The following is a 72,089-nucleotide window of genomic DNA, read 5'->3' on the forward strand; positions in this document are numbered from 1 at the left end:
TGAAATATTTTAATTGTCAAAAAGTGTTATTGTTGTATTTGTAGTGACAAAATTGAACATTTAGTGATGAATTACTATTGTTTTGGGATTAAAATTAGTCTAAAAAATAAAACCTTTTGGCATCAAATTGTTTTGACATTCTAAAAATTTTGTCACGAAAAGTCCTTTTTTGGAACTAATTTTTTTTTTGGTCTAAAACCAAATTGTTTTTTTTTTTTTTTTAACTTTTCAGAACGACCTTTACCGACTAGTGGAATTGATCCCGAAATGTTTTTTGTAATAAGAATTTTACTTTTGAAGACAAAACAGTTTGGTTCCTATATATCGTTGAAATGGGTAAATTGCACTTAATACCCTTATACTTTTACCAAAATCACACTTTTAGTTGTAACAATCAACCTTTTTATACTTTAAGTCAAGTTGCAATCTCACATTTCCATTCATCAACTATTTACAAAATTGATGAAATTTGTCATTTGAAGCATATGTTATTTTTTTGTTGTCCGATTAACACTCATAGACTTTTTATTAAAATCTCACTTTAATCCTCATACTTTCACCAAAATTTTACTTTAGTTCATCTATTTTCAATTTCTGTGAACTTTATTAATCGTAGATAGATGAAAGAGTAAGATTGAAATCCGATTTAAAGTGTAGGGGATTAACTAATTAAATTGAAAGTGAAAAGATTAAAGTGAAATTTTAATGAAAATACAAGTGTAATAAATGTAATTTATCCTCGTTTAAATTATTGTAAGAGTAGTGTTAGGAATACCAAACTTTCTATCAAACAAATAACCAAATGTCTCACGTGGGTGTAGGGTCCGCAAAATGTGAGATTGCTAACTTATATATTACGCAATGTTGATAACAAAATCTCATAACTAACACTTTCTATATATTACACAATTTTGTAACTACACAAATTTTGTAACTCACATTATTACAAAGTCTAATAATTTTTGACAAAATCTTTCAAAATTAAATTCACGATCTTAGCCTTCTTTATTGATGCAGCCTGCCTTGTATTAGGCATTGTGTTGGGGCAATCTCGTATCTCCTAGGGGATGGACTGATTTCACCTTATAAGCGTACGCTCAACCTGCTATAACGCGTTTAAAATAGTGAGGGGTAGATAGCCATCTCCGTCCCTTAACCTGTAACACCACAAAAATTATACCATAAATATAACCCATAAGCGGAAAGATAATAGAAATAATATGCTTTCATTTATCAAATTTGCATACAAAAGATAACACATGTGATATGCACTCACAAATGTTCATCCTAAATCTACAGCATGTGTTACAATGATAAGAGAACTGAAAACTAAACAAGTATCCATATGCCCTATAGGCTTACATCTTTCCAAATCATTGCTTGGTTACAACAAAATGAGCCTCGCTCAGTACAGTTAAAGCTCTTGGCTTTACAAAATAAATACACAAAAGAAAGAAACTCTTGCTCCCAAATGTCCGTCCAATCTATTGCCTTGGCGGAGGCATATCATCAATACTTGAAAATGTTTTTCCCAAATAGGGTGAGCCAAAGCCCAGTAGGAGCAATCTAACACAATATATGAGATTCAGCAAAGATATAAGTGCAATGTGCATATTCAATGCCTATGACGAAACATTCACATTTTATATCAAATCATAAAGTACCAAGTTCATATCTCATTCCAATACATTTCAATTCATGAGTTAATTTCATTATCTTTCAACAAGCCAACTGAGACTACAACTTAGTGGTTATCTAATTAACACAATTATCACACAAACACTTCAATCTATCATTTTATGGAAATTTCGTCCGCGGGATTGGCACCCATGTATACATAAGATTTCGGGACTTTCACCCTGGACACTTCGGCTAACTTAATTTTCAATGAAGTCCATCTCCTATCTCCTCCCAAACAATGGAACACATCTCCTTTCTCCTCCCAAACATCATACATATACAATGTATTTAAAACATAGTCACATTCAATGATAACTAACAATAGATTAGTTTTAATTCACCTAATCTACATGCAATCTCTACAACAATCATAGCTATCCTCCACCGATAGCCTAATACAGTTATTTATAAACAGATATTCAATCTCAAGACAGATAATTTATTCAAAACTTCTAAAGGTGTGAGGTATTAGATACTCAACTCCACCATCCATTTCAATATTCGTCCACTTTCACATTTATAACACCAATTTAATTTATTTGTACAAAATAAATAATTAAATTATTTTAGGACAAACTCCATTTTTTTCCAAATATCAACCCAAGTTCAAAAATCAACAATTTTGATACAATACAACTTCATTTATAACTCCATAACCATTTATTTTCCCCTCATCAAAAACCCCTCTTTTTATTTCACACCCAAACCCTAGGTTTGTGCAAACTACTCCTAAATCCCACCATTGTTACACAACGACAAATAATTAAGCTAAAGACCATATAAAAGGGTATAGAATCCCAACCTCAAGAAGAGAAGACGAGCAAAGCAACGTTGAAACTCCAAAGACACCGAAACCCACTTTTGTTCGGGTGAAAATAGAGCCCACGACGTGCTCTATCTTTTTCTCAAAGGAACTAGGGTGAAGAACCCAATGGCTCTAGGTGAAATAGTAGAGAGAATATGAGTTTTAGAGAGAGAGAGAGGAATGAAAAAGTGACGAAAAAGGTCATCTTCAAGGACTGTTATACACGCAGTCCGCTCAAGCATGGAAAGTGACGTTCGAGTGTCAAACACAATGTTCCGTTCAAGTGTTGAATACACTCTTCCAACATTCGCAGGACTGTAAAAAAAAATTGAGAGTTTACAAATCCTGCTCGAGCGGAGAAGAAAAATTGCAAAGTCCGCTTGAGCGCAAGAATGTGGCCGCTCGAGCGGAGGAGAAAAAATCTGGGCAATAAAAGTTTGGAAAAACAAACAACCAACCTATTCTAAACACACAAGTATAACCCAAAAACCAAACTCAAGCAAGAATAAGGGGGAAAAGACACGAACAACATCCAGAAATCATAAAGCCTGAGTTCGGAATGCAAAAAGTCAGGTCAAAACCGAAATCGCTATAACTTCTCCCCCTTAAGGAATTCCGTCCCCGAAATTTCAAATCAAGTTCAAAACCATTATTAAACCATTCACAACAATGTTAATCCCACAAGTTCAACACCATGACCCACTCTCCGCTCCTCCATTTTCATTAACTTGATACATAAGTCCCATATTGAAAGTGCAATTTACAATTTCCCAAAACATTTGCAATGTTCAAAATTTACACAACATATACAATGTTTTCAAAAGTGATACAACACACATAATATTCCATATTCTCAAAACATATGCAATGCCTATATCGAATCCATGTTTCCAAAACATTCACAACATATACAATGTTCCCGTGCTTCAAAACATATATAATGCTTTTACATTTCATTAGTATAATCAAAATCTCCATATATAATCCAACACCAACAAATAAATCCGGATATTTCTCTCGTACTTCCAATTCACGCTCCCAAGTTGCCTCCTCAACCCCATGGTGTTTTCATAATACCTTAACCAAGGGAATTGCCTCGCCTCACAAAACTTGGTCCCGTGCATCCAAGACTCTCACTGGTCTCTCCTTATATGAGGCATCCTTATCTACCTCTAAGTCGGTCCAATCCAACACATGCGACAGATCCAGCTCATATTTCCGAAGCATACTAATATGAAACACGTCATGAACCCCGGAAAACTGTGGCAGTAACGCCAAACAATAAACAACCTCTCCAATTTTCTCAAGGATCTCAAAAGGCCCTATAAATCGAGGGGACAACTTCCCACTCTTTCCAAATTTCATCAAAACCCGCCTAGGTGATATCTTCAAAAAGACATGATCTCCCATCTCAAAAGACAAAGATCTCCTCCTACGGTTGGCATAACTTTTCTAGCGACTTTGAGCCATGACCAACCTCTTACGAATAAGTGTCACTTTCTCTGTCATTTCCCGAACCAACTCTGGACCCAACAAAGGTGCATCACCCACCTCGGCCCAACACACCAGAGACCTACACGATCGGCCATACAAGGCCTCAAATGGTGCCATACCAATGCTCGACTGGAAACTATTATTATAGGCAAACTCTACTAAGGAAAAATGCCTCTCTCACGACCCCTTGAAGTCAAGAACACAACTTTGAAGTATATCCTCAAGGATCTGAATAGTACGCTCGGATTGCTCATCAGTCTGAGGGTGATACATTATGCTAAAAGTCAGCCTAGTGCCTAAGGCACTCTGTAAGCTCTGTCATAACCGAGCTGTACAATGCAGATCTCTATTCGAAACAATAGTCACAAGGATCCCATGCAACCTCACTATGTCTCTAATGTAAAGGTTGGCAAGATAGTCTACCGAATCGCTTACACGTATAAGTATAAAGTACACCGACTTGGTCCACAGGTCAACTACCACCCAAATGGCGTCACTACCCCATTGAGTCCTCGGAAGGCCTACAACAAAATCCATCGTGACATATTCCCACTTCCACTCAGCTATAGGCAAGGGTTGTAACAAACCCGCTAGCCTCTGATGCTCAGCCTTCACTTGCTGACAAGTAAGGCATTTCGACACAAACACAGCTACATTCTTCTTTATACCCCTCGACCAAAACTAGTGACTAAGATCGTGATACATCGTTGTGCCTCTCGGATACACTGCAAGGCATAAATGATGAAACTCTTAGAGTACTTCCTTTCGGCAAGACTATGGTCGGGATACACAATCAAGCCTCTTTCTACCTTTCCATTGGAAACCTTCTCTCGAAGGGATTCTACCTCAAGGTCACCTCTTTGCACTTCTAACACTCGGTCCACAAGTGTAGGTTATGCAACCACTGAAAACAAGGCTGCAGACTCAATAGACTCGCCTAAGTGCAAGTCAAACTCACCAAGAGTACCTAACATCTCCCATTTCCAATTGGAATACAAGCTACACTGCTAATTGATTTCCTACTCAAAGCATCGGCCACAACGTTGGCCTTCCCCGTATGATAATGTAACTCAAAATCATAATCCTCTATGAACTCCATCCACCTTCTCTACCTCAAATTCAAGTCCTTCTGTGTAAACAGAAACTTTAGACTCTTGTGATCAGAAAACACCTCAAATTTCTCCTCATATAGATAGTGCCTCCAAATTTTCAAGGCAAATATCACTGTTGCTAACTCTAGGTCATGAGTAGGATAATTTCTCTCATGTGTCTTTAACTACTGTGAGCCATAGGCTACCACATTCCCCTCTTACATCAATACACAACACAAACCTTCCCGTAAGGCATCACAATATACCGAATAGCCCAAACCCCTCTTCTGAATAATTAATACTGGAGCAGTGGTAAGTCTAACCATAAGCTCTTGGAACGACTTCTCACAAGACTCACTCCACACAAATTTAACCCCTTTTCTCGTCAGTCTAGTTAATGGTGAAGCTAATCTAGAGAAATCTTTTACAAACCGATGGTAATACCTGGCTAACCCTAAGAAACTACGGATCTCGAAAGCATTCTTAGGTTGTGCCCAATCTTACACTGCCTCTATCTTGGATGATTCTATAGTCAGCCCCTTCTTAGATATTACATGGCCTAAGAACTTAACTTCTCTTGGCCAGAATTCACACTTCCCAAACTTAGCATACATTTTATGGGCTCTAGGCAACTCAAGCACCACTTGCAAGTGTTCCTCGTGCTCCTTCTCAGAGGGTGAGTAAATCAAGATGTCATCCATAAAGACGACCACAAAACGGTCTAGGAACTCACAGAAGATCCTGTTCATCAATTCCATAAACGCAGCTAGAGCATTGGTCAATCCAAAAGGCATCACTACAAACTCATAATGGACATACTGCGTACGAAATACCGTCTTCGGGATGTCCTCCTCCCTTACCCTCAACTGGTGATAACCCGATCTCAGGTCAATCTTAGAGAAACAACAAGAACCCTTCAACTAATCAAACAAATCATCTATACGAGGAATTGGGTACCTGTTCTTAACAATTACCTAGTTCAACTTCCAGTAGTCGATACAAAGTCGCAATGCTCCATCTTTCTTTTTAGCAAAGAGGGCCAGTGCTCCCCAAGGTGACGTACTAGGGCGGATAAAACCCTTATCTAGCAATTCCTGGAGTTAAATCTTTAACTCACTCAATTTAGCAGGTGCAAATCTATACGGTGCCATAGAAATTGGTGTCGTGCCAGGCATTAAATCAATAGAGAACTTGATCTCTCGATGGGGTGGTAAACTAGTAAGATCCTCGGGAAAGACATCGGGTATTCACAAACCACTCTTGGCAACTCAACCTGGACTTCATTACACTCACTACTCAAGAAGCTAGCCAAAAGGCAACTGAGTTCACTATACCCATGCGGATCATGCACCGGTGATAAGACTCTATCCACCTGGTCTCCCAAGAAATAAAAACAGTCATCGCTCAAGGTACATACAGTAACCCTCTGACGGTAGCAATCTATAATAGCCCAGTATGATGATAACCAGTCCATACCCAAAATAACATCAAAACTAGACATGTCAATCAATACAAATGCAAATGGAAGTCGATGACTAGCAACCTCGAGGTCACAACCCCGACATCCCTTTTTCAAAATAACCTCACCACCGGTAGGTGACTTTACACAGATAGAAAATGCTAACTGAGCCAACTCTAACCCCAAAACCGATGCAAATGCATACGAGTAAAAAGAATGGGATACACCCATATCAATCAATACATCAGTAACTGAATTACAAAACAAGAAGGTACCTCTCACTACAGAAGGAGCAGGTACAAGATCTGGCGCTATAACAACATACACACACCCCGTAGGTTTTTGCTCAACCTACTCACCCCTCAGAGCATAAGCCTGATGCACTGATTGAGCCGAAGAGGCTCCCTGATTGGCCCTCAAGGCCAGTGCTGACTGTGCAGGCTGGTGGCTTTGTGCCTTCCTTGAACCAGAGGCACCAGATGTGCCACCCAACTGTGGGCAAAATCTCTTCATGTGCCCCACCTATCCACACTAATAACAAGTGGGCGGCTGTCCCCTTTCCTAACTCTGGCCCTGAGAACGAGCCGAAAATGATGCTGCTCACTGCCCTCCTCTTTTCTGCGGGCAAGTTGGAGACTTGTGGTCCAACAAACCACACTTAAAATAAGTAAAATCTCCCTGGCCATCCCTTCCAGAATTCAAACTAGGCACTGGAAAGGTAGACCTCAACTGTGCTCCCTAGGACTGTTAGGGATTTGAACCCCTCTGTTTCTTACTATCCCCCTGACTATCATGACTCCTCTTGGAGCCCCTCATCGTTTCTTCCTCTGCCTGCATAATAGTCTCAAGATGGGCTGCCTCCTCCACAAGGCGGCCATAGTCTCTAATCATGCACTCGGCCACTCGAAACATGAGCTCGGTCCTCAATCGCTTCTCAAATTCCAAACAACAACACTCTTTGGTCGCCACAAGCTCAGGAGCAAACCTAGAGAGGCTAGTGAATGTGGCTTCAAACTCAGTCATTGGCGTGTTCAACTACACCAGCTTGGAAAATTGGTCTCTCAACTTCTCTCTAACTGTGGAAGGTAGAAACTTGTCCTCAAAGGCATCGACAAAAGCCTCCCAAGTCCCTCCAATGCGCCCGCGTGCATACTTCAACCATTAACCCGCATCTCCCTTCAACTGGAAGGGTGCCAGAGTCACTCTCAAACCCCCGTCTTTGATGCCGAGCATTTTAAACGTCTTCACCATCTGCTCTAGCCACTCATCCGCTTTCAGTGGCTCCTTGGGATCACCCAAAAATTCATCTGGATTCGACCAGAAGAACTCTCTCTTCAAGAAAGATGGCCATGCCTCAACTACTTAGGCCTGGACTTGATTCTCAACCTTGAGAATGTCCGTAGATTCTCGTAAGGCTCTAGCTATTTTGCGAGCTAAGGCGCCCATGGCCTGTTGACCAACTGGTTCAACGACATTGGCTTGGTCAACCCCTTCTTCCTGTGTTGGAATTTTATCCGGTATAGGCACCTTATGCCTCCTAGGCCTACCACGCCTACCACCACGACCACATCCTAACATCCTAACATCCTAATGAAGGTAATACAAGAAATTAGCACATTCACAAATGTGCCGAAGCTAACTCACTTCCGTCCTAATACATTGGACAACAATAATTCACTCCATCTAAGCACATAGTCACAAAAACACATACAAATTTCATTTCCGGATAGTGACCATCCTGCAGCGTTGGCAGAGTTCCAATTAGAAACTGTAGTGATCAGGTGGCTTTCCAATAGGACTCCTAAAAACTCGTAGACTTGATCAACATCTTAGAAATTAAATTCTATACCCATATAACCACATAAGCATGTTATCACATAAGCATACAATACATACTAACGTCTTAACTAAGCGAGACAAACCCATTGTGGTAATAATTATTTTCTATGTACCCAAAGTATTCAAATCTTGTATGCTTTAATACGAAGTTGTAACGCCCTACAAATTATACCATAAATATAACCCATAAGCAGAAAGATAATAGAAATAATATGTTTTCAATCATTAGATCATGCGATATACATTCACAAATGTTCATCCTGAATCTACAGCATGTGTTACAATGATAAGAGAACGGAAAACTAAACAGGTATCCATATGCCCTATAGGCTTACATCTTTCCAAGTCATTCCTTGGTTATAATAAAATGAGCCTTGCTCAGTACAGTTAAAGCCCTTGGCTATACAAAATAAATACACAAAGGAAAGAAACTCTTGCTCCCAAATGTCCCTCCAATCTATTACCTTGGCGAAGGCATATCATCAATACCTAAAAATGTTTTTCCCAAATAGGGTGAGCCAAAACCCAGTAGGAGTAATCTAACACAATATATGAGATTTAGCAAAGATATAAGTGAAGTGTGCATATACAATGCCTATGATGAAATATTCACATTTTATACAAAATCATAAAGTACCAAGTTCATATCTCATTCCATTTCTTTCAATACATTTCAATCCATAAGTTAATTTCATTATCTTTTAACAAGCCAACTGAGACTACAACTCAGTGGTTATCAACACAATTATCACACAAACACTTCAATCTGCCATTTTACGGAAATTTCGTCCGTGAGACCGGCACCTATGTATACATAAGATTTCGAGACTTTCACCCTGGACACTCCGACCAACTTAATTTTCAATGGAGTCCATCCCCTATCTCCTCCCAAACAATAGAGCACTTTCCTTTTCTCCTCACAAACATCATACATATACAATGTATTTAAAACATAGTCACATTCAATGATAACTAACAATAGATTAGTTTTAATTCACCTAATCTACATGCAATTTCTACAATAATCATAACTATCCTCCACCGATAGCCCAATACAGTTATTTCTAAACAAATATTCAATCTCAAGATAGATAATTTATTCAAAACTTCCAGGGGTGTAAGGTATTAGATACTCAACTCCACCATCCATTTCAACATTCGTCCAACTTCACATTTACAACACCAATTTCATTTATTTGTACAAAATAAATAATTAAATTATTTTAGAGCAAACTCCCATTTTCCCCAAATATCAACCCAAGTTCCAAAATCAACAATTTTGATAGAACACAACTTCATTTACAACTCCATAACCATTTATTTTCCCCTCATCAAAAACCCTTCTTTTTATTTCACACCCAAACCCTAGGTTTGTTCAAACTACTCCCAAATCCCACCATTGTTACACAATGACAAATAACTAAGTTAAAGACCATATAAAAGTGTAGAGAATTCCTACCTCAAGAAGAGAATACGAGCAAAGCAAGGTTCAAACTCCAAAGACACCGAAACCCACTTCCCACGACGTGCTCTATCTTTTTCTCAAAGGTACTATGGTGAAGAACCCAATGGATCTAGGTGAAATAGTAGAGAGAAGATGAGTTTTAGAGAGAGAAACTCAAGTTCACGGGTTTTGGAGAGTTTTAGAGAGAGAGGAATGAAAAAATGATGAAAAAGGTCATCTTCACGAACTGTTAAATGTTAGACACAATGTTCCGCTCGTGCGTAAGAAGCGATACTCGAGCATCGAATACACTCAGCATTTGCAGGTCTACAAAAAAAATTTGAGAGTTCGCAAATCTCGCTCGAGCGTCAGAATGGCCGCTCAAACGGAGGAGAAAAATTGCAAAGCCCGTTCATACGCAAGAATGGCCGTTTGAGCGGAGGAGCAAAAATTTGGGCAATAAAGGGGGAAAAGACATGAACAACATCCTAAAATCATAAAACTTGAGTCCGGAATGCAAAAGAGTCAGTCGAAACCGGAATCGCTATATAACCCCAAAGTGGACAGTATTGCGTTTTGCCGACTAAGCTGTTCCAGTAGTCATCCAGACACAACATGTTTAAAACCATGAGGAATGGGGACGACCAGTTTGGTCCCTCAACCCCAAAGAAGATAGTATTAGGCTCTGTCGGCTGAGCTATTCCAGCACTCACCCAGACACAACGTTTTTTCTCCCAAGGAGGAACAAAGCTGTGAGGCTGACAGGGCTTCGCGCCCACCTTGTGAAAGCGAACAATATTGTCGTAGGCACGCAGGCGCCATGCATTTGCACATGCCTGTTGCCTACGTGCCTGCCACAATACATTGTACTTTCTAAATGTGCGTGCCTGGCGTCTACGTGACTTCCTCAGTACATTGTACTTTCTTGTAAATACATCAATATATTTTTTAAAATTTTTATTGATTTAGAAAGTATATATACTTTGACTGCAACATGAGAAAATTTGTGGCTGAGTTCAATAACAGAAATTATGAGTGGAAATATAATTTTGATATGGAACTTAATCGGAAATTATGAGTCTATCTAGTCCAGTTTATGGAGTTGTTTATAATTTTTATTTTATTTTTTTGTCATAGTGATTCGTATAGTTTTACTTACAATTATTAAGTAGAAAGAGTTTTTGTTTTTTGATTATTAGTTTTTAGTTTGTTAGAAATTGCACCAACTAGGCCTTATATAGTCTGAAAGGAATTTTAAAATATAATATATGTATGATGCAAATTTAAATTTAGTGTTACATGAATCAACATTCATAATAAACTTGATCCACAATTTTTTTTTTAAAAATAATTCTCAAGATTTATTTTTTTGTTTTGTTTTGTTTTCTGTTGGACAAGGGAAGGCAATGCCGATGATGGGTGGCAGTAGGCGCAGTGAGTTATGAAGAGAGATGGATAAGCATGGAGAAATTAAATTTTTAGGTTTTAATTTGTTTTAGTTTGGTTTAAAATTTTGAAATTTGGTCGAAGTATGAATTTATAATAATTTTTTTTTGTAAAATGGCGAGTGTAAATACAATTTTTCGTCAATTCGACTTACAGAGTTTGCTTGATGGTTAAAATTGAGATCAAATAAAAAATATAGGATTTAAATTAAAATAATAAAAATTAAAATTTTAATTTGTTGTGAGTGAGTCAAATCTTGATTTTTGTGTGTGTGTGTGTGTAAATTTTCTAATTTTTTTTCGTGATTTTTTTCCTTTCTTGAAGGATCTATATCTATATTATTATAAATTGCAAAACATTGGTAGGTGTTTGAAGTTTAAACTCCTCATCAACTTTTCTTAGATTTTTGAACTTAATATATTATTAAAAAAAAATCGTAATGTTATTGGTCTTAAAATAATTGGACATTTTAAATAAAATTAAATTAAGTTATCTGATAAAGAAATAAATTAGGAGTTTCCATTAATTACCATTAAATATTTTTAAAATTTTTCCCTTTTAAGATCTATCTTTCAAATTTTAATCCAAAATTATGAAATTAAAAAAATTAAAATTAAAATTTCATCTCACAAACTTCTCTCCCATTTTAATTACTCTTTTTCATTTTTAATTATTCTACATTTGTTTTAATATAATTTCTTTTAAATAATTGTTTTCATCAATTTGTTAATTTTTATCTATTATGTATACTATACATTATTACAAAATATTTAGGGTCTTTGAAGTTCTAATTCGCAATACACTTTTTTGTTATTGGTTCTCCCAACTTTTTGTTTTTATCTTTTGAATTTCAATAGTTATTCATTTTTTAAAACTACACTTCTTCTAAATAATCCGTAACGATAATTTTCGAATATATATATATATATATATATACACGTCATAAAAAATAAACTACTCCCTTCTCAAAGAGCCTACTCAAAGAGTTATAATTTATTGTGATTATTATTTTGATTATACTTCAAATGATATTCAACTATGACCCATTATGTTTTCACTACAACAAAAGTTGCCTATAACCACGTTTTTTCGACAACGTTTTTTGACAAACGCTGTGGAAGGTGTAAAGTGAAATTAAAAACACGCGTTATCCTCTTTTAAGCACGCGTTTCACTCTGTCTCCATTTTTCTTTCTGTCTCTGCCATTCTCTCTCTATCATTTTCTCTAGATCTAGGGTTTTCTCTGTCTCTCCTCATGCTTCTTGAGAGATTCATCTGGTTTGATTTCGATTACTTGTTCAAATCGAATTCTAAATCCATCGATTCTTGAATCGATTTAGTTGAAATTTCTTGACGACTTTTTGTTTTTCTTGATTCTGATTCTGATAATTTTGCAAAGGAACATGGACCGGTTGAGTTGCACGAACGCGAGGTTACGAGACCGAGGAGTGAAAAAGGATCGAGATCACGGATCGGGATCATGACAGGGATTAGGACCGAAACTGGTCGAGTCGAAGCAAGAGGAGGAGACGAGATCATGAATACTCGGTTTTTGAAGGGATTCTATCTAGGGTTTCGAGTGCGATGGTGTTGGATACGCCCTACCTGTTGAAGCTCCTCCTAAGGTTAGTCGCTACCGTACCTCTGGTCTCGTCCTCTCTCTCTCTCTCTCTCTCTCTCTCTCTCTCTCTCTCTCTCTTGCTCCATCAGATCTGGTCTTAAACACATGATTTACTATCTTCCTCGCTCTTCGATCTAGCCTCTCTTCAGCCGAATTGTACTCTTTTTAATCTTTTCAGTTGCTATTTTTGGTCTGCTCTCTTTTCAATGGAATCTCATTCACTTTGATCTTTCTGTTTTTCAATCTCATTATTTTCAATTTTTTCAATCTATGTTTTTATATTGGTAGAACATAATTTTATGTATTTCTAAAGAACATAGGTAATTAGACAATGTTTTTACTTTTTTTCTTGAAGGAAGAACATTAGAATCCTTGATTTTTTTTTTTAAAATTCAGATTAAGGGTGAGAATGAGATTCAACCCAATTAATGTGGGAGCCATAAGAAGATGATAAATTGATTACTAGTATGAAGAGTTAGTCTTGTTAGTATAAATTGGGTATTGCATCATTTTTTTTTATTTATCTTAAATTTTCCATTCCTTGAACATGTTATGTATGAACCAAGAATGCATTGCATAAAAAAGCAGGAAAATGAATGACCACATTCAAAATCAACTTGATTCTGAATGAAAGAGGTTCACTGACTTTGTAAACATCTAAGGGAATTTCTGACTTCCTTTAGTGTGATTTTGACATATTCCATGATGTTTATAAGATATGGATGATTATTGTAAAATAGTTTGACATACCTGGAACGAATGGTACATTGTATTTTCCTAGAATGTAAGTGCTTATTTACTTTGTATTTTCCTTGAATGCAAGTGCTTGAAAAACAATCTCAATATTCGTAGAGGATGAGGAACTTGTCACAAATGCCCTCGAGACAGTTGTGAATTTGGCTCCACTCCTGGATCTTCGAATCTTTCGTTCATCAAAGCCTTCATTCATAAAAATTACATAAGAATTGACTTCTTATTTTTCTTTACATTATGCAACTATGATTTCCAATTTCAGAATTGCTTGTTCCAACACAATTGCAGAGATACGAGCCCTGTTTTGTGGATTGGATGATAGTTTAAAGGTTCTGATCTCTTCCATTTAAAAAATTTATGAATTGGTTTTGGTAAATGAAATAGCGTTTACACATCCATGCCCCATGTACTGCAGGATTATTCAGTAGCTTCCTTTATCTAGTTCTTTTTAGCTCATTTGATTTTTTATTTTTATTTTGTAAATGAAATAGCCTTAAAATTATATTTTTTTTTGCGGTCAACTTAACCGCTCTGAGCAGAAATGTGATCTCCAAGAAAGTTCTTTGGCAAAAGTTGGGAGTCAAATAAGTTGGCAATTATAGCTATCCCAATTTTTTACCCGACTCTCGTGTTATTCCGAACTTGGGTTTAGTTTTTTCATATTGTCGTTTACCTCTTTCTTTCCTTGTATCTTTTTGAAATTGGCTTTTGGGTTGTTGTGGTTGTGTTTGGGTAGGTTGGTCGCTTGTTTTTCAAACCTTGTGTTGCCCAGAATTGCGTTCCTCTGCTCGAGCGGTCGTTCTTGCACTTGAGCGGGCTTTGTAGATTTTGCTCCTCCGTTCGAGCGGCACTTTTCACTCTCAAGGGAGCTTTGCGAATCCTCAATACTTTGCAGGTCTGCAAAACTACTGGGAAAGTGTTTTCTATACTCGAGCGACGTTTCCTACGCTCGAGCATATGGGCTCTCGAGCGTTGGTCTGTTGTCTGCAAAACTACTGGATGTATGTTTTTCTACGCTCGAGCGTCTCTTCTTGCGTTCGAGCAGTGAGCATCTTGTTTATTGTGTCTTGGCGCTCGAGCGACCTTTCTTGCGCTCGAGCGGAATAACATTTTTGTATTTGACGCTTGAGTGTCAACTCTTCTGCTCGAGCAGATTGTGCGTATATCTGATCATGAAAATGACTTTTTACATCAATTTTTCAGATATTTTCTCCCTAAACTTAAAGTTGGGACTCTCTCTCTGTAAAACACACACTCTCTCTCTACATTTTCACCTACTTATAGTGATTTCCTCACCTTATTCCCTTTGATAAAAAGGTAGACCATCACAAGATCTCCATTTTGATCCGAACAGAGTTGGATTTCGGCATCTTTGAAGTTTCTCTCTTGCTTAGCTCATCTTCTCTCTTTGAGGTAGGGATTTTCTACACTTTCATATGGTTTTTAGTTTCGTTATTTGTTATTGTGCAATATTGGTGGGATTTGGGAGTAGTTTGAGCAAACCTAGGGTTTGGATGTAAAACAAAAAGAAAGATTTCTAAGTGCATGTGAAATAAATGGTTATGGGATTGAAAGTGGGGTTGTATCGTGGCCAAATACTTGATTTGGGCTATTTAGGTTGATATTTGGAAAACGGTGTAGACGTCCCCGAATGCCCCGGGAGGGTGAGCTCCCGTTCTGTTCATTTGGGGTCACTACAGCTCAGGACTTTCAAATTGTCACGGTTCTCAATCTGAACCAAAGAGTCCAAATCCGGCAAATCGTTTTGAGAAAACAAATTTTTGAAAGAAGTGCCAAACATGGACTGCTTTGCCAGATACAGAGTCGCCACTTAAATATTTTATTTTGGGGAAATTTAGGAAACCCTGACTCGTTGGCCTAAGGCCACGTGTCCATCATCACGAAAGTTGCCTCGGCTCGGGAACTTGGGTACGATTGGGGAAGGTCACGTCGTGAGCACCCTCGCTCGCCCGATCAAAGATCGGCCTCTACTAACCTTGATATCTAGTTTTGAAAACATTGTGTGTTCTTATTCCGGTTATTAGCCTAGATTTACTATGTGATGCGCACAACATACAAGTATAGACTAGATCGCCTGAATTGGAACAAAACATTTCATATTTGTTTTTGAAAGATGGTTTGCTACTCGCAAGTAGGCTTAAAATGCAGATTTTGCCACCCTCAGGTGGGCTTAAGAAAAGATGGTTTTGCCACTATTTAGTGGGCTTAAAACTCACAGTTGATGATTTGTTCCAATCCAAATAACCTAACCTTCACCCACAGGCATTCAGGCAGTTATATCACATAACCAATTAGCCTCATGGTAAGCATGCTATTCATCGCAGTCACTCACACACATGCAAGGATGCTAAAGCATAAAACTCACCGAGTACTCCAAGCCATAACAAAAGCTAATTAGAAATCCATGCATGATCCTAATTATACAGAAATACCTAATGCAACACATGAAAAAATGCAACTATAGCAGGCTCGGCTATTCTAAACATGCCATATGAAATGCAACAGCTAACATGTATTCAATTTGGAATTGAAAATACAATGTAGTTAGTATGATGCGCCGAGCCCGGTGCTTGCAAAACAGATGAATGAATGCAAACATGCTATCATACTGTATGCTAATTGAAATATGCCCTAATCTAACCATCATAAGCGGATAAATAAAAGGGAGAAAGACGTGGGGTTGGAAGACATACAACACACGCACACACACTTATTACAGTTGTGCCCTCGCGCAGAGGGTCCGAATAAATAGTACAGTCCAAATAATACAGTCCGAATATAAACAAATTCCTAATTAATTTACAAATTAACTAAGAAAAATAATAAACTGGCATGCAAGCCAGGGACTGCCTTGACTCTTCTTCAGATGATGGATGATGCATGTCTGGGCTGCCTTGCGCGGAAATCCACTGGGATGTCCCAATTAGCCTCTGTTTTACAATTACTCTTGGAAAGTGCGCCAAGCTCCGGAAGGTTGCTAATTCTTGATTTGCTGCAACAGAGAGCAGGAAAGGGGCATAGCAATGTATTTTCACAAATGTCTGCATGCCTCGATCTTTGTGCCACCAATCACGCATCTCGATGCATGATGGCCGAGGAGTCGAATTGTGCAACTCAATATAGAATGAATGCACATGAAAACACAACAAGACCTAACACCATCATGGACAATCTGGAGTGTCGGTGACTGGGAATTGAGATACGTTCCGTCACTCGGAGTACGAAACGTACCTCGTTTCCCGTGCTTGGGCTAACTCCTATCCCAAGCACGATACAATATGCATGATATGCATGAAATGAGACTAAGATACAACCTAGCATACACAATGCTATGAAATGACATACACGATGCACGAGATAACATGGCATACACAATGCGCTAACATACAACCTAGCATACGCAATGCTATGAAATAAAATGGCATACACAATGCGCAAATGAACTTACACTAACACAAGTGGACCTCAGCCACACTCACATAGGAAGCCATAAGATGAAAATGAGACAACTCGGAAGACATGCACACCTGCACGCAAACCGAGGACCGTACCTAAGGCACAAAATGCCACTCTAACAAGACATGGCAAGGCATGGGATATGGCATACAAGCATGCAAATTTCAGCGCTAAAATATGCCTCAAAACAGTCCTGAATCATAAAAGCATGGCTCCCGATGCATGGAATGAAACCAAAATGCAAAACTAGGCCCATACATTGGCCTATAGCTATACAAAAATTGCATTATTTGATTATGACATGTGAATACAGATTTAAGGAAGCCCCAAAACAAGCACATTTTCAGTTTTAAGCGAGGCCAAACAGAAAACAAAAATAGGGCAAAACTAGCATGCAAAAATGGCCCTAAATGTGAGATAAAGAAGCAACTCACAGCTGCAGACCTCAAAAAAATGAGGGTCCTTCAACAATGTTGAAGAGGGGACCAAAATATGATGTTTTACAGTTTACAACAAACCCCAAAAACCAACACAGGTATGGCTAAGCTCTCATGCAAGAAATGGGTCAAAAGAGTGTCAAAGAAGCAAATGGTGGTTTCTGGCCTCAAACACAAAGGGGCCCTTCAACAATGTTGAATAGGGGCTCAAAATATTGCACTTTATAGTTGAAGGCCGGACCCAAAATAGTATGCAAGAATGCTCAAAATGCTATGCAAAATAAAGCCAAAAGGAGAGATATAACACCAAGTATATAAACGATGCCTCAAAAAGTGAAAGACCCTTAATGAAACATTAAGAGGGGGTCAAAATAAGGTCATTTTTAGTTCGGACCACAGCCCAGAAACAGAAGAAAAAGAGGCTAACAAATCATGCAAAAATATGGCCAAAAGAGAGATATAAAGGCAACTGATAAATGAAAGCCTCAAACAGCAATGAGCACTTCAACAATGTTGAAGAAGGCCTCAAAATAAGCCACTTTTCAGTTCATGACAGAGCTCAAAACAGTTTACATATAAGCCAAAAATACTACACAAGGAATATGCATATATGAGGGATAATGAAGCAAGTGCAACAAGGAGGCCTCAAACAGTGAGGGGCCCTTAAACAAACATGAAAAATGGCTCAAAATAAGCCTAGTTCCAGTTAGGGTCGGAGCCCAAAACAGCAAGCAAGAATGACTTACAAATAGATCAAGAAAAGGGTAGAAAAGGGAAAATGGAAGCTCACCCTTGAAGAATTGTCTTTGGCAGCTCTTTGGTAGCTCTTTGGCTTGATTTGCAGCACTCCTAGGCTCTGGAAAACAACTTCAAATGGCTGCAATGGAGGTTGGAGTTATGGTGCTAGGTGGTGGTGTAGGGAAGGGTGTTGGACTTGAGAGGTTTTGGGCTTGGGAGTATAGAGAAAGAGAGATACAATGCAAGGGCTTAGGAGGGAAATTTTGGAACCCTAAACCAGCAGCTGGAGCTGCTGATATATAGGCCAAAGAGGGGGAAAAAGGGGGGGGGGGAAATGAGTCAAGTTTCCCTCCAAAAGTGCCAAACCCTCGGACATGGGTGAAGTGTAAAAAAAAAATACACGGCTGGAATGCACTCACAGGGGCAAAAATGGCCGGCCAGTTTAAAAGGGGAAAAAAAAGTCATCCACCAGGTAAGTGGCCGACCGGCAAGAAAAAGGTGGCCGGATGGCCAGGTCAAAGGGGAAAAGTGGCCGGCCACCCCCTATGATGAAACCCCAGAAGTTAGCTTTCCAATGGCGTAAACCTTGCATTAAAATTCCTCCTGTAGAAAAAGTTATGCCCTTTTCCGTGAAGCCGCGCAGATTCGGTCCAACCGGACTTCAACCAACCACATCTCCCCTCCCAGACTTGGAATTAGGAGATTCTTGAGTGCAAAATGAAGCCCCGGAAGTAAGATTTCCAATGGTGGTGGCCTCATATCTTAATTCCTCTTGTGCAAAGAGTTACGCCCGTTTCGGTGAAGCCGCGCAGATTTTTCTCCTTCTCGGATTCATGCTGAACCACTTTTGACCAAAAAGAAGTTGGCTTTTCAGCAAAATTGCTGGCCTCCCACCCTCCTACAAGCTTTCTAACAGTGAAAATAAGGTCTCCACCAAAAATGAGCCCAAACCGATGCAAAATGAAGGTTCAGGGGCCGAAATGCGTAGCCCGAGGCCCCGAAAACTGACTGTTAGGCACCGGAAGTGGTGTTCGACCACGAAGTTGGTCTCTCGGACCACAGTGTCCCTCAAAAGGGAGTAAATAAGATGTATGCCAAAGACCGGGGCAAACAGAGATGGTTAAGCGGTCCCAAACCGAGGCACACGACCAACGGCTCCGAAAAACCGGAAACCGGACTCCAAACGGGCAAAATAGCCTACGACCACGAAATGTAGCCTACGGCCACTGAGATAAGATCTACGAGACCTCTCCCTCCCTTCGGGAAGAGAAAATAGGGCCTGGTGCGAAAATCGAGGCAAAGCACAAAAGTGTCCGGAAGTCCGGAGGCAAGGCTCGCAGCTAAGACTCTGAAACTTCCGAACGAGCACAATATGCAATATCACCAAGCGCTCAATCGGTGACGTCTGAGTCTTAAGGTCGGTCAAAAATGGGGTGTCTACAGTTGCCCCTCTTTGACAGAACTCGAAAGTCATAAGTGACGGGAGTGAATGTCAAAGCCGAGAGACGACCCATTTTTGACAAGGCCGAAGACTTAGACAAACACACAAATGTGCCCGCAGGCATGCCCGCAGGCAGGGGCAAAATGCAACTGACAATGCAAGAAACCAAAGGTAGCTCAAGGTCATGCAAATACAGCAAGCTGTAATGAAGCACATATTCACAATAGATGCAACAGTTTTAAGCAAGAATGCAAAGCAACAACTATATTTCATGTAGTTAAGAATGCAGAGATTTATTCAATTCTCGTCGCGTTTCACACGGAGAAGATATGATACCTGCATGATTCGTCTGGTCGCACCAGCCTCAAATGAACTGTACATACAATATCGTGCCTGATGGTGCTGGGGATCTCTCGCTTCTTCTTGGTTGAACCACAGGTACTACTTTTCTCCCTGACTATGGTCGCAGCTTTCCTTATTCTCCAACAGGGTGACAGACTAGGTTGGATCAGTATCCAGAATTGAGGTGCATACAGATGCTATCACAATCTATGGGGCTGCCATACAGATTTCAAGCCGAGGATATATCCCTGGGTATTTAAACCAGACTTTAGTCTCGGAAATCCCGAACCTTTGCGTTCTAGGCATGAGCCATTCGAACTCTAGTTTCCACCGTCTCAGTTGGTCTCCTAGGAACTCACTGCAAACACAGGCAGGTGGCTATACCAGACCACCAGAAGTCATTCGGGCACGACAAACACCAAAGGAATTGCACCTTTAGAGGATTTAAGGTCTCCTAGACTGGGGGATTTAAGGTCTCCTAGACCAGACAGTAAAATAGATACGATGTAATAGATGTGATGCAATAGATGCAAAGGGTGAACACACGGCAACCACGCTGGACTCGCGAGTGGAGGAAAAATAAAGAAAATCAATCAGGAGCGCGCTCCATGCAACCTAAGATAAATTCCAAACACGCTGAAATCGTGTGGGGAAGGGAAGGCTCCAATCACGCTGAAATCGTGAGAGGAGGTCCAAAAATAACCCGCCCAGCGCGTCTACAACGCAACCTGGGATAAAATCCAAACACGCTGAAATCGTGTGAGGAAAAGAACACACTAACCACGCTGAAATCGTGAGAAGAGCTCCGAAAACAACCGTCTAGGTGTGCGCACAACGCAACTTGAGATAAAATCCAGACACGCAGAAAACGTGTGAGGAATGGGACACTCAAACCACGCTGAAATCATGAGAAGAGGTCCGAAAACAACCGCCCAGGTGCATACACAACGCAACCTGAGATGAATTCCAAACACGCTGAAAACGTGTAAGGAATGGAACACTCAAACCATGCTGAAATTGTGAGAGGAGGTCTAAACAACAACCGCCCAGGTGCGCACACAACGCAACCTGAGATAAATTCCAAACACGCTGAAATCATGTAAGGAACGGGACACTCAAACCATGCTGAGATCGTGAGAGGAGGCCCCAAAACAACTGCCCAGGTGCGTACACAACGCAACCTGAGATAAATTCCAAACACGCTGAAATCGTTTAAGGAACGGGACACTCAAACCACGCTGAAATCGTGAGAGGAGGCCCCAAAACAACCGCCCAGGTGCGCGCACAACGCAACCTGAGATAAATTCCAAACACGCTGAAATCGTGTAAGGAACGGGATACTCAAACCATGTTGAAATCGTGAGAGGAGGTCCAAACAATAATCGCCCAGGTGCGCGCACAACGCAACCTAAGATAAATTCCAATCACGCTGAAATCGTGTAAAGAACGGGACACTCAAACCACGCTGAAATCGTGAGAGGAGGTCCAAACAATAACCGCCCAGGTGCGCGCACAACGCAACCTGAGATAAATTCCAAACACGCTGAAATCGCGTAAGGAACGGGACACTCAAACCACGCTAAAATTGTAAGAGGAGGTCCAAACAATAACCGCCCAGGTGCGTGCACAACGTAACCTGAGATAAATTCCAAACACGCCGAAATCGTGTAACGAATGGGACACTCAAACCACGCTGAAATCGTGAGAGGAGGTCCAAACAATAACCGCCCAGGTGCACGCACAATGCAACCTGAGATAAATTCCAAACACGCTGAAATCGTGTAAGGAACGGGACACTCAAACCACGCTGAAATCGTGAGAGGAGGTCCAAACAACAACCGCCCAGGTGCGCACACAACGCAACCTGAGATAAATTCCAAACACGCTGAAATCGCGTAAGGAACGGGACACTCAAACCACGCTGAAATCGTGAGAGAAGGCCCAAACAACAACCGCCCAGGTGCGCGCACAACGCAACCTAAGATAAATTCCAAACACGCTGAAATCACGTAAGGACCGGGACACTCAAACCACACTGAAATCGTGAGAGGAGGCCCAAACAACAACCGCCCAGGTGCGCGCACAACGCAACCTGAGATAAATTCCAAACACGCTGAAATCGTGTAAGGAACGGGACACTCAAACCACACTGAAATCGTGAGAGGAGGCCCAAACAACAACCGCCCAGGTGCGTGCACAACGCAACCTGAGAAAGTCCTGGAGGACAACGATCCCAAACGCTGCTCAGCGTAAAAGGATAAAAGGTAAAAGATAACACAAGATGCAAATAAATGGAAGAATGGTGTGTATGACAATACAAGTGGGAAAGTGCATAACAATGCAGGTGGAAGGGTGCATAACTTTGAAGCAGGCTTGATCTTGAGCTTGGGGTAGAGGCACACTCATACTTCGGAGCATTGACAAGGCTTTGAAAAGGTACATCCGAAATACAATCACGATATTTGCTGAAGGTGAAACACACTCAGATGCTTCCATTTTCTCTCTTTTCTTTTGCTTTACAGTCCGGAACCCATGTAGCTTCAGATAGGTCCTGGTTTTACTGCTCTCACGTGACCTAGGTTGAACCCCGCGACTTTATGAAAGAACCAATTCTGTTTTGCACAAATGTGGAGAACGGCACGGTACTCGAAGCACAAAACGATTTTATTTTTGAAATTGAGAGATGAGTTTTCGACCAGGTATTGAGCCTACGCCTGAACACAGCAAAACGACTCAACAAGGAAATAAAAGGCACACAACCTAGACACGTCGAGTAACACTCGAAACGACTCAAAACAATAATCGAGATAAAACAAAAAGACACGACACTCAGACGTGCACAGGGAGCCTGTTTCACCGGGTAGTGTTTTCCACCCTTTCTCATTTGTGGTTCTCACATCACTCGGCCCTCAAACTCTATTTTTTCTGAAAAAGCCCTTTTCTCACTTTTCCTCTCATCGCACATCTCTCTATTCTTCGTTCTCTCATTTTTCATCCCTCCCCTGGGTGGTTGATGGATAAACAGCAAATTGTGGGCTCGCACCCCTAGCATTCTACTAGATTCTCTTTCTTCTGCTCACAGCTAGTGAATTCCTCCCACGAAAGGGTTGCGCTACAACTGCGTGTGTAGCAAATCTGCAGCAAACATCAGTTGATGATACTTTGCTGGGGAGTTTGGACGTGATAAGATCTGTCCAGATGATGGAGTGGAATATCTTGCCCCATTCTAGATCGTACTTCGCACTTGGCTTGATACCTCATTGGTTGGAGGATGTGAGAGCTTTCTGCCCTTTATTGTGCCTTTTTCTGGCGAATACGGTGCCCTTTCCGACAAGTAGAGTGCCCTTTCCGGCAAGTATTTTGACAAAGGGGAAAAGACAGAACACCTGACTTAACTGTGCCCCTAGTTCATCATTTTGACCATTTTTTGTTTTAGTTTTCTCCTAAAAAATTTTGACCAAAATGAGAGTTAGATTAACATGCTTGTTCGATTTTCTGATTTAAAATCATGCAAGTTAGGCTATGAGCACTGAGAGTTTTCCTTTTTTAGGTCCAAGAAATGGTCCAGTTTTGAAAAATGGAGTACTTTTCGAGAAGATTAGTTAACCTCAGTAAAAATTCTCAAAAACCATTTTTGCCAACGAGCACGGAACCTACTCTTGAGATGCACAACCTCGGATTCGGTACACTCAGGTATTTAACCTCTCATTTTTAGGCTCTAACTTTTGCCAAGGCGCCCGTTGCGGGTTTTCGACCTTGCGAGCTTTGTTCTTCTTTCTTTCTCTTTTCAATTCTTTTCTTCTCTTTTTTTTTTTTGATATTCTTCTCTTTTCTTTTCTTTTCTTTTTTTTTTGCTTTTCTTTTCTTTTTCTTTTTTTTTTTTGTATTTTTTTTTCTTTTTCTTGCTCTAACTTTTGCCTGGGTCGCCCTTCTGGGTTTTCGGTCCAGCGAGCCTCTCAAGGGTAAAAGTGTAGCTTGGTCCATGCCAAATGGTTATAGGGTTTCAAAGCCATCCGTATCCAGGAGAGTGGCTGTTGATTTGCAAGAGGACACATCTTCAGCTCTTCGAGCATGTCTGATATCTTTGCCCTTAGTTCGAGGGGTACTTCTGTTCTAGCTTTGCAAGCTTCTTCTGATCTTCTGATCTTTTTTATCTGACTTTCCTGGCATCTTGTTCGAGGGCTGCTTCAAATCCGACCACACAGGCCTCATATCGTAGTTGACCATTGAACCTTCTGAATTCAAGTTCAAGGTTGGGAAGCGAAGGGGTTGAGTCTCGAGGCTGAGAGCGATCCTAGGCTGTACGATCTCAAGAGCAATTCCACACAGGTCTTCACAAGACTGCGCAAAACATTTTGTTTTTGAAAGTTTTTAAGAAAGCGACAAATCGCTCGCGCTAAAGATAGTGTGAAACCAGTCTGGATCAAGCCAGGGTCCTTCTCAGTACTCACGCTAACAAGCATGATTTCATTCATTAAGGGCTTAGCACGCCTCTCTTTCTCTCAAATGATCAAAGTTTTGCAAATCCCAAGGAATTCCTTCCTCTTCGTTTTCACCGCAGTGCTCAAAAAAGTTTTGAAAAACTTAGGTCGATACAATGATTTCAAGGCACAGAAAAGACAGAGTTCTTTAGTCAAATACTGCCGTCTCATTCAGAACTTCCGGCATAATGGCATAAGGTAGAAGCAAATGCGAGAGCGTGAAGATCACCGCTGTTTTATTCAAAAAAATCTGTTGGCACAACAGGCTCCCTGGCAGAAACAGACTCAAAACAAAATGAAAAGACAAACATAAAAAAAAATGGTGACGCCCGAGGTAATACCCCCCGGAATCACCCGACTCCCATACAACAGGACTGACTCGATACAACAAGACAGACCCTTAATCAAAAAAGACTGACTCAAAACAAAGAGACAAACTCAAAACAAAACCACAGAACTGACTTAACACCCAAGTCTGAAGCTACAAAAACCATCATTCGCAAATGCTCAAAACAGTGCGTGCCCCACGCCACATCTGGAGTAAACTGAGTGCCGCCCGCAGGTGGTTCATCCCCTAATCACATATTTGCACTATCCCCCAAGTTCACTGATCCAGTGGTGATAGACTTTGCTGAGCTGGTGGGAGGATGACCCCGTTGTCAATCAAATCTTGCACTTCGTGGTGAAGACGAGAGCAATTGTCAGTACCATGACCGGTTTGTTGATGGAAGGCACAGTATTGGGCAGCATCATGCGTAGCCGGAAGAGGATTCGGGAGAGGCCGAGGCTCAAGGGGTTTGAGATGGCCTTGTCTTATAAGGATTTGGAAAGCTTTGGACAAAGGCATGTGGAGGGCATGGAAGACCCTTTGACCTCGGGGTTGGTACTTCAAAGTTTGTGGATTTTTGCTGGACGCACCAGCAAAGTGCTTGGCAGGTGCTGGGCTGGTTTGTTGATCTCTTCTGAGTGTAGGATTATAGCTGAAAGGAACGTTTCTGATATAACGACCCTTCTCCTGGCTTGCCCCTTGATTCAAACTGCCCCCAACTTGAGTGGCAAAAATATAATCCACAGTTTTTGCAACCACTGTAAGCACTTGCTGTTTGTTTAGTCCTTCGGCCTTCAAAGCCTCAACAGCCAACAGAAGATGTTCATGAGGACCAATGCATGCCCCTACCTTGTTCTTACTGTCTGCCTCCACTTTGCCAAGGGATTGTCATTCCTCAAATACAGCCCGTTCCAAGACCGGGGAGCCTTTTGACATGAACTCCCTGGTATGTGATATGGTTGATGACGGAGCCGATGTCCCGAAGGCCAAATCTGTCACAGTTCTCTGAAGATCTTCGATCATTCTCTTCAGCTCAGAAGTAGTGGGTTCACGGGTTTGAGATGATTGGGGTCCAGGTGCATCCATCATGCATAAGTCCATGCTTTCTGGAATGAACACCTCAGGCTTGGGTAGATGGGCTGGGGTGATGTATATACTGGGGTCGAAGGTGGATGGTAGTGTATGGATGAGGTTGAGATGGGGAGGTGATGAATCAGTATTAACCTGAGGTCCTTTTGGTGGAGCTAGGGTCTCTTCGTCAATAAGATCCTGAATCTTATGACAGAGGCGGATACAATGGTTCGTATCATGGCCGTGTTGTTGATGATAGGCACAGTATTTAACTGGGTCATATCTTGGTGGAAGAGGATTTGGAAGGGGTTGGGGTTCTAGGAGTTCTAGGTGCCCTTTTTCTTGCAGCTTTTTCAAAGCTTGGGAGAGACTCATGTAAAGAGGATGGAATTTTTGGGCTTAGGGCCGAGTTGAAGTGGTTGGTTCTTGGTCATTGAGGGAAGTGATGATAGTGTCTACTTCTGAGCATTTCGCAATTGTGCTACCATCAGTAGTAGCATTGGAACTGCGAGCAACATTTCTCTTTGAAGGCTCATTATCTTCTGCAAAGATCCCTTGTCTGATGGCATCCTCGATTTGAACCCCCATTTCATGAAGGGCTGGAAAGGTAAACAGAGGTAGAACGACCATCTTTTGCAGCAACTTGCCATGCAGATTCCGAACAATCATCCTGATCTGATCTTTGTCGGAAGGCCTTGTAGTCATCATTGAGGCATTTGCTCTCCATCTTGTCACGAACTCTGAGAAACCCTCATTTGGCTCTTGGCGGGTGACTTCGAGATCACGAGTCGTGACCTTAATCTGTGTGTTGTAGGAGTATTGAGCAATAAAGGCCTCAGCCAGCCCTTCCCAGTTCTGTTTCACAGAGTTCTCTAATTTTGCATACCAGATTGCGGCTATCCCAGACAGGGTTCGGCTGAATAGTGACAATTTCTGGGCAGTGGTCAAACCCATTGGCCTTAAAATATCAGAAAACAGTTGGAGGTGCACAATTGGGTCTTCAGAGCCATCAAATCGATCGATATGTGGCATTTTGAACCGCTCTGGCAAGGTCACCACTGAGTCGGTATAACCATCGTCTATATCAGGAATAGAGCGGGCCCCCTGAGACTTTTTGAACAATTTCTCAAGCTTGCTCACTTTCAATGCCATGGGATCCGTCTCGAACTCAAAGGGGGCGTCTGGCAGGTTGGTGGGTGTTTTAGACAACTGGGGTAGCACCGGGGGCGGAGCTGGCCTGCCTGGAATGTCCGTATCATCCTGGACGTGGGTTGCCTCCCCGAGTATGGGAACTCTTGGTGGGAGAGGAGCCTGGTGTGAAGTAGATACTCCAGTTTGCTGCTCTAAACTGGCGATTGTCTCTGCCTGTTGGGCTATGACCACAGCCTGTTGCTTGGTGAATTCCGCTTGACGGACAGCATCTTGCTGCATGGCTTTCATACTATCCTGGAGTTGGCGCACCATCTCTTCCAGACCCGACATATTGCCCTGATCTGACTGAGCAACTGATATACCTGTGTCTGCAGTAGGCTCAGAAATCTCAACCTGGTTGTTCAAAGACCACTGAGCTGGTAGCTGCTGTACTGGTGGTCTGTGCCTGACCGACCTTTTCACCCTGCCTCTAGTAAAGGAACACTGATTGCCCTTGAACTAAATCTCTGACCCAACAAAGTCTATCAACACAAGTTCGGTGTACCCAGGGAATATTGGGGCCTTCTGAAGCTATGGTTCCAAGACTGCCTAGCAAAAGAGAAAACAGACAGCATCTCAGCCTGATTTCACCTGAACAGATATGAGCATAGTTCAATGAGTGTGCTCTCTATTGAATTCTGCCCAAAATTCTGCCGGAAAACTGATACCCTCAGGTAAAACTGATTCTTCCAAATACTGATGCCCGCAGGCCTGATGCCCAAACTTGCAAACTGATACATGCATTCGTATAGAGACGCACTCTAAAAGCACATAACAAATAATTGAGAGCCAAAACACCCCTATATTGAGGTAGGGTTTCCCTGTCCTATTTTGTTAGGAGCTAGGGTTTCACTACGCACGCAGCGGTTTCAAACAATCTACAATCGGGAAAGCAACATGTCCTAGTTTGGAATGGTCACTATGGATTCCGAATATGCACTAGGTCGAATGGTCAAAAGGGTGCCCCGGTAAAACCGGGGTTTGTGTTCCCATACTGGCAGAGCCCACAACCGGTCAGCCTTATGGTCATGCCTTGACAAGACAAGCCTCCGGAAAACCATTCAGGAATAGCAGATGGCAAACACGGTGTCCTAGGCGCACCAATGCAAATGCAATGCAAAGAAACACATAAGTGTAGTAAAAAACAGATATCATGAGTTCGAGTCAAGTTCTCTAAATCCCCAGCGGAGTCGCCAGAAACTGTAGACGTCCCCGAATGCCCCGGGAGGGTGAGCTCCCGTTCTGTTCATTTGGGGTCACTACAGCTCAGGACTTTCAAATTGTCACGGTTCTCAATCTGAACCAAAGAGTCCAAATCCGGCAAATTGTTTTGAGAAAACAGATTTTTGAAAGAAGTGCCAAACATGGACTGCTTTGCCAGATACAGAGTCGCCACCTAAATATTTTATTTTGGGGAAATTTAGGAAACCCTGACTCGTTTGCCTAAGGCCACGTGTCCGTCATCACCAAAGTTGCCTCGACTCGGGAACTTGGATACGATTGGAGAAGGTCACTTCGTGAGCACCCCCGCTCGCCCGATCAAAGATCGGCCTCTACTAACCTTGATATCTAGTTTTGAAAACATTGTGTGTTCTTATTCCGGTTATTAGCCTAGATTTACTATGTGATGCGCACAGCATACAAGTATAGACTGGATCGCCTGAATTGGAACAAAACATTTCATGTTTGTTTTTGAAAGATGGTTTGCTACTCGCAAGTAGGCTTAAAATGCAAATTTTGCCACCCTCAGGTGGGCTTAAGAAAAGATGGTTTTGCCACTATCTAGTGGGCTTAAAACTCACAGTTGATGATTTGTTCCAATCCAAATAACCCAACCTTCACCCACAAGCATTCAGGCAGTTATATCACATAACCAATTAGCCTCATGGTAAGCATGCTATTCATCGCAGTCACTCACGCACATGCAAAGATGCTAAAACATAAAACTCACCGAGTACTCCAAGCCAAACTAAAAGCTAATTAGAAATCCATGCATGATCCTAATTATACAGAAATACCTAATGCAACACATGCAAAAATGCAACTATAGCAGGCTCGGCTATTCTAAACATGGCATATGAAATGCAACAGCTAACATGTATTCAATTTGGAATTGAAAATACAATGCAGTTAGTATGATGCGCCGAGCCCGGTGCATGCAAAACAGATGAATGAATGCAAACATGCTATCATACTGTATGCTAATTGAAATATGCCCTAATCTAACCATCATAAGCGGATAAATAAAAGGGAGAAAGACGTGGGGTTGGAAGACATACAACACACACACGCACACTTATTACAGTTGTGCCCTTGCGCAGAGGGTCCGAATAAATAGTATAGTCCAAATAATACAGTCCGAATATAAACAAATTCCTAATTAATTTACAAATTAACTAAGAAAAATAATAAACTAGCATGCAAGCCAGAGACTGCCTTGACTCTTCTTCAGATGATGGATGATGCATGTCTGGGCTGCCTTGCGCGGAAATCCACTAGGGATGCCCCAATTAGCCTCTATTTTACAATTACTCTTGGAAAGCGTGCCAAGCTCCAGAAGGTTGCTAATTCTTGATTTGCTACAACAGAGAGCAGGAAAGGGGCATAGCAATATATTTTCACAAATGTATGCATGCCTCGATCTTTGTGCCACCAATCACGCATCTCGATGCATGATGGCCGAGGAGTCGAATTGTGCAACTCAATATAGGATGAATGCACATGAAAACACAACAAGACCTAACTCCATCATGGACAATCCGGAGTGTCGGTGACTGGGAATTGAGACACGTTCCGTCACTCGGAGTACGAAACGTACCTCGTTTCCCGTTCTTGGGCTAACTCCTATCCCAAGCACGATGCAATATGCATGATATGCATGAAATGCGACTAAGATACAACCTAGCATACACAATGGTATGAAATGGCATACACGATGCACGAGATAACATGGCATACACAATGCGCTAACATACAACCTAGCATACGCAATGCTATGAAATAAAATGGCATACACAATGCGCAAATGGACTTACACTAACACAAGTGGACCTCAGCCACACTCACATAGGAGGCCATAAGATGAAAATGAGACAACTCGGAATACATGCACACATGCACGCAAACCGAGGACCGTACCTAAGGCACAAAATGCCACTCTAACAAGACATGGCAAGGCATGGGATATGGCATACAAGCATGCAAATTTCAGCGCTAAAATATGCCTCAAAACAGTCCCCAATCATAAAAGCATGGCTCCCGATGCATGGAATGAAACCGAAATGCAAAACTAGGCCCATACATTGGCCTATAGCTATACAAAAGATGCATTATTTGATTATGACATGTGAATAAAGATTTAAGGAAGCCCCAAAACAAGAACATTTTCAGTTTTAAGCGAGCCCAAACAGCAAACACAAATAGGGCAAAACTAGCATGCAAAAATGGCCCTAAATGTGAGATAAAGAAGTAACTCACAGCTGCAGACCTCAAACAGATGAGGGTCCTTCAAAAATGTTGAAGAGAGGCCCAAAATATTATGTTTTACAGTTTACAACAAACCCCAAAAACCAACACAGTTATGGCTAAGCTCTCATGCAAGAAATGGGCCAAAAGAGGGTCAAAGAAGCAAATGGTGGTTGCTGGCCTCAAACACAAAGGGGCCCTTCAACAATGTTGAATAGGGGCCCAAAATATTGCACTTTACAGTTGAAGGCCGGACCCAAAACAGTATGCAAGAATGCTCAAAATGCTATGCAAAATAAGGCCAAAAAGAGAGATATAACACCAAGTATATAAACGATGCCTCAAAAAGTGAAAGAGCCTTAATTAAACATGAAGACGGGATCAAAATAAGGTCATTTTCAGTTCAGACCACAGCCCAAAAACAGAATGAAAAGCGGCTAACAAATCGTGCAAAAATATGGCCAAAAGAGAGATATAAAGGCAACTGATAAATGAAAGCCTCAAACAGCAATGAGCCCTTCAACAATGTTGAAGAAAGGCTCAAAATAAGCCACTTTTCAGTTCATGATAGAGCTCAAAACAGTTTATATATAAGCCAAAAATACTACACAAGGAATATGCATACAAGAGGGATAATGAAGCAAGTGCAACAAGGAGGCCTCAAACAGTGAGGGGCCCTTAAACAAACATGAAAAATGGCTCAAAATAAGCCTAGTTCCAGTTAGGGTCGGAGCCCAAAATAGCAAGCAAGAATGACTTACAAATAGATCAAGAAAAGGGTAGAAAAAAGAAAATGGAAGCTCACCCTTGAAGAATTGTCTTTGGCAGCTCTTTGCAGCACTCCTAGGCTCTGGAAAACAACTTCAAATGGCTGCAATGGAGGTTGGAGGTATGGTGCTAGGTGGTGGTGTAGGGAAGGGTGTTGGACTTGAGAGGTTTTGGGCTTGGGAGTATAGAGAAAGAGAGATACAAGGCAAGGGCTTAGGGGGGAAATTTTGGAACCCTAAACCAGCAGCTGGAGCTGCTGATATATAGGCCAAAGAGGGGGAAAAGAGGGGGGGAAATGGAGGGAAAATGAGTCAAGTTTCCCTCCAAAAGTGCCAAACCCTCGGACATGGGTGAAGTGTAAAAAAAAATACACGGCTGGAATGCACTCACAGGGGCAAAAATGGCCGGCCAGTTTAAAAGGGGAAAAAAAGTCATCCACCAGGTAAGTGGCTGACCGGCCAGAAAAAGGTGTCCGGCCGGCCAGGTCAAAGGGGAAAAGTGGCCGGTCACCATATAGGATGAAGCCCCAGAAGTTAGCTTTCCAATGGCGCAAACCTTGCATTAAAATTCCTCATCTAGAAAAAGTTATGCCCTTTTCCGTGAAGCCGCGCAGATTCGGTCCAACCGGACTTCAACCAACCACATCTCCCCCCCCCCCCCGACTTGGACTTAGGAGATTCTTGAGTGAAAAATGAAGCCCCGGAAGTAAGCTTTCCAATGGTGGTGGCCTCATATCTTAATTCCTCTTGTGCAAAGAGTTACGCCCGTTTCGGTGAAGCCGCGTAGATTTTTCTCCTTCCCGGATTCATGCTGAACCACTTTTGACCAAAAAGAAATTGGCTTTTCAGCAAAATTGCTGGCCTCCCACCCTCCTACAAGCTTTCTAACAGTGAAAATAAGGTCTCCACCAAAAATGAGCCCAAACCAATGCAAAATGAAGGTTCGGGGGCCGAAACGCGCAGCCCGAGGCCCCGAAAACTGACTGCTAGGCACCGGAAGTGGTGTTCGACCACGAAGTTGGTCTCTTGGACCACAGTGTCCCTCAAAAGGGAGTAAATAAGATGTATGCCAAAGACCGGAGCAAACGGAGATGGTTAAGCGGTCCCGAACCGAGGCACACGGCCAACGGCTCGGAAAAACCGAAAACCGGACTCCAAACGGGCAAAATAGCCTACGACCACGAAACGTAGCCTACGGCCACTGAGAGAAGATCTACGAGACCTCTCCCTCCCTTCAGGAAGAGAAAATAGGGCCTGGTTCAAAAATTGAGGCAAAGCACAAAAGAGTCCGGAAGTCCGGAGGCAAGGCTCGCAGCTAAGACTCTGAATCTTCCGAACGAGCACAATATGCAACATCACCAAGCACTCAATCGGTGACGTCTAAGTATTAAGGTCGGTCAAAAATGGGGTGTCTACAAATGGGAGTTTTGCTCTAAATGGGTCAAATTGTTATTTTGTATAAATAATTGAAGTTGGATGATTGTTGATGTAAATGGTGGAGTTGGACACGTGTTGTCTCCCACCCATGGAAATTTGAATAATATATCTGTTTAAAAATATCTGTATTGGGCTATCGGTGGAGGAGAGCTTTGATTGTTGTAGAAATTGCATAAGGATTAGGTAAATCGAAACTAATCTATTGTTGATTGTCATTGAATATGACTATGATTTGTATACATTGTACATGTATGATTGTTTGGGAGGAGAAAATGGATATACTCCATTGTTTGGAAGGAGAAAGGGGATGGACTCCATTGAAATTAAGTTGGCCGGAGTGTCTAGGGTGAAAGTCCCGAAATCTTGTGTCTACATGGGTGTCGATCTCACTGATGAAATTTTCGTAAAATGGTAGATTTGAAGTGTTTGTGTGGTAGTGTTTTGAATTGGAAAATCACTGAGTTGTAATCTCCGTTGGGTTAGTGAAAAATAATGAAACTGACTCATGAATTGAGAATACTGAATGAACTTGAAATGAATTGAAAGAAAATGAATTGAAATATGAACCTTGGTGTCTTACGAATGTATAAGATGTGGAGATTTTGTCACCGGCATTGTATATGTGTAGACGTCCCCGAACGTCCCGAGAGGGAATTCCCGTGTTGTTCATTGGGCTCACTACAGTTCAGGACTCAATGTCACGGTCCTGTATCTAATCTCGCAGAGTGCAATGCAAGACAGATAAAATCATCAAAGAGTCCAAAATCCGGCAAATCGTTTTTGAAAACAGATTTTTTGGAAAGAAGTGCCAAATCATGGACTGCTTTGCCAGATACAGAGTCGGCACCTAAATATTTTATTTTGGAAAATTTAGGAAACCCTGACTCGTTGCCTGAGGCCACGTGTCGGTCATCACCAAAGTTGCCTCGGCTCGAGAACTTGGGTACGATTGGAGAAGGTCACTTCGTGAGCACCCCCGCTCGCCTGATCAAAGATCGGCCTCTACTAACCATGATATCGGGTTTTGAAAACATTATGCGTTCTTATTCCGGTTATTAGCCTAGATTTACTATGTGATGCGCACAGCATACAAGTATAGACTGGGTCGCCTGAATTGGAACAAAACATTTCATGTTTGTTCATTTGAAAACGGTTTGCTACTCGCAAGTAGGCTAAAATGTGGATTTGCCACCCTCAGGTGGGCTTAGAAAACAAGGTGATTTGTCACTATCTAGTGGGCTTAAAACTCACAATTTGATGAATTGTTCCAATCTAAATAACCCAACCTTCACCCACAGGCATTCAGACAGGTATATCACATAAGCACATAGCCTCATGGTAAGCATGCTATCATGGCAGTCACTCACACATATGCAAGGATGCTAAAGCATAACTACTTACCGAGTACTCCAAGCCAAAACAGAAGCTATGTTAGGAATCCGTACATGATCCTAACTATGCTGAAATGCCTAATGCAACACATGCAGGAATGCAACTACAATAGGCTCGGCTATTCTAAAGATGGCATGTGAAATGCTACAACTAACAAGTATTCAACTCGGAATTGAAATACAATGCAGTTAGTATGATGTGCCGAGCCCAGTGCATGCAAGGCAGGTGAATGAATGCAAACATGATATCATACTGTATGCTAATTGAAACATGCCCTAATCTAACCATCATAAGCTGGTAAATAAAAGGGAGAAAGACGTGGGGTTGGAAGACATACATCACACACACGCACGCTTATTACAACATTGCCCTCGCTCGGAGGGTCCAAAAGAATAATACAGTCTGAATAAATAATTACAGTCCGGAATGAATAATTAAATATTACAAAACTCTAATTAATTAACAAATTAACTAGGAAAGCGATAAACTAGCATGTAAGCCTATGGACTGTCTCAGCTCTGTTCCGAATGGTGGAATGATGCATGCTTGAATTGCCTGGCTCGGAAATCCATTGCGATGCCCCGATTCGCCTCTGTTTGCAATTAATGCCGGAATGTTGTGCAAGGCTTTATAAAGCTGCTGATTTCTGATTTGCTGCAACAGAGAGCAACAAAGGGGCATGGCAAAGTATTTCACATATGTATGCATGACTACTCTTCAGCGAGTGTAGTCCTCGATCCTCGTGCCACCAATCACGCATATCGATGCATGATGGCCGAGGAGTCGAATTGCACGACTCAATATGAAATGAATGCACATGAAAACACAACAAGACCTAAACTCCATCATGGGTAATCCGGAGTGTCGGCGATGGGGAATTGAGACACATTCCGTCACTCGGAGTACGAAACGTCCCTCGTTTCCCGTGTTTGGGCTAACTCCTATCCCAAACACAATGCAAATGAAATGGCATACACAATGCGACTAACATACAACCTAGCATACGCAATGCTATGAGATGGCATACCCAATGCTCGATGTAACATAGCATACACAATGCTCTAACAGGCAACCTAGCATACGCAATGCTATGAATTGAAAAGGCATACACAATGCATAATGGACTTACACCGACATGAGTGGACCTCAGCTACACTCACATCAATGGCCATTGGATGAAAAAGAGACAACCGAAATGTGTGCACACATGCACGCAAACTGAGGACCGAATGTGACATCCCTGTTCTGTATTATGCTAATTGGTCCTTAAATTGTTTATGGTTATGTGTTTAGCATGGTTTTGTAGGCCATTATGTGGAAATATGTGGTTTTGAATTTCTACCTGTTCACCGTAGGAATATCTGTTTGATTTTACCGCTTCGGAAATTAAATTGGAGGCCTTATCGGCCACAGAACCCGAAATTGATTACGCCGTTGTGATTGGCATAATTTTTAGAGCCTACGGTGAAATTTAATTGAAAATTGATTCTGGTCAATTTAAACTGATTAAATTGATAAATTAAGTACCTCATTATTTTTTATAAAATATTTGTTAGTGGGGCTTGTTGTATATTTGCATTGCACTCTCCTTTAGCTCTCTCAAAACTCAAAATCTGAGTTAGACAATTGAGAGTGAGAGAGAGGCCGGCTATAGAGAGAGAAATGAGGAGACTTGAGCAATTTTTTTGGCTCTAGGTTGGGAATTTGAAGATTTAACTCAAGAATTGACTAGAGTTTGGAAGATTAAGGCTCCTAGGTGAGTAACCAACCCCTAACTCATGAATTTGAGTTGTGATTTCGTGAATTGAAGATTAATTTGTGATCTAGAACATGAAAGGAGTTGGTTTTGATGAATTTGAAGACTATATATGCATGCATGTATGTATTGGTTTGAATTTGCATATTTGAGCTTGAATTACATGATTCATGTAGAGTTTTGGTTAAAGCTCATGTTGTATTCACCATTTGTACCATCTAAGTTGAGAATGATGAGCATCTCCCACATGCATGTACAAATCATGGGAGTATAAGTCTTGAATGTTTGAATTTGAGCATGTTGATGATGGGTTTGAGATATTTTGGGACATGCATGTAGATAAATCATGAAATTGGGCTTCCTGATGTTGTAATCTTGTATTAGTAGCATGTTAGCATGTGTAAATGTGTAATTTGAGCCATTGAATGCAAGTAATGTAGCTGGAAAACCGATTTGGAGCTCAAGAACACGATCTGGGAAACCCAGAATTTTGATGTCCGCTCGAGCGGGGTAACGGCCGCTCGAGCGGGAAAATCGTGCTCCCAGCACTTTTGCAGAGTTGGGTGTCCGCTCGAGCGGGAAACCTCACGCTCGAGCGTGGAGTTTTGTAGACAGGCCTTCAGCTCGAGCGCTCTATTCCACGCTCGAGCGCATTTTTCATGCAACCAGTACTTTTGCAGGCCTTAAGGGTCTGCTCGAGCGGGTAAGTACACGCTCGAGCGGGGACCCTAATTTCTGGAATTTTGTTCATGCGTTCTGTGTTTCGTTTTCCGTTCTCTTTCACTTGTAATCACTCTTAGGCGTATGTTAAACATTATAAATGAGTTAATGAGATAAGAATAAAGCCTAAAGAGGAATATGTGAATTAAGGGACGGATTGAATTGTTAATGACCCTTTTGTGTGCATGGAATGTGTAGGGTCAAGCTCCAGGGCGAATCCACAAGCCGATCACTGTGAGTAATATCAATATTTGAATGCGTGCGAATGTTCAATTGTTTACTCCCTTTTAAGCTTTATGAATTGCTAATTGGGATTGTGGACGTAAGTCTGATATGAATGAATGAATGGACCAAAGGTCGTTTTGAAATGAATGAATGGACCAAAGGTCGTTTTGAAATAAATGAATGGACCAAAGGTCGTTTTGATGTGAATGAATGGACCAAAGGTCGTTCTGATATAAATGAATGGACCAAAGGTCGTTTTGAAATGAATGAATGGACCAAAGGTCGTTTTGAAATGAATGAATGGACCAAAGGTCGTCCTGATGTAAATGAATGGACCAAAGGTCGTTCTGATATAAATGAATGGACCAAAGGTCGTCCTGATATAAATGAATGGACCAAAGGTCGTCCTGATGTAAATGAATGGACCAAAGGTCGTTTTGACACATGTGAGTGGGCCGAAGGCCGTTTTGATATGAATGAGTAGGCCAAAAGCCGTTTTGACATGAATGCGTAGGCCGAAGGCCGTTTTGATATGAATGAATGGGCCGAAGGCCGTTTGGACAAGAATGAATGGGCCGAAGGCCGTTTTGACATGAAGGGAAATCTGAATGGGCCAAAGGCCAGAATGTTTTGAACTACAGTCACTTGATTTGAATTTTGTATAGTTATATATCTGTTAAATAGAAATATGAATTGGGCCCAAGGCCGTTTGGAACATGTTGTTCTACATTGTTATGTAATTTCTATATTTGATTTGATATTATTCACTGGGCCTTCGCTCACGCTCATTCATGTGTTTGTAGGTGAGCCAAGAGAGGTCCAGACCCAGCCTCAGTGAAGTCTGTATGGAACAACTAAGGTTTTGAGAGAGTCAGCCCTTGTGTCTCACGCACGAGACCCGTCTTCGCCCTTTTGTTATGTATTTACATTTTGTCAGGTTGGCGAAGTTTTGTATATGTGTGCTTACAGTTTTTATGGGTTGACTTAGTTTTGGATGATCCTGTCTGTACAGAATCTATGTCGCTATGTTTCTGTTGTGAGTTATTAACGTACATATGTATGGTTTGTTTTGATGTGCCATGTAAGCACAGCTCTATGGACAAAGTTTTAAATTTTGCTTCCCTTTTGGCCCCTTTACTCTGATGTGTTAAGTCTGTTTTGTTTTGAGGCCGTAGGTAATCTTAGGATTACTGGCCGGTTACGTCCTTAACCCATGGGGGCGGGTTCGGGTCGTGACACCGAACCTAAGGCATAAAGTACCACTCTACCAAAGCATGGCAAGGATGAAGCATGGCATTCGAGCATGTAATTTTTAGCACTGAATCAAAATAATAAATGGTCCCGAATCATGGAAATATGGCACCCGATGCATGGAATAAGCCCCGAAACTCAAAACTAGTCCAATGCATTGAACCACGAGTATACAAAGAAAGCATTATTTGATCAGGAAGTCTAAAGACAGAGCCAAGGTAGTCCCAAAACATGCACATTTCAAGTTTAGAGCATGGCCAAAAGATGCTAACATGATGGACTAAAATAGCATGCAATATTGGCTAGCAAGTATGGTTTACATGGCATGTATATGAACCAAATAAGAACTCATCAAACCAGTGTAGACACCCCATTTTTGACCGACCTTAAGACTCAGACGTCACTGATTGAGCGCTTGGTGATGTTGCATAATGTGCTTGTTCAGAAGTTTCGGAGTTGCGGCCGTGAGCCCTACCTCCGGACTCCCGAACCCTTTTCTGTGCCTTGTCTCGGTTTGCGAACCAGACTCGGTTTTCTCTGTTTCTTTTCCTGAGGGGAGGGAGAAGTCCCGTAGACTATCTCTCAATGTCCGTAGGCTACATTTGGTGGCCGTAGGCCATTTTGCCCATTTCGGAGTCCGGTTCCCGGTTTTCGGAGCCGTCAGGCCGTGTGCCTCGGTTCGGGACCGCTTAACCATCTCCTATTGCTCTGATTTTTGGTATACTTCCTATTTTCTCCCTTTTGAGGGACACTGGGGGCTGAGAAACCCACTTCGAGGTCGAATACCATTTTCGGTGCTTAACAGCCCATTTTCGAGACCCCGAACTGCGTGTTTTGGCCCCGGAACATTCGTTTTGCAACGGTTTTTGTTCATTTTTGGCAGGTACCTCTGTTTTATCACGAGGAAGGTCACTGAAGGGTGGGAGGCCAGCAATTGTTGCAGCAGCCAGTTATCTCTCCTCCGGAGCCTCCCGGTGCCCGTTTTTCCGACTTCCGGGCTAATGTTGAATACCTTGGAGCTAGTGTTGCCAACTTTCACCCACATATCTATGATCTACACATCTGGGAGGCCCCTAAAAGTTGGTGGCCGGCCATTAAGGTCACCTGACCCTTTTGACCCCTTTCTTCCGGGCTAATGTTGAACCCCTTGGACCTTCATTCTTGAACTTTCAACCACATATCTGTGATCTACACACCTGGGAGGCCCCTAAAAGTTCATGGCCGGCCAGTAATTCAACTTGACCCTTTTGACCCCCTCTTTCCGAGCCAATGTTGAACCCCTTGGACCCACTTTCTCGGACTTTTAACCACATGGTTGTGTTGTACACACATAGGAGTACTTCCCCAGTAGCTGGCCGGCCAGAAAAGCTCATTGACCCTTTTGACCCCTAGCCGGCCGGCTAGGTGGTGTGGCCGGCCGGCCACCTCCAACAAAAGTGAGAGGCCGGCCGTGTTCTTCTCACTGTACACTTTACAGCTGTGGGGCAATATCCCCCAGATATTTTCTGTATCCGGGGGATATTTTATGGGGGAGTTTTACTCTCCTTTTCCCCCACCTTTACACCCCCTTTTGAACCCTTATAACCAGCTGGTGGCCTTCTTTGTTGGGGTTAGAAAGTTTCTCCTTCAAGCTTCCATAGCCAACTCCATCTTCTTCCTTCTCAATTCTTCAAAAAACCCTAAGTCCCTAACCTTCATTCCTTCTACACCACCAAGCTCTACCACCACCATCTCATTTCCAGAAACAAGGAAGGATTCTTGAAGGCTAAAGAAGCTGCAAATCCATCCAAGAAGCAACAAAAGTTTGAATCTTCAAGGGTAAGTAACACTTTTACCCTTTTGAACCTTTTTCTTGACCTATTTCTAAGCCCCACTTCTTTTGGGTTTCAAGCTCCGGCCCTAACTGAAAAGGGCCATATTTTGAGCTCATCTTTACTTTTCATTAAGGGCTCAACCCTTTTTGAGCCCTCCATAATACACTTGCTTCAATACTCCTTGAAAATACCGTTTTCTTGCATGCTATTTTTGGCCCATGAGCAATCTGTTTTCGAGCATGTTATAATCTGTGAATAGGCTTATTTTGAGCCCCTCTTCAACATTGAAGAAGGGCTCAACACCATTCGGGACTTCCATGTTATACCTACCCTTTATCTCTCTTTTATTCCCCATTCTTGCATGCAATGGAAGCCTACCATGCTTAGGTTTTTGGCCATTTTACAGTTCTGAAAAAGTCCTTATTTTGGTCCATTATTCATGTTTTGTTTAGGGTCTTTCATGTTTTGGGGCTTCCATAGGTCACTTCATGTTTTATCTCCCTTTTGGTTCATTTTCTTGCATGTTTAGTTAGCCTGGTATACTTCATGTTTTAACACCTTTTGAGCCTCATTTTGCATCACATTTTTAGCATATTTTTATACTGATTTGAGGCTTGTCATATACTGTAAATGTTCATATTTTTGGTCCATCTTCAGCGTTGTAGAAGGAAATTTTTCAGTTTGGGTTTTTCTTGTGCCACTTGCTTCATTACCCCTCTTTTGGCCCCCATTCTTGCATGCTATTTTTGCCATATCTATGTTTTCTGTTTGGCCATGCTATAAACTGGAAAAGTGCTTATTTTGGGACTGTCTAGCTTCTATCTTTGCATTGCATGTCCATATTGTGCATGTTTAGCATAGCTATAGGCCATTTCGGGTGCCTAATGTTGCATTTCGGGACATTTCCTTGCATTTCATGTCATTTCGTTTCATTTCGGGACTGTTTTCCCCCATATTTTGTTGCTGAAATTCCATTAGCATGCTTGCATGTCATTTTTGCCATGTTTCATCATATTTGTCATTGCCTCGGTTTGCGTGCCCGTGTGCACGCATTTCGAGGCACCTCTTTTTTATCCGACGGCATCCTATGTGAGTGTGGCTGAGGCTCACTCATGTTGGTATAAGCCCATTTGTCATTTCCATGTCATTTGCATTGCATTTATCATTGCCTCGGTTTGCGTGCCCGTGTGCACGCATTTCGAGGCATCTCTTTTTTATCCGACGGCATCCTATGTGAGTGTGGCTGAGGCTCACTCATGTTGGTATAAGCCCATTTGTCATTTCCATGTCATTTGCATTGCATTTATCATTGCCTCGGTTTGCGTGCCCGTGTGCACGCATTTCGAGGCACCTCTTTTTTATCCGACGGCATCCTATGTGAGTGTGGCTGAGGCTCACTCATGTTGGTATAAGCCCATTTGTCATTTCCATGTCATTTGCATTGCATTTATCATTGCCTCGGTTTGCGTGCCCGTGTGCACGCATTTCGAGGCATCTCTTTTTTATCCGACGGCATCCTATGTGAGTGTGGCTGAGGCTCACTCATGTTGGTATAAGCCCATTTGTCATTTCCATGCCATTTGCATCGCATTCTTTCATCGCCTCGGTTTGCGTGCCCGCGTACACGTATTTCGAGACACGTTTCATCGCCTCGGTTTGCGTGCCCGCGTGCACGTATTTCGAGACACATATCATCGCCTCAGTTTGCGTGCCTGCGTGTACGCATTTCGAGACACGTTTCATCACCTCGGTTTGCGAGCCCGAGTGCACGCATTTCGAGACACATATCATCGCCTCGGTTTGCGTACCCGCGTGCACGCATTTTGAGGCACCATATTTTCAGCATTCTGTCATTTTCTCGGTTCGCGTGCCCGTGTGTACGCATTTCGAGACATGTCATTCCATAGCATTGTGTATGTTAGGATTGTATCTTAGTTGCATTTCATGTTTATCATGCATATTGCATCGTGTTCGGAATAGGAGTTAGTCCGGGCACAGGAAACGAGGTACATTTCGTACTCCGAGTGACGGAATGTGTCTCAATTCCCCAGTCACCGACACTCCGGATTATCCATGATGGAGTTAGGTTTTAGCTGTAGTTTCATGTGCATTCATCCTATATTGAGTTGTGCATTTCGATTCCTCGGCCATCATGCCTCGGTATGCGTGATTGGTGGCACGAGGATCGAGACATGCATATATCTGTGCAAATACATTGCTATGCCCCTTTTCTGCTCTCTGTTACAGCAAAACGAGGAATCTGCAACTTTCTGGAATTTAGCACACATTTCAAGAACAGGTGTAAACAGAGGCTAATTGGGGCATTCCGGTGGATTTCCGCGCAAGACAATCCGGACATGCATCATCCATCAGAAGCAAGGCAGTCCCTGGCTTGCACGCCAGTTTTATTCGGTTTCTTAGTTAATTCATTTAATTAATTAGAAATCTGTAATATTCTTTTATTCGGGACTGTAATACTTGGACTGTATATTTATTCGGACCCTCTGCGCGAGGGCATAACTGTAATAAGTGTGGGTGAGTGTGATGTATGTCTTCCAACCCCACGTCTTTCTCCCTTTTATTTACCCGCTTTTGATGGTTAGATTAGGGCATGTTTCAATTAGCATACAGTATGACAGCATGTTTGCATCATTCATCTGTATTGCATGCACCGGGCTCGGCGCATCATACTAACCGCATTGTACTTTCAATTGCAAAGTTGAATACATGATAGTTGTAACATTTCATATGTCATCTTAGAATAGCCGAGCCTGCTATAATTGCATTTTGCATGTGTTGCATTAGGCATTTTTGTATACTTAGGATCATGCATGGATTTCTAATAAATACCTGTTTTGGCTTGGAGTACTTGGTGAGTTCTATGCTTTAGCATCCTTGCATGCGTGTGAGTGAATGCCATGAATAGCATGCTTACCATGAGACTATTTGCTTATGTGATATAACTGCCTTGAATGCCTGTGGGTGAAGGTTAGGTTATTTGGATTGGGACAATTCATCAAATGTTTGTTTTAAGCCCACTAGATAGTGGCAAAACCATCTTTCCTAAGCCCACCTGAGGGTGGCAAAACCTGCATTTTAAGCCTACTTGCGAGTAGCAAACCACCTTTCAAAAAAAACAAACATGAAATGTTTTGTTCCAATTTGGGTGACCCGGTCTATACTTATATGCTGTGCGCATCACATAGTAACCTAGGCTAATAACCGGAATAAGAACTCACAATGTTTTCAAAAATTGATATCATGGTTAGTAGAGGCCGGTCTATGACCGGGCGAGCGGGGGTGCTCACGAAGTGACCTTCCCCAATCGTACCCAAGTTCCCGAGCCGAGGCAACTTTGGTGATGACGGACACGTGGCCTTTTGCACCGAGTCAGGGTTTCCTAAATTTCCCAAAACAAAATATTTAGGTGGCGACTCTGTATCTGGCAAAGCAGTCCATGTTTGGCACTTCTTTCAAAAATCAGTTTTCTCAAAAACGATTTGCCGGATTTGGACTCTTTGGTTCAAGATTAAGAACCGTGACTACAAAAGTCGAGTCCGAGCTGTAGCGAGGTCCCCCGCGGGCTTGTTACAACCAGCCAAAAACAGTGAACAAAATATGCCAAAATACGCCCAAATAATCACTGAAATGTAGCCAATGCATGCAAAAATGAGGGGCTTCTTTGGAAGGCCATTCAAGGGGTTGTTAACCACATACAAGATAGACACTTATTATGGCAAAACCGACTCTGGAAATGGATTATGACAGCCCTAAAACTCACAAAATTGGCCCTGAAATCAGTCAAGGAAGCATACGATGAAAGGCCCCCTCAAAAGGCCTTGAATGGAATTGTTCTACACATGCACTATAGACATAAAATATGATCAAAAGGGCCCCGGACAGACCTAAGGAAGACCTTAAAACTCACAAAATTGGGCCGAAAAAGTGACTTCAATGCATGAAAAATAAAGCCCCTTTGGAAAGCCAATGATGCTAGTAAAGAAAATGAGAGGTGAGAGGGTCACCCCTCTATGATTTGAATGCTCAAAACCTCATCAAAGCCATTGAAAATCTCCTAGATTTCAGTGGCTAAGAGGCCAAAATAAGTCCAATGCGAATGCTCTAATGCATAGCCCTAAATATGAAGGAATGAAGCATGCAAGGAAGGAGATGACTCCAAAAAGAAAAGTGACCTCAAGAAAAATTAAAGAGGAGGTCAAAAAAAGGCTTTTTCCAGTTTATAACAAATCTCAAAAATGTTTACAAGTAAGGCTAAAGTATGATACAAAAATAGCCCTAAAAGAGAGATAGGGGGTAAGAGGAAGTAGATGACCTCAAACAGTAAAGTTCCCTTAAACAAAGTTTAAGAGGAGCTCAAAATATGACACTTTATAGTTTATGAAAAAGCCCAAAAATACTTGCAAGTGAAGCTAAGTAATGAAGCAAAAAAATGCAAATTTAAGGGATTTAGACACTTACCTTTGAAGAGCCGACCTCCAGCAGCTTTTGTACCAAGTTGGTAAGCTTTCAACCTCTGAAAATGACTTCCAAGGTGTTGGAATGGATGATGGAGGTGTGGTGCTAAGGGTTTTAGTGCAAATGGACCAAGAAGATTAGGGTTTTGGAGCTTGGAATAGTGACAATGGAGGAGGGAGGTTATAAGCTTTAAGCAAAAATGTCTAACCCTTAGATATGAAGAGGAGGGCCTCTCTTATAGAGAAGAGAGGCCAAAGCCTCTATTGGAAGCTTCAAAGATCCTCCATATGGAGGATGCACCAAATGCCCCCCAGCTGGCACAGCTGTAAAGTAAACAGAGAGGGCAAAAAGCAAGAAGCAGGCCGGCCAGTTCAAGTGGCCAGCCGGCCACTCCCCCTGGTCTGCTGACCAAGGGTCAAAAGGTTCAAGCAAAATTGCTGGTCTGCCTACCCAGAAAGGTGGCCTCCCAGATGAGTAGAACACAGCCCTGTGGTGAAAAACCAGAAAATGTGACCTAGGAGAGAGAAAAGCCAGCTTTTAAGCAAGGTTCAAAAGGGTCAAGAAGAGAAAACTGGTCGGCCTACCATATTGGTGGCCTCCCAGATGAGTAGATCACAATGGTGGTATGAAAAGCCAGAAAATATGGCTCAAAAGTGAGAAAAACCAGCTTTCTGTCAGAAAAATCGACTTTTGGAGAGAGAAAATGAGAAAACTGGCTTTTCAGGGGAAGAGGTGGCCGGCCACCATCCTACCACCTCCCTAACAGTGAAAATAGGGTCCCTACCAAAAACAGACCAAAACGGATGTAAAATGAAGGTTCGGGGGCCAAAACGCGCGGTTCGAGGCCCCGAAAACAGGCTGTTAGGCATCGGAAGTGGCGTATGACCACGAAGGTGGTCTCTCGGGCCACAGTGTCCCTCTAAAGGGAGGAAATAAGATGTGTGCCAAAAACCGGAGCAAACGGAGGTAGTTAATCGGTCCCGAACCGAGGCACACGGCCGACGGCTCCGAAAATCGGAAACCAGGCTCCAAACGGGAAAAAAAGGCTACAACCATGAAACGTAGCCTACGGTCACTGAGAGATGGTCTACGAGTCCTCTCCCTCCCTTTGGGAAGAGAAAACAGAGAAAACAGGACCCGGTTCGCAAACTGAGGCAAGGCACAAAAGAGCCTCGAAGTTCGGAGGCAAGACTCTCAGCCGAGACTCTAAAACCTCAGAAAGAGCACAACATGCAACATCACCTAGCGCTCAACTGGTGTCATCTAAGTCTTAAGGTCGGTAAAAAATGGGGTGTCTACAATATGCACATTGTACTTATATCTTTGCTAAATCTCATATATTGTGTTAGATTATTTCTACTGGGCTTTGGCTCACCCTATTTAGGGAAAACCATTTTCAGATGTTGGTGACATGCCTCCGCCAAGGCAATAGCGTTGAAGGGACTTTTGGGAGCAAGAGCTTCTTTATTTTTGTTATATTCTGTGTATAGCCAATGGCTTAAATTGTATTGAGCTAGGCTCACTTTTGTGTAACCAAGTAATGGCTTGGAAAGACGTAAGCCTATAGGGCATATTATTACCTATTTAGTTTTCAATTCTCCTATGAATGTAACACATGTTGTAGATCCAGGATGAACATTTATGAATGTATATCACATGTGTTATCTTTTGTATACGAACTCTGATGAATGAAAATACTTTATTTATATTATTTTTCCATTTATGGGATGTATCTATTGTATAATCTTGGGGGCGTTACAACTTGGTATCAGAGCGTACCGGGTCTGAATACTTTGGGTACATGGGAAGTGGTTTGTACAACAATAGGTTTGTCTCGCTTAGTTGAGACATTAGTGTGTATTATATGCTTATGTGATAACATGCTTATATGATTATATGGGTATAGGATTTAGTTCCTAAGATATTGATAGGGTCTATGGATTTCTGGAAGTCCTATTAAAAGAGCACTTTATCATTGCTGTTTCTAACTGGAACTCTAGCAATGCCGCGGGATGATCATTATCTATGAAGGAAATTCGTATGTGCTTATGTGATTAAGTGCTTATATGGAGTGATTTACTGTTGTCCATTGCATTAGGACGTGACTGAGTTAGCTTTGGCACATCTGTAAATGTGCTAATACCTTTTGTTATATTTATTAGGATATCAGGATGTGGAGATGGTGGTGGTAGGTGTCACGACCCAACCCGCACCTACAGGTTTAGTGTTGTAATCAGTCAGTAATCCTCGGATTACCAAAGACCTCTTAACTGAATAACATATAACTAGGGGCTGCGGAAACAAATATATAAAATATACATTGTCCATTGAGCTGTGATAACGTACATGGGACAGATAATTTTAAACTTTAAAACTAAAATATAGTATTTATATGCCACTTCATGTACATACAACAGAAAACTTGTTTGTACGTCAAGAGAAATTAAGTCTTATACATCCACAAAACGCAGCCTCTAAGCATGACTTGACCAGGAACCTCCTCGGGAGGCACAAAGGTTGGCTAACCAAAAACTGAGTCGCCAGGTCCTCAACTCTGAGCCTGGTCACATGCCTGATCACCTACATACATAATATAAATAGTGAGCAGGAGCCCAGTGAATAATAACAAAGTAAAGGGTTAAATGAATAATGTCCCATAATTAAGTCCATACATAGAACTATTACATATTCGTGATCTCATTCAATGCAGGTACATAAGTCAGGAATCATGCTTGATCATTCATAGTTCATTTGTTAGTGCTAACAGATCACATACAGAATGTCAAAAATCATACTTGTCAGTTCCATCGAGGAACCTCCGGCCGAGTACGGATAACTTGTCAATTCCATAAAGGAACCTCTGGACTGGGTACGAATAAATTGTTAGTTCCATACAGGAACCTCTAGCCAGGTACAGATAACTTGCTAGTTCCATTAAGGAACCTCTGACTGAGTACGGATAACTTGTCAGTTCCATAAAGGAACCTCCAGCTGGGTACAGATAATGTGCTAGTTCCATTAAGAAACCTTCGGTCCGGGTACAGATAACATACTTGAATCATAGTTTCAATGTCATATATATATATATATATATATGAGATGAATAATCACTCATAGTGCATAAACATAGCATTCATAGGACAAATTTTATTCCATATACAGAAAATAATTTAACTTGAACATAGCTTTACTAAGTCATTACTCACAGATAACCGATGGCTCCAAATTAACGAGTAACATAGACAATTCACTTAACTTGAGGCACGTGACCTACATAACATGACAGATACATACATTGAAACACACATTTGGATTATACGTAACTTACTTCATTTGTTCTTAGTGTGTTTTTAGCCTTTATCCTCATTATAGTATCTTAATCTTGGCCTAGGAATGCCTAGGATGGAATGAGGATGCAAAAATATACTTGAAAACTTTTTTTCAAAACTTGCTAAAAATAGGGTCCACGCTCGAGCGTGACTTTCCTCGCTACGCTTGAGCGGACATGCAAAATGTGAGGGCCCACTCGAGCATAACTTCCTTCACTTGAGTGGTCTGCAAACTTCGAAAAAGTACTGGTTGCTTGATTTTCATGCTCGACGGACGTTCGATCCCCACTCGAGCGTAAGACTCAGACCTTCGCTCAATTGTGACTTCTGTCGCTCGAGCGATCTGCAAAAACACATGAACTTCTGGGAGCTTGCATTTCACGCTCGAGCAGACTTATGGTCGCACAAGTGGAAGTGTACGCACTCAGAGTGGTCGCTCGAGCGTGGACTCCTACACTCGAGCGTGGAAGCAGAATTCTGGAATTTTTAGATTTGCTTCCAAAGCTCAAAACTCAAACTTTAAGCATCAAAACTTGATTTTTCTGGGCCAAAACTTGAGGAACACTTAGAGACTCATAATACATCATGAATTAAGGATCTTTTCAAGAAATCATGACCCAATAGCTTGCCAATTGTACAAAAATTCAACTTAAAATTTATATATGTTCCATGAACATGACATGCATGGATTTCTTTAAACTTAAGCCTCTCAAAACATGATCAAATGCTACAAAACAACATGAAACTTGATCGTTTCCCAAAATGAAGGTGAATTCAAGACACGCATGAGGGAATTCTTGGAAATTAAACTCAAAATGTGAGGAAATGTGCATACATGCATGGTATGGTTCAATACTCTTCATTTCTAACTCAAGTCTTGCATTAATCAACATAATTCTCTTGTGTTCATGCATTATAGTCTAGACTTTAAAGCTTAAGGATAAAATTCTTACCTAAAGACTTGAGTTCACAAGTGTTAAAACTCTTAAATCTTCTTCACTCTCAACAATTTCTTGAAAGTTGCCCCTTCTCCCTTGTTGAACTCACTCTCACTTTGGTCTCTCTCCCTTTCTTCACGTTTGTAGCTCTAAAAAGAATGAAATGAGAGTGTATGGGTGTATATAGGTGTCCCTTAATGCCTTAGTTAGGCTTGGATTTAAGGAATTCATTAATTAGTCATAATTAAGCACTAATTACTCTAATTTAATCGTTCTAAAACGAATTTCAATTAAACCCACCATAAAATTCTAAAAATTCCAATTAACACATAAATCAAGTCAATTTCTGAATCGGATGCTGATAAGGCCTTTAATTCACAAACCAAAATGAAAACGTGAACAGATCTTTCTATAGCAAACAAATATATACACATATAAGGCAACATATGATGCAACATTTCACTTTAATTATTTATTAGGTGTAACTAAGCATGAATTAAGGTTAATCATGGGTTAGGGTTGTCACAATAGGCGTGGTAGGCCTAGGAGGCATGAGATGCCTCTATTGGATGATATTTTGGCACAGGAAGAAGGGGTTCGTCAAGCCAATGTGGCCAAACCGGTTACTCAACAAGCCATGGGCGCCTTAGCCCGCAAAATGGCCGGGGCATTGTTGGAATCCATAGACATTATCAGGGCTGAGAATCAAGTCCAGGCCCAAGTCGCTGAAGGTGGGCCATCTTTCTTGAAGAGGGAGTTTTTCCGGTCGAATCCGGACGAGTTTTTGGGTGATCCCACGAAGCCATTGAAAGCGGACGAGTGTCTAGAGCAGATGGTGAAGACATCTGAGATGCTTGGCATCAAAGACAAGGGTTTGAGAGTGACCCTGGCGTCCTTCCAACTGAAGAGAGATGCGGGTCAATGGTGGAAGTATGCACGGGGGCGCATTGGAGGGACTTAGGAGGCCTTTGTCGACGCCTTCCAATGCAAGTTTTTGCCCCTCACTGTTAGGGAGAAGTTGAGAGACCAGTTCTCTAAGTTGCTGTAGTTGAACACACCAGTGGCCGAGTTTGAGGCCACATTCACCAGTTTGTCAAGGTTTGCACCGGAACTCATGGCGACTGAGGAGTGCCGTTATCTAGAGTTCGAGAAGCGGTTGACGACTAGGGCTCATGTTTAGAGTGGCGGGATCCATGATTAGAGATTATGGGCGCCTCATGGAGGTGGAAGCCCATGTTTGGACTATCATATAAGTGAAAGAGGAAAGAATGAGGGGCTCTAGAAGGAGTTAGAAGGTTCAAGGGGACGATAAGAGGCAGAGGGGTTCTAACCCCTAGTCGTCCCAGGGAACTCAATCAAGGTCCACGTTTCCAGTACCGAGTTCAGGTTCTGGGAGAGCTAGTCAGGAAGACATCACTTGTTTCAAATGTGGTCAGTTGGGCCACAAGTCTGCAGCTTGCCTGCAGAAAAGAAGAGGGTAGCGAACAGCATCGTCTTCAACTTGTTCTCAAGGCCAGAGTCAAGGGAAAGGCCAACCACTCACTTGTTATCAGTATGGGCAGGCGGGGCACATGAAGAGGTTTTGCCCACAGTTAGGTGGCACATCTAGTGCGTCTGGTTCGAGGCAGACACAGAGTCACCAGCCAGCACAGTCAGTATAGGCCTTGAGGGCTACTTAGAGAGCCTCTTTGGCTCAATCCATGCAACAGGCTTATGCTCCGAGGGGTGAGTGTCACGACCCAAACCCGACCCTATAGGTTTAGCATCATAACCGGCCAGTAATCCTGGGATTACCGAAGGCCTCTGAGACAAATTAACATAATATTAGGGTCTAGCGGAAGCCAATAACAAAAATACAACGTCCATTGAGCTGTGCAGACTTATATGAGACAGAAAAATTTTAAATTTTTTATGTACATATATATACACATCATCCTTACATCATAATATATATAGAGATTAGACAAAAATGGGCTAAGTCCCATTTACAAAATACACAAGACTTGTTTAACCAAACAAGAAAACAGAACTTAAACTTTAAATCACATAGCCATAGTCACTTGACATATCCGGAACCTCCACAGGAGGCACAAAGGTTGGTTGACAAAAACAGATCCCAAGCAGATGCCTCTAAGCCTTGTCACGCGCCTGATCACCAACATACATAAATAATACAGTGAACTAGAGCCCAGTGAATAATAACAGAGTAAAGGGTTTTAATAAATGATGTCTATACCAGATTCAGAAATCATAATTCAGATTCATAACAGATTCATATTCATATTCTTGTTCAAATCAAATACAGAAACCAGAATTCATACTTAATCATATATAGTACATCCATTAGCACTAACAGAACAGATACAGAATAGATACAGAACATATGGTGGTTATGAATAACCAGTTCCATAAAAGAGCCTCTGGATTCGGGTAACAGAGAATAAACATGCTGAGCCCCATGATGGAGTCTTCGGTATGGGTAACAGATGGCAGACATAATAAGTTCCATATTGGAACCTCCGATATTGGGTAACAGAGAATATACAGGCTAAGTCCCATGATGGAGCCTTTGGTATGGGTAACAGAGTACAAACATATTAAGTTCCATAATGGAACCTTCAATGCTGGGTAACAGCTAACAGATATCACACGATGTTAAGGATGCCACGAATACATTGTCAGAAATTAGACAATCATTTATTGTACATAACATATCATTTCAAAAAATAAATCTTAATTCATCATACAGAAAATAAATAAAGTTGAACATAGCTATACTAAGTTATTACTCACAGATAGTAGCATAAGCAAATCAGATAGATCAAGCAGACAATAGCCCGTGACCTACACAAACACATAACATATACACATTGAAGCACAATATTACTCCCTTGATAAAACTTGACTTTCTTGTTTACTATCTAAATAATTCGAAGGTTCACTACGCTTATTATTTTTTTGGTCAAATGAATCGGGTTCTCATTTCACAAACCCCTTTTATTACTAAATCAGTCTTTTCTAAATAAACCAATTCCTTACTTGGTTTCTTAATCAAGTATCACTAAGTTAATGACTTATTCTTTAATCAACTAATTAATGTTGATTATTAGCTTATTAATCCTTATTGAGCCATAAAACATGTCTAGAATGCTTTGGAAAGAGATGAGAATAAAAATGTGAATTAAATGTAATATTTCAAAATATGTTGAAAATAGGGTCTTCACTCGAGCACCACTTTGGTCACTCGAGCGGACTGTAAAATTTCGCAAAACTTCTAGGAGGTCGATTTTCACACTCAAGCGGAGCTTTCCTCGCTCTAGCGTACAGCATGAATTCTAGAATTTCCAGAACTGTGTTTGAGCTTCAAGGTTGATGCTCAAAGCCTTAAAACTTGTGTTTTTGGTACAAAATCATGGAGAACCATTGTGTAATTTAGTAGACACTCCCAATTAGAAATCATTTATTCAAAATCATGCTCCAATTGTCCAAATTTAGATTTAACTCATTTTCTTTATATCAAACCTACAATTTTAAAACATGAATTAGACATTCCAAACACTTGAAATTCCATGATGTATGTAAAAATAGAACCCAATTTTATTATTAACAAAAATCAACTTAACAATAAATTACACAAATCAATTTCTTAGAAATTCAACTTAACTCAATTTTTAACCCAAAAACTTAATTTATAATCACAGATGTTCTAAAATGTATTTAAATTGAATAAAACTTTTAAATTAAATTACATGCATGGATTGAAGATCAAAATCAAACAAATTCCTAATTTTCAAAGTTTTTCCTCTTTTTTTTTCTTCAAAATATGAGATTGAATTAGTTCAGATTCTTCAAAATCTATGATGTATGTAACATTAGAGTATTAAAACTTACAAAATTTGTCCATGCATGTATAGATGAAACTCAAATTCATGCAAGACTACAAAAACTAAACTCAACATAATTGATTTCTAAATTAATTTCCATAAATTGAACATAACTCCATTGTATGGGTCAAATCTTCAATACATCATTGTTGCATGTAATTCATATAACAAAATTTAAGAATAATTCTCAAAATTAAACTCAAACTTAACAAATTTAAAGAATCATAACTCATAATCTTCAACCTAACTTGATTTTTCATGCAAAACCCAATTTCTATCATTTTATATAATTGATCCTCAAATCTTCATTTTTAATCCTCTCAAAATTCATCTTGAATGAATTTATGTCTAGATTATTTAAACAATTCTAGGAAGAGGATGGAATTTCTTACCTTAAGATGAATTTTCCATAATTTTTAACTTCAATTTGGCATCCCACAAAACTCCCTTCTTCTTTATTCTTCCTTCTTCCTTTTCCACGGTTTGCTCCAGTAGATTTGACCACAATACATATATATATATATATATATAGATAATTAAGTTCTCTCTCTCTCTCTCTCTCTCTCTCTCTCTCTCTCTCTCTCTCTCTCTCTCTCTCTCTCTCTCTCTCTCTCTCTCTCTCTGTGTTCTCCCAGCACAAGATGAATACACAAAATGCACACCTACACTAAGTCTTTAATAATAAATAAAGGAAGCCACCATTCATAATCTTTCTAGGACCTTCATAATTTTACTCCAATTTATTTTATGATTAAGATTATATTAATCACTAATTATTCATTATCTTAATTAAACACCCCTGAATTTTAATTAATCTTCATTATAATTTAATTAATCATAACTAACCACGACTCCCACATAATTTAATTAGTCTAATTGACTTCAATTAAGGCCCAATTAAATATATTTAATTTTTACCATTCAGATTTTTAATCAAACTCTCAAGAGGCTCTAAATATTAAATTAAACTCATTGTCATCATCAATTTTGATTTCTCAAATCATTTAGGCCTTCAATTTCTGATCAGACTCCAAATTCCCGTCAATAAATTACATATTCAAATTGGACACTTCATAAATAAATTTAATTCAAACTAATCGTAACTCCCAATTCTGATAACTTAATTAATTTAATTAACTTCAATTCAGACCCAATTAATCAAATCCCGATTTTATTAAACTGAATCGGATATTTAATTAAACTCATTAATTTTACCTCCTTCAGCCATTAGGCTTTCAAAATAAATACTTGACAAATCCATATGCAAATTAGGCCCAATAATTCTCATAGATTCTAAATCTCATAATTCTCAATACTTCTCATAATGACTAACTAAAATCCAAATCTCCTTAATTAACTAAGTGTTAATCATTATACGTGGTGGGGTCGTTACAGTGAGCAGGTTGACCAGAGGCCAACAAGGCATATGTATGCTGTTACCATGCTAAATCTTGTACCGGTTCCATCTGTACTGTAATGCCCCAAAATTTAGAACACCATTAAAGTACATCAACCAATACTCGTTATAAGAAAAGAAGCAATTCTCCAACCTTTACATTACATGATCATGAGATTTGTACAAAATAATTCCACATGCGAATTATACATTCAATGATTTTCTAGTGCATAAATCTATAGCATGTAGAACATCAGATCCAAAAATAAATAAATGCCCTCAAGGGCTTACAAATTCCAAGGCTTATACCTGGTTACACAAAAATGGTCTCTCAAACCCATACAATTATAGCCCTTGGCTAGCAAAATATACCACAACAAAAATAAGAGTCTTATACTCTCAACATATACATCCACGCCCTAACTTGGCGGAACCACCACATCTTTTCCTGCACCAAAATTCCATAGGATGAGCATACAGCCCAGTAGGAAATTCTTAACAAAGTATATACATTTTATACAAGCTTCACAAATGAAATACACATGCCATGCTATGCTTTTTGAAGCAAAATCAGATTTACATCTGTTGAAAACCATCATGCTCAGTGATAACTTGAAATTTCAATAGATTCAAGACTTTAAACCAAGATCACAGGGCGGTAAATACGACTCAGGTAATCCCTAGGTTGGTGTGTGCAAGTAGGCATAACTAGCACTATCAAATCCATACTTTACCGGTAGCAAATTGGAAGGCACGTGGTACCTCCTCCGCACGTGTTTTTGGTCTTTCACCCTAGACACTTAGGTCAACTTAATCAACTTCATCTACACCTCCCATCCAGACTTACCAACGTATTTACCCCAAACAATTCAATAAATCTTATTTCACAACAGTCCTTTCTCAACACAAGGTTTTAAATCCCAATTGAATATTTGTAACAAGCAAAAGCATTGAAAAGCCAATGCAACAATTATCAATGCCATGAAACACCCTTTCCATTTTCAATTATTCCATGCAATGTTCCATAATAATCACAACACTCATTTCTCTTTTCAATGACACTCCTCATGATAGCCATATGTTCATTCAAATCTTTCAATGAGTAACCAACAATCTCTTATTTCTAACATCTTTAACAATTTAATCACTTCATAACCACATCACATTTTCAGCAACAATCTCTCAAAATCAACAATATTCACATTCCTAGAAAATTTGTCGTTTGCTAAGTAAAACAAAAGATTTTTCAATCATTCATTCATTTTAACATGGTAATAGATAAACACCCACAAATTTTCCACACCTCTCACAAAATCTCAAATTTCTAGGTTTTTGCCAAAACTAAACATTCCTCCAACTTTCAAAATGAAAATCTCTTCCCAAAGCATCCTTTCCCATAATGATGCCAAGCTTTCTAGTATTTGTAGACACCCCATTTTTGACCGCCCTTAAGACTTGGGCACTATTGATGATTTACTTGATGGAGAAAGGTGTGCAGGGCAAAGGTTCAGTTTCTTCGGCAAAGAGAGAGTCAAATCTCAACTTCATACCCCTTTTTTGGACCAAAAAAATCTTGATCAAAAGATTTTAGACTTGAACCCTCTCTTTCAAAACGTTTTGAAAATAAAGTTCTACAATGTTCCGACGCTAGCATTTTGTTAAATGTCGCGCTTTTCGGTAAATCGAGCAATGGAAAAGTGGAAATGAACGAAAGAGAGATGAGATCTTTAAAAAATCTTTCAAAATACCTTGTTTGGGGGTTTGGAGTTGAAGAAAAGAAGAGTGGAGAGAAGAAACCTAGTTGAGGAAGATGATGGGCATGAATCGCTAAGAGAGAGTCGAGCGGTCCTCGCTAAATCAGGCTTATCTGTCTATACACTTGGATTTAAGCTATGAGACCACCACCATTGGAAAGAAGACTTTTGGGGCTTCATTTTGCACTCAAGAATCTCCTAAAGCCAAGTCCGGACGGAGGAGATATGGTTGGTTGAAGAAGGGCATCAATCCGGTTGGACCGAATCTGCGCGGCTTCACCAAAATAGGCATAACTTTTTGTACAGATGGAATTTTAATGCAAGGTTTGCGCCATTGGAAAGATAACTTCTAGGGCTTCATCATAGGTGGTGGCCAAGTACCTTGACCGTTTTTACCTGGTCATCTGACCAGGTCAAGTGGTCGGCCGACCACTTGAACTGGTTGGCCAGCTCCTATCCTGTTTGTCTCAGTGAGTGTGTTCCAGCTGTGCCAGCTAGGAGGCATTTGTTGCATCCTCCATACAGGATCTTGGCCCTTGGTTTGAAGCTTCTTTGAGAAGCTTTAGACCTTTTGTTCTATAAGAGAAACCATATCCCTTACTTGAAAGGGTTCAGAAAATTGCTAGGGCTAAACAATATATCTCTCTTTATATCTCTCTCTTTTGAGCTCTAAATTGCTTGGTTCTTGGCCCCTTTGCACCACCGCTCATAGCCTAACACTTCCATCATCAACCTAAGGTCCTTGGAGGGTATTTTCAGAGGTTCAAGGTTGGGTTTTGGGGTCCAGAGGCTGTTGGTTTCTGCTGGTCTTCAAGGGTAACCATTTTTCCCCTTTTTGAGCATTATTTTGATCCATCTTTTAGCTATACTTGAAAGCATTTTTGAGCTTTGAAATAAACTGAAAAGAGTCTTATTTTGAGTCCCTCTTGAAGTTTGTTTAAGGACATTTTTCTGTTAGAGGTCATCTACCCCCTTGTATGCTCCATCCCTCTTTTAAGGCTTATTTTACTTCATATCTTAGCCTTACTTGCAAGCATTTTCGAGCCTTGAAATAAACTAAAAAAAGTCTTATTTTGAGCTCCTCTTGAAGATTGTTAAAGGTCATTTTTCTGTTGAGGGTCATCTACCCCCTTGCATGCTTGTTTGCATCTTATTTTGAGCCTTGCATCTACGCCTTGGTTTTGTGCTTTGTTTGGCCTTCTAGCCACTGAAATCCAGTGGATTTTCAGTGGCTAGCATACTATTTTAAGAGCCAAAATCGGAGGGGGGTGACCCCCTCTCTCCTTGCCTTGTTTGTTGGCCCTTTTGGCCTTACAAAGGAGCTCCAATTTGCATGTTTTGAAGCCATGTTTTAGGCCCTATTTAGTGAGTTTTAAGGTCTGCATGAACTCTTTCCAGAGCCCATTTTTCCATATAAAGTGTCTATTATGCATGTGTAGAGCAATCCTATTCAAGGCCTTTCAAAGGGGCTTTCACTTGCATGCTTCCTAGACTAATTTCAGGACCTTTTTGGTGAGTTTTAGGGTCCTCATAACCTCTATCCAGAGGTGGTTTTTCCATTTTGTATGTCTATCTTATATGTGTGGAACAACCCCTTGCATGGCCTTCTAAAGGAGCACATCATTCTTGCATGCATTGACTGAGTTTCAGTGGGTTTTGGGGCATTATTTGGCATGGAATACTTCTATTTTTGGCTGGTTTGGTGAACTCTCATGTGCTTCATATAGCTGTAGTGCAAATCATGGTTCACTAGCTTACTTCGCATGCTTTGTTGACCCTTGATTTTGCCTCTTTTTGGCCTTGCCTTAAACTGATTTTGTGCATATTTTGGACTGCCCTAGCTCTATTTTTGGGTCTCATGGTCGAATGATGTTTGTTTTGCATGCTTGTAGTTCAATACACTTGCCTAACTTTGAGTTTCGAGGTCCATTACATGTATATGCTGAGGCATTTTCTTGTTTTGGGGCCATTATACATCATATTTCAGAGCTTATGTGAATGCCATATTCCCATGTTTCATACTCTTTAAATGTGTTTGAGAGTCGGGCTTGTATGCCTCATTTACCGACCATTGAATGAGCTCCATTTCTTTGCATTCTGAGCCATCATTTTAGGTCATTTCCCCACTGTTTCAGACCTGCCTAGGGTCTGTTTGGGGTTGGTTTTTCCATTCGTGCATTGCTTTATGTACCTCTAGTGTAATCCGCTTCACTAGTTTCGGTATTCGGGCAATCTAGCTTGCATTGTGTGACATATTTTCATGATTCGGAACCATTGTGCATCATGTTTCAGAGCTTGAAATTGCATGTTTGTAGGCCATCTTTCATCCCTTGCCATGTTTTGGTAGAGTGGCATTTGATGCCTTAGGTTCGGTCCATTGCATTCATGCATGTTTGTAGGCCATCTTTCATCCCTTGCCATGTTTTGGTAGAGTGGCATTTGATGCCTTAGGTTCGGTCCATTGCATTCGTGCATGTTTGCATGTATTTCGGTTGTCTCATTTTCCTCACATGGCCACTGATTTGAGTGTGGTTGAGGTCCACTCATATTGGTTTAAGTCCACCTTGCATTGTGTATGCCATTTGGTTCATGTTGTTGCACGTTTGACCATCGCATTGTATATGCTTTGATTATGCCTTTGTGTATGTCTATCTTCATGTGTGCATTGCGTATGCTAGGTTGTTAGTCGCATTGTGTATGCCATATAGTTTATAGCATTGTGTATGCTAGTAGCATGTCTGCATCTCATCCTTGCATGTTTGCATGGTTAGGTCGCATTGCATTCGGATTGCATGCTAGTTGCATATGTGCATGTCATGCATCTTACATTGTGTTTGGAGTAAGAGTTAGTCCAAACATGGGAAACGAGGGACGTTTCATACTCCAAGTGATGAAATGTGTCTCGATCCCCGGTCGTCGGCATTCTTGATTACCCATGATAGAATTGTTGGCTTCATGTGTTCATACTTGCATTCATTCCATTGAGTCGTGCAATTTGACTCCTCAGCCATCATGCATCGATATGCATGATTGGTGGCATGAGGATCGAGGTCTACACTCCCTTGAGCTTGTGCAAGGACGGGGAGAGTGGTCTTGCACACATATGTTGAAAATACCTTGCTTTCTCTCCCTCTTGCCTTTGTTGCAGAAGAACCAGAATCCATGGGTAGAAAGTAGTTGGCCGACCAGGTTTTCTGGAAGGCCGACCACCTTTTTTTGGTTTCCACCACAAAGGGTGGTCGGCAGGTGTCTCCCAAGCCAATACCTGGTCGGCAGCCTTCCCAGGGTGGAGTTTCAGCCTCTTGGAGCCTTGTGCAAATTTCTAAAATCAGTTGCAAACAAAGGCGAGACGAGGCATCGCAATGGAATTTCCCGACAAGGCGACTCGAGCATGCATGCATCCATCGTCACCCAAAATAGAGCCGAGGCAGTCACATTCATGTAGTTTACATGCTTACTTAGCTAGTTTGTTAATTAGTTAATGTTGTGTAATAATTAGTTGTAGCTGTTATTTATTCAGACTGTATTATTTATTCGGACCCCTCGAGGGGGGGCAATGTTGTAATAAGTGTGCGTGTGTGTGATGTATGTCTCCCAACCCCACGTCTTTCTCCCTTTTATTTATCAGCTTATGATGGTTAGATTACGGCATGTTTCAATTAGCATACTTATGCTCGTATGTTTGCATTCATTCATCTGTCTTGCATGCGCCGGGCTCGGCGCATCATACTAACTGCATCGTATTTCAATTCCAAGTTGAATACATGTTAGCTGTAGCATCATCACATGCCATCTTGGAATAGCCGAGCCTATTGTAGTTGCATTAGGCATTTTAGCATAGTTAGGATTCATGCATGATTTCTAATCAGCTTTTGTTTTGGCTTGGAGTACTCGGTAAGTTTTATGCTTTAGCATCCTTGCATGCGTGTGAGTGACTGCTATGATAGCATGCTTACCATGAGGCTATTTGCTTATGTGATATACCTGCCTGAATGCCTGTGGGTGAAGGTTGGATTATCTGAATTGGAACAATGCACTGACTGTGAGTTTTAAGCCCACTAGATAGTGGCAAAACCATGTTTTCTAAGCCCACCCGAGGGTGGCAAAATCTGCATTTTAAGCCTACTTGCGAGTAGCAAACCACTTTCAAAAACAAACATGAAATGTTTTGTTCCAATTCAGGTGATCCGGTCTATACTTGTATGCTGTGCACATCACGTAGTAAATCTAGGCTAATAACCGGAATAAGAGCACACAATGTTTTCAAAATTCGATATCATGGTTAGTAGAGGCCGATCTTTGATTGGGCGAGCGGGGGTGCTCACGAAGTGACCTTCCCCAATCGTACCCAAGTTCCCGAGCCGAGGCAACTTTGGTGATGACGGACACGTGGCCTTAGGCAAACGAGTCAGGGTTTCCTAAATTCTCCAAAATAAAATATTTAGGTGGCGACTCTGTATCTGGCAAAGCAGTCCATATTTGGCACTTCTTTCAAAAAAATCTTTTTTCAAAAACGATTTGTCGAATTTGGACTCCTTGATGATTCATTGGTCTTGCATTGCACTCTGTGAGATTAGATACAGGACCGTGACATTTGAGTCCTGAACTGTAGTGAGCCCCAAATGAACAAAACAGGGGATTTCCCTCCCGGGGCGTTCGGGGACGTCTACAGTATTGTTAAAAAAAAAAAGGTGTAAACCCATTTTTGAAATCATCACTACACATAAACCAAAATCAAAGTTCTTATACTTTCCAAAAAAGTTCCAAATCAACATAATCTTGCAAAAATATATGTATAACTCTAGGAAAATCTCTACCTCAAGTTTTGGAGAAGAAGAGATGAGAAACCCCCAAATTTGACAGTGTTGAAATCCAATCTCCACCGCACAAGATGAGACCCTTGGTTAGCTCTCCAAATTTGATGAAGGATGTTGGGTCAAAACTCCAATGGATCTAAAAAAATCATGGTGTTGATCTTGTTTGGTGTAGGAAGTGTAGAGATAGGAAGGAGAAATAGGTTTGTAGAGAGAGAGATATATACAAAAAGTGGTATACACACAGCCCAAGAAGGAAAAGAGAAGCAGATTTTTGAACATCAGCGACTCTCGCACGTGCGACACTCACCTCTGCATGTGCGGTAACCTTACCCCGCACCTCTTGTTGCACCTGTATATAATGTAGTAGCCCACCTAGGACTTTCCCTATTTCCTGCATGTGCGGCCTCACCTTCTGCACGTGCGGTCCCCTTCCCGCACATGTGGCCCAAGGCCCCGCACTTGCGGCTCTGCCCTCTAGTCAGGAAATTTTTCCAGCTCAACACAGGGTACTTCGAGCCCAACCTCGCACCTACCGAAAAATGAGAAACTTGATACTAAAATAAATAAAAGCAAGGACTTTGAAATAATCTTCCAAACACAATAAACCCAAACCGTTAACAAGACTCCCAGTTAAACACGATACTCTAACGAAAATAAATCCAACATAACTCAAGGGGACGAGGTGAATTACGTACCGGGTCATCACATGTTGTGAGAGGTACCTTTTTGTTTTGCAATTCAGTTGCTAATGTGTTGATTGATACGGATGCATCCCATTCTTTTATCTCGTCTGCATTTGCATCGGTTTTGGAGTTGAAGTTGACACAGTTAGCATCTTCTCTTTGTGTAGAGTCACCTATTGGTGGTGAAGTTATTCTAAAACAGGGGTGTTGGGGTTGTGATATAGAGGTTGCTGGTCGTCAACTTCCATTTGCATTTGTATTGATTGATATGTCTAACTTTGATGCTATATTGGGTATGGACTAGTTATTGTCATGTCGGGCTGTTATAGATTGCTACCGTCAGAGGGTTACTGTATGTACCTTGAATGATGACTGCTTTTATTTCTTGGGGGATCGGGTGGATAGAGTCTTATCACCGGTATATGATCCGTGAGGGTGGAGTGAACTTAGCTACCTTCTTGCTAGCTTCTTGAGTAGTGAGTGTGATGAAGTTCGGGTTGAGTTGTCAAGGGTGGTTTGCGAATACCCCGATGTTTTTCCTGACGATCTTACTAGTTTACCACCTCACCAAGAGATCGAGTTCTCTATTGATTTAGTGCATGGCACAGCACCGACTTCTATGGCACCATATCAATTTGCACTTGCTGAGTTGAGTGAGTTGAAGATTTAACTCCAGGAACTGTTAGATAAGGGTTTTATCCACCCTAGTACTTCACCTTAGGGAGCACCGGCTCTCTTTGCTAAAAAGAAAGATAGAGCGTTGTGACTTTGTATCGAATATAGGAAGTTGAATAGGGTAACTGTTAAGAACAAGTACCCAATGCCTCGTACGGATGATTTGTTTGATCAGTTGAAGGGTTCTTGTTGCTTCTCTAAGATAGACCTAAGACTAGGTTATCACCAGTTAAGGGTAAGGGCGGAGGATATCCCGAAGGCAACATTCCATACGCAGTATGGCTATTACGAGTTTCTAGTGATACCTTTTGGGCTAACCAATGCTCTAATTGTGTTTATGGATTTGATGAACCAGATCTTCTGTGAGTTCCTAGATCGTTTTGTAGTCGTCTTTGTGGATGACATTTTGATTTACTCATCCTCTGAGTAGAAACACTAGGAACACTTGCAAGTGGTGCTTGAGTTGCTTAGAGCCCATAAACTCTACGCTAAGTTTGGAAAGTGTAAGTTCTGGCTAGAAGAGGTTAAGTTCTTAGGCCGTGTAGTATCCGGGAAAAGGGTGGCTGTAGATTCATCCAAGATAAAAGCAATGCAAGATTGGGTACAACCTAAGAATGCTTTCGAGATCTGTAGTTTCCTGGGGTTAGCCAGGTATTATTGGAGATTTGTGAAGGATTTCTCTAGATTAGCTTCACTATTAACTAGATTGACGAGGAAGGGAGTTAAGTTTGTGTGGAATGAGTCCTGTGAGAAATCATTTCAAGAGCTTAAGGTTAGACTTACCATTCCAGTTTTGATCATTCCAGAAAGGGTTTTGGGTTAATCAGTTTATTGTGATGCTTCACGGGAAGGTTTGGGTTGTGTTTTGATGCAAGAGGGGAAGGTAGTAGCCTATGGCTCACGGAAGTTGAAAACACACTTGAGGAACTACCCTACTCATGATCTAGAATTAGCGGTGGTGATATTCGCCTTGAAAATTTGGAGGCACTATCTGTATGGTGAGTGTAGACACCCCATTTTTGACCGACCTTAAGACTCAGACGTCATCGATTGAGCGCTCGATGATTGCGCATGTTGTGCTCGTTTTAAGGTTGCGGAGTCTCGGCTGAGAGCCTTGCCTCCGGACTTCGGGACTCTTTTGTGCTTTGTCTCGATTTGCGAACCAGGTTCTATTTTCTCTTTCTGAAGGGAGGAAGAGGTCTCGTAGACCATATCTCAGTGGCCATAGGCTACTTTTCGTGGTCGTAGACCACTATTCCCGTTTGGAGACCAGTTTCTGATTTTCAGAGTCGTCGGTCGTGCGCATCGGTTCAGGACCGCTTAACTTTCTTCGTTTGCTCTGGTTTTTGGCACACACCTTGTTTCCTCTCTCTAGAGAGACACTGTGGCCCGGGAGACCACCTTCGTGGTTGCACGCCACTTTCGATGCTTAACAGTCAGTTTTCGGGGCACCCGGCTGCGGGTTTTGGCCCCCGAACCCTCGTTTTGCATCCGTCGTGGTTCATTTTTGGCATGGACCCTATTTTCATTGTTTGGAAGGTGGCACAAGGGTGGGAGAACACCTTTTCTCCTTGGAGACCACCTTTCTCTTCACCGACCAGTTTTCTTGACAGGAAGCTGGTCTTCTTGGTTTTTGGGCCACATTTACTGGTCTCCCACCATACCACTTGCTTGCATTTCATGTGGAGACCACCTTGGGAGGCTGCCGACCACTTGAACCTTTTGACCCTAGTCGGCCGACTAGGGCAAGTGGTCGGCCGACCACTTGAACTGGTCGGCCAGCTCCCATCAGTTCTGTCTCAGTGAGTTGATTCCAGCTGTGCCAGCTGGGAGGCACAAACTGCATCCTCCATACACGTGTATGGAGGATGTTTGCCCTTGGTTTTAAGCTTTTAGGAGAAGCTTTAGTCCCTCTTGTCTATAAAGGAAGGGCTCCCCTTCCTTGTAGAGGGTTCAAAAAAAAAAAATTTGTCTAAGACATACAAGACTTCTCCCTCTATATCTCTGCATCCAAGCTCAAAAAGTGCATGGTTCTTGCACCTTTGCATACCATCTCCCAACCTAACAACTCCACCATCACTCTAAGCATCTTGGAGGCCATTTTCAGAGGTTGAGAGGCTGTCTTTGTGGTCCAGAGGTTGCTGGTCCTTTTGTGCTACAAGGGTAACACACTTTATCCCTTTGAAGGCTTCATTTTGCTTCATCTTTTAGCTATACTTACAAGCATATTTGAGCTTTGGTGTAAACTGAAAAAAGTCTTATTTTGAAGTCCTTAACATGTTTGTTTAAGATCATTTTTCTGTTGGGGGTCATCTACCCCCTTGCATGCTTCATTTTACCTTGTTTTGAGCCATGCCTTAGAGCATTTGTGTTGGCCTTTGTTTGGCCTTTTAGCCACTGAAATCCAGTGGATTTTCAGTGGCTAGCATGCTGTTTTGAGTGCCAAAATTAGAGAGGCGTGACCCTCTCTCTCCTTATTTTGTTTTCTAGCATTTTTGGCCTTACAAAGGAGCCCTTATTTGCATGCTTCCAAGCCATGTTTCAGGCCATTTTTGATGAGTTTTAGGACCTGCATAGGCTCTGTCCAGAGCTTGTTTTGCCATATTGGATGTCCATCTTGCATGTGTAGCATATCAAATGAGCATCTCATTCTTGCATGCATTAACCATGTTTCAGTGGGTTTTTGGGCTTTATTTGGCATGTCATACCTTTGAATTTTGCTGGTTTAGTGGCCTCTTGATTGCCTCACATACTTGTAGTGCAAATCCTCTTTACTAGCTTACATTGCATGCTATTTTGGCCTTTGATTCTAGCACTTTTTGGCCATGCCTTAAACTGATTTTATGCATGTTTTGGACTTCCTTAGCTCTATTATTGGGCCTCATGGTCGAATGATGTTTGCTATGCATGGTTGTAGTTCAATACCCTTGCCTAGCTTTGAGTTTTGAAGCCTATTGCATGCGTATTTTGAGGTGTTTCCATGTTTTGGCATCATTAAGCATGTTATTTTAGAGCCTATATTTGTGCCATGTTCCCATGTTTCCACTCTTTAAATGCGTTTGAGAGTTGTGCTTGTATACCTCATTTATGGGCCATTGCATAAGCTTCATTTTTGTGCATTTCAACCCATCATCTTAGTCCATTTTGCCACTATTTTGGGTCTACATAGGGACTGTTTGGGGTTGGTTTGTTCATTTGGGCATTGTTTTGCATACCTCTAGTGTAATGCACTTCACTAGTTTCGGTATTTGAGCCATTCAACATGGATAACATGAGTTATTTGCATGATTCAGGACCATTTTGTATGTCATTTTAGAGCTGGAACATCTGTTGTTGTATGCCATATTTCATCCTTTCCATGCTTTCATACAGTTGTATCTTGTGCCCTAGGCTTTGGGTAGGGGTGTGCGCGGTGCAGGTCGGTGCGGTTTGAGAGAAAAATAGAAACCGTATGGCGGGTGGCGGATTGATAAAAGTGTCACTAGAATTTGCCATTTTCCTTATCAAAAACCGGCGGTTCGGTTGGCAAATAATGGCGGATTTGCCTTGGCGGTTTGGGCAGATTGGCGGTTTATAAAAAATATAATTCAAATTACAAAACTTAAATCAAAGAGTAAAAAAAAGACGAGAGATATCGTGATGTTAAGCATCTTGCGAAACTTTCTTCTGATGCAGCAAGTGTAGCAACAACATGATAATATCAACGACTATGCCATCAGTTCATTACAAGCATCTGTGGAAGCTACAATGATCAAATACAATACATAAAATTCCCCTCGAGCAGTAATGTAATACTATATTCTAAGGTATAGAACAACAAGCAAACTTAAGTGAAAAAGAATTTTTAGAATCCTATAAAACATGATTTAATAGCGGTGCGGGTCGGTGCGGTTTGGAAGAAAAATAGAAACCGGCGGATTGATAAAAGTGTCACTAGAATTTGCCATTTTTCTTACCAAAAACTGGCGGTTTGATTGACAAATAATAACGAATTTGCCTTGGCGGTGCGGTTCGGTGCGGTTTTGGCGGTTTCGGCGGTATTATGCACACCCCTAGCTTTGGGCCCTTGCATCTTGCATGTTTGCATGTGTTTTGTTACCTCATTTTTATCATGCATGGCCACTGATTTGGGTGTGGCTGAGGCCTATTCATTTTCGTTTAAGTCCATTTTGCATCGAGTATGCCATTATAGTTCATAGCATTGAGTATGCCGCGTTGTCGCATGTTTGATCATTGCATTGCGCATGCCTTGTTCACTTCATTGAGTATGCCATTTTTAGTTCGTAGCATTGCGTATGCTAGTTTGCATGTTTACACGCCATCCTTTGCATATTTGCATGACTTGGTTGCATCGCCTTAGGATTGCATGCTTGAGGTCGCATTATGCATGCCATTCTACTTGTTGCATTGTGTTTGGAATAGGAGTTAGTCCAAACACAGGAAATGAGGGACGTTTCATACTCCAAGTGATGAAACGTGCCTCGATTCTCGGTCGCCGACACTCTTGACTAACACATGATGGAGTTTAGGAATCTATGTGTTTATATGTGCATTCATTTCACATTGAGTCGTGCAATCCGACTCCTCGGCCATCATGCATTGAGATGCGTGATTGGTCGCACAAGGATCGAGGACTACACTCCTTGGAGCTTGTGCAATGATGGGGAGAGTGGTCATGCACACATATGTTGAAAATACTTTGCCATGCCCCTTTCTCGCTCTCTGTTGCAGCAAACCGGAAACTAGCAGCAAAAATGGGTCAACTGCCTTCTGGAGCTTTGTACAGTGTTCTGGGACCAGTTGCAAACAGAGGCAAATCGGGGCATCGTGATGGATTTCCCGACAAGGCGACTTGAGCATGCATGCATCCCTATCATTCGGAGAAGAGCTGAGGCAGTCCATTTTGTTTAGTTTGCATGCTAGTTTCCTTACTTACATAGTTAATTCATTAATTAATTAATGTTGTGTAATAATTAGTTTAATTAGCTTAGATTAGCTAGTTTATTCTGTACTATTCATTCAGACCCTCCGAGAGAGGGCCATGTTGTAATAAGTGTGCGTGTGTGTGATGTATGTCTTCCAACCCCACGTCTTTCTCCCTTTCATTTACCAGCTTATGATAGTTAGTTTTAGGGCACGTTTCAATTAGCATCCTTATGCTTGTATGTTTGCATCCATTCATCTGTTTTGCATGCACTGGGCTCGGCGCATCATACTAACTGCATCGTATTTCAATTCCAAGTTGAATACATGTTACCTGTAGCATCTCATATGCCATCTTAGAATAGCCAAGCCTATCTTAGTTGCTTTCTTGCATGTGTTGCATTAGGCATCTCAGCATAGTTAGGATTCATGCATGTTTTCTAATTAGCTTCTTTCTTTGGCTCGGAGTACTCAGTAAGTGTTTATGCTTTAGCATCCTTGCACGCGTGTGAGTGACTGCCATGATAGCATGCTTACGTGCTTATGTGATATAACTGCCTGAATGCCTATGGGTGAAGGTTGGGTTGCTTGAATTGGAATAATTCGTCGAAACCCGTGTTTTAGCCTACTTGCGAGTAGCAAACTTCAATCCATTTTCCAAACAAACGAATATGCGATGCTTTGTTCCAAATTAGGCGGTCTAGTCTATACTTGTATGTTATACGCATCACATAGTAATTCTAGGTTAATAACCGGAATAAGAGCACATATGTTTTCAAAAACAAGATATCATGCTTAGTAGTGGCCAATCTTTGATCGGGCGAGCGGGGGTGCTCATGAAATGGCCTTCCCTAATCGTACCCAAGTTCCCAAGCTGAGGCAACTTTGGTGATGATGGACACGTGGCCTTAGGCACGAGTCAGGGTTTCATAAATTCCCCGAAAATAAAATATTTAGGTGGCGACTCTGTATCTGGCAAAGCAGTCTATGTTTGGCACTTCTTTCTAAAAATCAGTTTTTCAAAATGATTTGCCAGATTTGGACTCTTTGGTGATTTATCAATCTTGTATTGCACTTTGCGAGATCATATTAAGAACCGTGACATTGAGTCCGAACTGTAGTGAGCCCAATGAACAAAACAGGATTTTCCCGGGACGTTCCGGCGCGTCTACAGTGTGAAATTTGAGGTTTTCTCCGATCACAAGAGTTTAAAGTATCTGTTTACACAGAAAGACTTGAATTTGAGGCAGAGGAGGTGGATGGAGTTCATAGATGATTATGATTTCGAGTTGTACTATCACCTAGGGAAGGCAAACATTGTGGCCGATGCCTTGAGTAGAAAATCTATTAGCAGCATAGCTGGTATTATCATCCAGGAGTAGGAAATGTTGGGTGCTCTTGGGGAGTTTGACATGTATCTTAGTGAGTCCGTTGAATCTGCGGCTTTATTTACAGTAGTTGCCCAACCTACACTTGTGAACCGAGTGATAGAGGCACATAAAAGTGACCTTGAAGTAGAAACCCTTCGAGAGAAGATCTCCAATGGGAAAGTAGAACGGGGTTTGAGCTTGTATCCTGACTCAAGTGTTAGATACCGTGACCATCTTTGTCACGACCCGAACCCGCCCCTATGGGTTAAGGCCATAACCGGCCAGTAATCACGAGATTACCTACGGCCTCAAACCAAATAAAACAAAACTCATCAGAGTAAAGGGGCCAAATCGAAGCAAATTTAAAACTTTGTCCATAGAGTTGTGCTTACATGCACACCATAACATTCCAAACATTTATATGTTAATAACTCACATCAAAATATGTACTAACACAGAACACTGTACATACAGGATCATACAAGTTTAAGTCAGTCGAACCCAAGACTTATATATAAAAGTAGTCCAATGCTTTCGCCAACATAACAAAACTATGAACAAAGGACAAAGGCGAAGACAGTCTCATGCGTGAGACGTTTGGGCTGACTCCTCAAAACTTTGACTGTTTCTCATAATTTCACCAAGGCTGGTTCTGGATGTCCCTTGGCTCACCTACATGTACATGAATGAGCGTGAGCGAAAATCCAGTGAATAATATCAATAAGGAATATACATAAGCAATCTTTGAAACAGTTACAGCAGACGGCCTTTGGTCCAATCACTTGTGTCAATCGGCCTTCGGCCCAATCATTTATGTCAATCGGCCTTCGGCCTAATCATTCATGTCAAAATGCCTTCGGCCTAATCATTCATGTCAATCGGCCTTCGGCCCAATCATTTATGTCAATCGGCCTTCAACCCAATCATTCATGTCAATCATTGGCCACCATTCAAATTAATGAACTTACAAGACTTACATAGAAGTAAACAATTGGACAACAACATATTTCAAATATCTTGTTAAGATATTACTCACAGTGATCAATTGGTTAGTTTGCTCTGGAGCTCGACCCTACACATTCCATGAACACAAAAGGGTCACAAACAATTCAATCCGTTCCAAATTCACATTTTCCTCTTTAGGCTTCATTCTTATCTCTTTAATTCAATTACAATGCTCAATGCATGCCTAAGAGTACTTGGAAGTGAAAGAGAACAAAAAATGAAACACAGAATGTCTTTTCAAAATTTCAGAAAATAAGGTCCCCGCTCGAGCGTGGACTTCCTCGCTCGAGCGGACCCATGAGGTCTGCAAAAGTACTGGTTACATCAATTTCACGCTCGAGCTCGAACCCGGCCGCTTGAGCTGAAGATCTGTCTACATAGCTCCCACTCGAGCGTGAACTTCCCCGCTCGAGCGGACGCCATGTCTGCAAAATATGCTGGGAGCTCGTATTTCACGCTCGAGCGGCAGTTTCCCCGCTCAAGTGGACATCAAGAATTCTGGGTTTTCCAGAATTGGTTCTTGAGCTCAATTCGACCTCCAAAGGTTCCAAACACATAATTTTGGCTCAAACTTCATATATACATGTACTAACATGGTACAAACACCAAATTACAACATTATGAAGCTTAATTCCATGAATTACTTACATGCATGCTCCAATTTACACCAAACTTGTTTCTATTACAACAATTCCATGTATTTCAAACTCACTTTCTCATGAATTGTACATGCATGTGGAATACAACTCTTATTCCCAACTTAGATGATGAAGAGATGGTCAAAAGTGTGAGCTTTAATTAAAATCTCACATGGATTATACATTTGTGCTCAAACATGCAAATTTCAAAGCAATTACACACATGCATGCATACATTGACCTTCAATTCAACATAATAAACTCAATTTCATTTCAATTCTTACTCTTAATCATTAGTCAACTTGAATACACCAAATTATACATTAACTCATGAATTCCAAATCAATTGCTTACCTAGAAGCCCAATCTTCTCAATCTATGGTTAATTCTTGAGCTTAACTTCAAGACTCCCAAGCTTCAAGACCAAAACCTAGAAGCCCAATCTTCTCAATCTATGGTTAACTCAATTTATCAATATTAAATAATTGAGCACTAATTCCTTAATTAAATCAATTTAATCTTATCCGAATCAATTTCCAATTAAATTTCACCGTAGGCTTTAAAAATTACACTAATCACAATGGCGCAATCAATTTCGGGTTCCGTGGCCAATAAGGCCTTCAATTTAATTTCCAAAGCAGATAATCAAACAAATATTCCTACGGTGAACAGATAGAAATTTGAAACCACATATTTTCACATAATGGCACACAAAATCATATTAAACACATAATCACATTCATGTTAAGGACCAATTAACATATTACGGAATAGGGATATCACAGTCTTATCGTGTCGGAGTCTTGCCGAGAGGAAGTATTCCGAGAGTTTCACCATCCGTGCCTTGCGATGCATTTGGAAGGCACAAAGATATATCATGACCTGAGTCGCTAGTTTTGGTGGAGAGGTATGAAGAAGGATGTAGCTGTGTTTGTGTCGAAGTGCCTTACTTGTCAGCAAGTGAAGGCCAAGCATCAGAGGCCAGTGGGTTTGTTATAACCCTTGCCTATAGCTGAGTGGAAATGGGAGCACATCACGATGGATTTTATTGTGGGTCTTCCGAGAACTCAACAAGGTAGTGATGCCATTTGGGTGGTAGTTGACCGACTGACTAAGTCGGCGCATTTTATTCCTATGCGTGTAACTGACTCAATAGATTACCTTGCCGACCAGTACATAGGGGACATAGTTTGGTTGCATGGGGTCCTTGTGACAATTTTTTCGGATAGAGATTTGTGTTTCACAGCACGGTTGTGGCAGAGCTTGTAGAGTGCCTTAGGCACTAGACTGACTTTTAGCACAACGTATCACCCTCAAACTGACGGGCAGTCCGAGCAGACTATTCAGATCCTTGAGGATATGCTTCGAGGGTGTATCCTTGACTTCAAGGGGTCGTGGGAGAGACATTTGCCCTCAATGGAGTTTGCCTATAACAATAGCTTCCAGTCGAGTATTAGCATGGCACCATTTGAGGCCTTGTATGGCCGACCATGCAAATCCTCTATATGTTGGGCCGAGGTGGGTGATGCACCTTTGTTGGGACCAGAGTTGGTTCGGGAAACGACGAAGAAAGTGGCACTTATCCGTAATAGGTTAGTTACGACTCAGAGTCGTCAGAAAAGTTACGCAGACCATATGAGGAGACCCTTGTCTTTTGAGGTGGGAGATCATGTCTTTTTGAAGATATTACCTAGGCGGGGTTTGACGAGATTTGTAAAGAGTGGGAAGTTGTCCCCTCGGTTTATTGGGCCTTTTGAGATCCTTGAGTGAATCGGAGAGGTTGCTTACCGTTTGGCGTTACCGCCATAGCTTTTCGGGATTCATGATGTGTTTTATATTAGTATGCTTCGGAAGTATAAGCCGGATCCATCTCACATGTGGGATTGGACCGACTTAGAGGTAGATGAAGATGCCTCGTATGATGAGAGACCGGTGAGAGTCTTGGATACTCGGGACCAAGTCTTGCGAGGCAAGACGATTCCCCTGGTTAAGGTTTTGTGGAAACATCATGGAGTTGAGGAAGCAACTTGGGAGAGTGAATCGGAAGTCCAAGAGAAATATCCGGACTTATTTGTTGGTGTTTGAACATACACTGAGGTTTTGATTATGTTAATGAAACGTAAAAGCATTGTGTGTGTTTTGAAATATGGGAACATTGTATATGTTGAATATGTTTTGGAAACGCAGGCTTGATATGGACATTGTATATGTTGTTTAAATTTTGGAAATGCAAGTT

The sequence above is a fragment of the Camellia sinensis genome, chromosome 4 (assembly GCF_055761805.1).
Source record: "Camellia sinensis isolate YWXY chromosome 4, ASM5576180v1, whole genome shotgun sequence".
In the NCBI taxonomy this organism is placed as follows: Eukaryota; Viridiplantae; Streptophyta; class Magnoliopsida; order Ericales; family Theaceae; genus Camellia; species Camellia sinensis.